The 60,948-nt window shown below is 41.5% G+C and overlaps 1 protein-coding gene across 13 annotated transcripts; it reads left to right on the top strand.

The window, feature by feature from the left end:
* The first annotated feature begins 3,154 nt into the window (after positions 1–3,154).
* LOC18448186 (dihydrolipoyl dehydrogenase, mitochondrial) lies at positions 3,155–28,435 on the top strand. Of its 13 annotated transcripts, none has more exons than XM_088867590.1 (5): positions 3,155–3,255; positions 3,473–3,584; positions 4,599–4,645; positions 4,746–5,094; positions 26,979–28,435. In XM_088867590.1, exons 4-5 carry the CDS (start codon positions 4,822–4,824, stop codon positions 28,227–28,229), a joined length of 1,524 nt encoding a protein of 507 aa, XP_088723716.1. In that variant the 5' UTR covers positions 3,155–3,255; positions 3,473–3,584; positions 4,599–4,645; positions 4,746–4,821; the 3' UTR covers positions 28,230–28,435. The 13 variants fall into 13 exon arrangements, with proteins under 13 accessions (XP_088723716.1, XP_088723711.1, XP_088723713.1 ...); XM_088867585.1 differs by having other exon boundaries at positions 4,741–5,094; XM_088867587.1 differs by having other exon boundaries at positions 3,468–3,584.
* The last annotated feature ends 32,513 nt before the right edge of the window (positions 28,436–60,948 follow it).

Below are 60,948 nucleotides of genomic sequence, written 5' to 3'. Positions count from 1 at the left end.
AGGACCATGGAATGGTTCGTGGGAGTGATAAAACTAGATGTAAGATATGGTAGGCTACGTGAGCACACAAGTCTTTTGGATTCATTTGAAAAGCCAAAGCTATATCCATCATTCCCCTCAAAGTACTCCTTGCATTCAATAAAAAGAAATAAAAAAAGGGATTGTGTACTATGAGATCATTCATTTTTTGTACAAAAAAGTCACACTTTTTCTAAGTTATTGGATGTGAAATCTAACATATTGGAATGTACCATAACTTTTTAGGGAATTTGTTTTGGACTTTGTGCTCAATTAGTGACGCATCACCACCTCTATGATTTCACATTCAATGGTCACCATCAATTTGATTTTTACATTCAATGGTTGACAATGATTATGTCCTTCTTGTATAAAAAATAAATAGTCTCATGTAACACATGAAGCATGTTTAAGCCCATTTTATAAGCATAGCGTTACTTTTCGGAAGACCCAACCATTGAAGGAAAAATCGGGTGGTCTAACCGGTAACCGCTTGATTAGATCGGAACCTGCTGCTGGTCGGTTCTGGTTTCGGTCGGTTTTGATGACTATATATATATATATATATATATATATATATATATATATAATTATATAAAATCCCAAAAAATAAAAGATTTTGTTTGTAATACATTTTTAAATTTTTCATTATTATGGCGAAGGCTGAAAAATGTTTTGGCTATCAATACTTATTTTTACATTTCCCATCTTTTTGAAAAATTTCAAAGATGCCCCTGGACACAAATCGATTCTTTAAAATTTATTTTTTCATTAGTTTTCAATTTTATTTGGACGTGATTTGTTTAATCATTCTTACTTTTCATATTTTGTTAGATTTTTTGTGTTTTTTAACTGCTTGGGACTTGCCCAGCTAGAATGGTTGAACCAATTGGTTTACTAGTTAGGTTAGTTGAACCGCTTCCAGGCCCATGTCTAGTTAATCGTTGCTGTTCAATTTTTCCTACATTGGACCCAATACACCGGTCTTGTGTTTCTACTTATTTATTTAAAAATTTAGGATTATGTCCTTACACATTGCAAATTACTTTAATGTGCTCATAAGCTTGAAGACTCCCACATTTGATGAAATACATCCAAACAACAAATGAGATTATATCTATATTTTTGGGAATGTTCATAGTTTTAGCCAAATTGCCACATTGGGGTCGGCGACATGAATTTTGGTCCATCATTCTTAGAATAATAGTTTTAAAACCTGGCAATTTGGCCAAAATTATCACTAAATAATATTTTAAATATGCCAAATTGTCAATGGATTTAACACTAAAATATTTAAAGACTCAAAATCCATCTTTATAAATTATCATCATGGTTCTTAAAGTACATCTTTTGTACGAGGGAGCTAATACATAGTATGCTCCCTTAGAAGCATAATATACGCGACAATCAATCATTAATGACAGCAAGAAGATTATATAAGTTGCCACTCTTATACTGCATAAGTAAGATGCACCTAAAAGACCCATTAGAGAAGGCTATTCTTATATTGTAAAACCCTCAAATTGATCATTTGGACTTCAGATTCATGAATATGAAGAAAAAAGGACTTTAAGTTCTAAAAATAGTTCATCTTCTAATACGTTATATGTACCATTTATTTTCAAGTATTTATATATTTGCTTGATAATCACCATTTTCTAACTGTAAATTTCATAATTATGTGTGACAATAGATTTCATGCCACTATAAGGCTAAAGTGTATCTTTTGGCATAGTTCTAGTAGTATTACAAAACGGCGATTTCCAATTCTGATCGCCGATTCATATAGGAATAAGTCAAGACTGAATTGGTTTTGGGATGGTATGCATCCCGCCCCAGTTCCCCTAATCCTAGTTTTATATTTTTTTGCCTTTTCTTTTAGTTTACCTAATATGTTATTAGGTGGCTCCCTTAAATCCCCACCCTATATATCCCTACTTTAATATGAAATATAGTTTGATAGGGCTGCAACTCTATCAAAATAAGTAAAGCCTCATCTCATCATTCATCGAAAACTGCAATCGTTCATCTGAGCTTGAACATTAATGTTGTGAAAACAAATTATTATTTTAAATTCTAAAAATAGTATTTATTGTAACAAAACATTTAGACCGTCAATTTTTCCCTAAAAATAAGTCTTCACATATATGCAATACGTACTAATTTTTTAGTTTTAAATTTTATTGTCGGTATTGAAAATTTGATTTTAGAGCCATCATGGAGATTTTTGATGCCGAAAGTGCTCTCGGAATAAGGATTTGAGGTGAGATTTTATTTTGTTTTCATAAAATCTAGGCCCTATAGAAACTTCATCATTTTGATATTTATTTTATTTTATTTATTTTTTATATTTCTGAATCATTGATTTGGAGGCTAATTTACCAATCCAACGACAGTATGTGGAAAAACGATCCACCCCATCGATTCGGGTTTTAAAAAGTATATTTTTTTCAATATTATATGATTTGTGCATTAGATGTGACAACAATAGGCGATGAGATGATAAGAGTAGGTTTAGGTGGATTGGCCATGTGCGATTCAGAAGTAGTAGAACGTTTGTCAAGATGTGCAAGTTAGTTCAAATGAAAGGTTATAAAAGAGCAATGGGCATACCCAAAAAGATATGATTGAAAGTAATGCCAAAAGATATAGGGATTTATGGTGTCATTAAAAGTACGACATTTAGTAAAACATAATTACAGATCGAGATTCACACAGCAAACTCCAATTAATTGAAAAATGGCTAAGAATTCATGTACCCCACCCAAATTATGGGAAAAGCTACGATGAATGGTGATGCCTTACGTAGTAGCATTGATGATTTTGGAAATGACATAAATTCGCGTGAGGACGAAGTTATTTGCGAAACCTGCGGCAGTCCCGTATAAAACCCAAGAAATGGACGTTGAACCTATAAAATATCCAAGAAAAGCCCTCTTGATTAGGGCGTGTTTGATAACTAAAAGATGCTTACCAAAAGATGGAACTTATGTGTTCTTGTAGCATAAAAACAAGTAAGTTAAAAACCAGGAACTTACCTGTTGGCTCTTTTTAGGCTAAGAAAAGGTTCCGTCCACAAACTTGAAAGGGGGACCTCGCCGAAGAACAAAAGCACGTTACCAAACCACCCCCGACTGTCCTCGCGAAGAAGAGGGTATTTGCTTGCCCCCGACTCCCTAACCACAGAGCAGAGACCATCGCGCGCTTCTCTTTACGCCTACCAGCCTCCTTAGAAAGGTACATCTCGGTTTTTTTCTCTCTCCCTTGATTTTTTTTCTCTCTCTGGTTTTTTCTCTATCCCATAGTTTGTTTTGGTCTCTCTCATATTCCGAACATGGTGAAAATGGATCTAGGGTTTTCTCTGAATATTTTTTGTTATAAAAATATTGTTTTGTGGTAAATTGTTTTACGTAGGAAAAACATAATTTGGCTGTTTTTTTGCTAAACAGTACAGAAACCTTGCCCGTCATCCCTCCCTTCAAGCCTTCCTCTCTCCACCCCATCTAAATTCCACAGTTCTCTCATTTTCCAATTCTTCTTTTCATTTGGTTTCTTCTACTACACAGGTGACAATCATAACCATTTGGTGTCCCCTGTTTCTTTTTATTTTTATTTTTTGTGACTTCTATCATCTAAAGATGAGATAATCAATGAGATTGCTTAAATTTAATTCATGGTTAGCTTATTTTTTTCTTCATTGATATTTCTTTTGTTGGTCGTGAAGAAAAGAAAGAAAAAAAATTGCAGTATTGCTTTCCTTTATGCCATAGGTTTAGATTAAGCTTACTTTTTATTTTTCAATATCAATCATAGGGTTTTATCTGACCATTGAGAATGTGGTTGTAGAATCAGCGAACAAAAAAAAAAAACAACTTGTTATAGATTGACTGGAATTTTTTGCAAATAACAGCATTTCTCAAGGAAATCAGCAGGAAATTTGTTGAGTTTCTTGTGGAATTTTAGTTCGGTTGAAGAATCCAATATTCAATTTAATTAATCCTGACTATTTGATGTATTGAATAGTTTTTCTAGGCAAAAGAGAACAAATCATTGCCATGAAGTTTGAATGAGCGAAAATTGATTATCTTTGATGATTGAGGTGAATTTTAGTTATGATTGTGATTGGGGTAATTGTGAAATATTTAAAGGTTTATTGCTTCTAAAGTTTGTATAACTCTTTCATATGATTGAACTATCCAAACAGAATGTCAATGTTGCTCACCATTATAATGTCAATGCTGCTCACTATTATACAGTTTATAGTATGTTATCAGTTGAAAACTAGCCCTTCATATAGCTGTATTGGACTTATTTTCCTCACGAATGAATATATCGATAGTAACATAGCTTTAGATGTTTGATGCTCTCTTTTGGTCTTTTCTAATGATGTTTGATAAACACATAATAATAATAATAATATGGTTATTTTGTCTGTGTGTGTGGACTGCAGAGTAAGGCTTGTTATGTAATTGATTAAAGAGTATTTTGTCTATGTGTGTAGACTACATCGTTATTTTGTCTCTGTGTGTAGATTACAGTGTAAGGCCTGTTATGTAACTTAGAGCTTCCTTATATTTCAGGAGATTATCAAAGATAGAGACCCATAACTTCGTTAACATTCCAGCAGGTTATCAAACACATAAACCCAAAACTTCTTTAACATTCCAACAGGTTATCAAACACAGAACCCATAACTTCTTACAATAACTTCTTTCTTCTCAGCACAGAAGAACTTCCAATTTCTAGGAAACATTTGCTTTCCAGTTATCAAACACGCCCCCCCAGAGAAAGGAGCTCCAAGCTATGGCCATGGCGGCTTGTACCAGACGTAAAGCCTTAATTCTAGGGCAAATTCTCAGAGACTGTAAATCCAATAGCGGGCATTTCACCTCTGTATACACATACAGGAGCTTCTCTTCTGGTTCAGAAGACAACGATGTTGTGGTGATAGGGGGAGGGCCTGGCGGCTATGTGGCCGCCATTAAAGCTGCTCAATTAGGGCTCAAAACCACTTGTATTGAGAAGAGAGGGGCTCTTGGTGGGACATGTCTAAATGTAGGATGCATTCCATCGAAGGTATGGCCGATCCTTCCCTGTCATTCTCTTTGATTTGGTCTTATGTTGCAGAGTTTCATGTTTTGTGATTGACATAGTTTTGGAGATGTATTATTTCTCCCCAACAAATTCTTTTCACAAGCTAAATCCACTTTGTCATTGTTTTTAGTCTGTATTATCATGTCATGTTTTAGTTATGGATGGAAGAGTAGTATATTGAAAGAGAGTTTGTGAATTTGACAATTTCATGATTTGTACATTATGAAGTCGTATAGTCTTTTTATTAGAATGGTTTACTACTTGGGGGGGGATGGGGATTCTTCTTCTGTGTCAATGTTATCTTTTCATGGAGAAGATGTTCTAAATATTGACTAGGAAATTATGAGTTGGTTTGTTAATTTATTTCCTTATGGAGTTTGGAAATTCACATTCCAGAGCTCTCTCTCTCTCTCTTGCAAATAGAACTGTACAACACTATTTATAAGTATGCAAATGATACCTCTTTCTCTCCCCTGGTTTAGAAATTTTGACTTCAGTAAGTAGTTTCTAGGTTTTCATTGCCTTGACAAGTTTCATTTGTAAGATTCTAACTACTTTTTGAATGGGTGATCTTGGATTTGTTTTTAATGTATATCACAACTCTGAGGTAAATTAAACTGAATTTAGAATAGCATGATGTTCTGGCCACATTTGTGTAAAAGGGTAAAATGAACATCTTGTCCGAATGTTTCACTTTTGGAAGTGCTGCTTCCCAATTTAGAGGAGCTCTGTTTCTCTTCTGGTTAGAGTAGCAGGGTTGGGCAGGAGCCCTGCTCCTCCGTTTGATAAAGAATCCCAATTCATATTTTACAAACTATTTATTTACTTAATTACGAAAATGCTTATTGATATCCATATGCTGAGGAGATGAGACAAAAAATAAGTGAATAAAGTAATGGAATACATCCAGGAGGTGGAATGTAACTATTTATTTTATCGCTATGAAGAAGCCATTTGTTTTATAGCTAGTTGTGTACCTTTTACATTGTCCTTGCTAGTGGTATAACTGTATGTTCTCTTTTTCTCTGTTGTATTGCTAGTGGTATAACTGTATGCTTATTGATATCCGTATGCAGAGGAGATGAGAAAAAATAAGTGAATAAAGTAATGGAATACATCCAGGAGGTGGAATGTTACTATTTGTTTTATAGCTATGAAGAAGCCATTTGTTTTATAGCTAGTTTGTACCTTTTACGATGTCATTGCTAGTGGTATAACTGTATGTTCTCTTTCTCTCTGTTGTATTAATATAGGATTGTTTTGTTTGCTGGCCTTTATATTTTGATGGGTAGAATATTAAATTTTGTTGATGTTTTGCACATTCAAGAAGAATGATATTTTGAATAATTTTAAATTGGTTTATGCACTAGTGGGTTCTGCAATATTTGGAACTAAAACTAAAAATATGTTGATGACCGATGTGGAGTTTCCCCTTATTCTCATGGGGTTCCTTTCTATTTTTGTTTTTGACTTGATACTTGGATGTTTGTGATAATTCTATGTAACTAACATCAGTAGCTTCCAGTTTTATTTATTTTGATAAGGTAAGTCGAATCTAACTCATAATAGAGTTCTTGGACCTACATCCAATTCTAAATTCTTCTAGAGGACACTAGAGTACTTTGTTTGGCATGGTACTTCACCTGTTGCCACTCTTGTAAGCAACCAAAGAAACCTATTATAGATTTGTAAATTGCAGTCTTTCGTAGGTAGCCCAACAAAGTTTTGCTTTTGATAGGAAATTACTTATTTTGTGTCTCCTAATGTGTGGCCTCTCTAAGTATTTGGATCAACTATCTGTGAATTCAGAGCTCACAATGAAGCTCACTGGTTTGGACAATGTGTTTTACTTCTTGTTTTTTGGTAGTATCTAATTATGTTCAAAAGTTTAATGTGTCTCATATGAAAAATCATGGTGGAAAGGTTTCTAAGTCAATTGTAGTAGTTGTAGAATTGTGGTGAGCCTCCTATTGTGATTTCTTTTGAGTACTTCTTTGGTAAATATATGATTTGGTTTGGGAGTTGATAAACATGTTGTAACTTGTTTACTGAGAAAACTTGATGTGGGAAATTCGATGAAAACAGTATAACCAGCAAGCTTCGGGCTAAACACAGGCAAAAATTATAAGAAACCTGGGTTTCTTCCTCACACCACCCTACTGAGGGCTTCAAAAGCATGGAGCTTTTATTTCTTTTCCTCATAAACGAACCAAGAGACTGAGCCCTTTCGGCGTCATGCTCCACTTTTATATTCTATTTAATGTTCAAAAAACAATTAAGTGTCCATAAAAATCATAAATTGGCTCAAAAGTCCTAACTAGAGTCATTTTTAAAATGAATGACCTTGACTATAAATAAAATGACTAGAAAGTCCCCAATTGTTCTAGAAAAATCAAGGCAATAAAAAATAACTGAAAATAACCCTAAAATAGCGAGAAAGTTATCCCAAGCAATGCTTGCTCTTCTTGGCAGTCTTCCTAGGGTTCATATACTGCACATATACACAAGAATTAGGAGGAATCTGTTGCTTCCACAGAAGATACTCATCACACTGTCCACTTGAAGCACTTTGCGCATCATCAAAAGAGATTTGTAGGATAGACGAGTGAACCTTGTATAAATGTTCTACATTTGTTTTGAGAGAATTTCACTATAATTGCATTAATAATTATTAAAGATTACAAGATAATCAATATGTATGGTGAACCCAATAGGGCCACTCTATACAAGCCCAAAAGAGTAAAAAAATGTACAAAGGGGAAAGATTATTCGTGGGTTTGTAGAGATCAAGTGAGCACACAAAACTAGTTCCCCAGAGGGTAATTGAAAAAGACCCCCCACCCCCTCCCCCTCCCCCTCCCCCTCCCCCTCCCCCTCCCCCTCCTTTCCAAAATATCAGCTTCTGATCAGCCTCTGAATTGGCTTCTCTGTAAATGTGGTAGCAAGTAATACTGCAATTCCTAGTAATATGCACTATCTCTTTGAAAATATCGTCAAAATGCCAAGGCCAAGATGAACTGTTAGATGCCCAGGAGATAATATTCTTGACATCTCCTTCAACTACCAGGTTGTGACTCCATGAAGGATTAAACTTGCGAAGGCAAGAGCCTCAGCAAGAGTGGAGTCCGCTACTCCAATAAGTCGGAAAAAGCATAGCAAAATTGAGCCATCACTTGATTAAAAAGCCCCCTATGCTTGAGGTTCCTGGGTTGCCAAGGGAGTGCAATCGTCTAAGTTGAGCTTGACAGTAACTCTTTCAGGTGGCCTCCACAATGATGCCTTCGAGATTCTTGGTTGGGCTCGCTGTAGTAGGTTAGGCCTATTATTGTGGAAATCAGTGAAAGTGCAACTCTTGAAAAGCTTATGGTTGGTAGCCTAGAAGGCAATTGGGTTTCTGATTTTCTCTGCCAATTGATCCGTGCAGCTCTCTCCCCCAAAAGTTACATAGTTTATTTCTATCCAAAATAGCAAATAGTTGCTGAAATCGATGCTTTCCAAATGAATCTACTTACCTTGGGCCATGGTAAGAAGATATTAACTTGAAACAAGTGAAGAATTGAGCTTAGCATGACCTAAGCCCATTCAAATAGTTTCAGGATTCTCATCCAAACTGCTCTGGAGAACTCACAATGGAAAAGTAAATGTGCATTTGATTCTTCATCCTGCAAACTCATAACATACCTTGTATAAATGTTTTACATTTTACCTTGGTCAGAGTTTCATCACTTTATAATTTAGTTGCAAGAATTATGAGAAAACAAGAAAAAGTTCCAGTACCCTAATAATTGATATCTTGATGCATCATGATGCAAAAGCGTCTTCTCTACAGTCCCTTATGGATGGTAGGTGATGATATTTAAGTCTTAAAATCAGCATGTGGAACCTTTTCATCAATCATCCAAAAAAAAAAAGAGCAAAAGAAAAAGGGAGAGAAACAAAAGGTTAGTGTTTGCATGCATTTTGGAAAAACCGTACCCAAAGGCCCATTTGAAAGTTGGAAGATGGGTACTTGGGCGTCACTTATCCCAAAAATTATAAAAAGATAGGGGCGGTGATGGTTCCCAGAAAAAAGACAGCCGACAGATAGCAAATATGTGGGGTTGTCAACCCCGACAGGAAACCGCTACCAACTATGCTGGAAAACTGTTGACAATACTAGAAATGGTGGAATGGCCCCCAAAAGAATGAATTTTGGGCGCAACTTTGAGGATTCTCATTTTGGATGATGGAGGACCTCTTGAATAAAAACCATAGGTTTTCAGAGTCATTTATGATTTGGATGTACTTTGGAATGCACAATAAAGGGCCATGATTAAAGATGAGGGAAATCGATGCAAATCAACCCCAAATCGACCTTCAAGATGGTCCGCAACATCCTAATGATATCCCCCAAGTTTCAGTTCAAAACGATGTTGGGTGGATAATATACAATGAAGACAGTCGATGGACTTCTATACACATGCTGTGGAGCATTGGAAAGAGGCCAAAATTATGAATGAGCCCCTTAAAGGCGCGTCTGTTGGGGTGACCTTAACACAAGGTATTTTCACAAGATTGCCAATTGTAGGAGACAAGAAAATTCTTTCACCTATCTGAAAGTTGGGAATTCAATCCTCGATCAGCCTCCTCTAATCGAGTAGGCTGCTGCGTCCTTCTTTGAAGATCTTTTCACCTCCCCTACTGGACCTATTTTCCATGGCATTAGCTTCCATACCTTAGCTCCCAAGCTGGCAGTTTGGTTAGAACGCCCTTTTTTTGAAGCTGAAATTCTTCAAGCCTTAAATGACCTTAACTCCTACTGAGCCCCTGGCCCAGACAGCTTCCCGATGGCTTTCTTTTAAAAATTTTTGGGAGATAGTTCGAGTTGATGTCATCGAATTCTTTGCTGAATTCCTCTGTTATGGGGTGATCAACAAATCTATGAATACAACCTTAATAGCACTCATTCCAAAAATTGAAGTGGTCGAAGATTTGAAAGATTTCAGGTCAATAAGCTTGATCAGTAGCTCCTTCAAACTGCTCTCTAAAGTGCTTGCCACTAGACTTAGAGCTGTGCTCTCCTTGGTGATTTCCCATACTTAAGGGGCTTTTGTCAAGGACCCCAAGATTTTGGATGGGGCCCTAATAGCCCATGAGTGTATTCACTCTTGGTCCTCTACCAAGATTCCGGGTTTGGTCATTAAGCTTGATTGGGAAAAGGCTTACGAACACGTCCATTGGTCACTTCTCGATGAAACGTTAAGAAGAATAGCCTTCGGGACAAAATGGAGAAGTTGGATAAGGGGGTGCATTTCAAATCCTGTCTTCTCAATTCTCATTAATGGGTCCTCGAAGGGTTTCTTCTGGGGTAGTAGGGGTCTATGCCAAGGAGACCCTCTCTCACCATTCTTATTTGCCACCATTGCCCAGATCTTTAGTTCTAGGCTATACCTCTCGGGCTTATTGAGAGGATTCAAATCTATTAGCCTTGGCTCAGTTGTATCCCATTTGTAGTACGTGGACAACACCCTCGTCTTTTGTGATGCCTCGTCGAGACAAGTCAATACCATCTTTATCTTCTTAAAATGTTTTGAAATGGAAACTGGGTTTAAGGCCAACCTGGCTAGGTGAAAATGATGGGGGTTTGCACCAATACAACAGTGGTCCAGCAGTTTGTCAGTAGCTGGGGCTGCTCAGTTGAACATTTGCCGTTGAGTTACCTCGGCCTCCCTCTATGCCTAGGTTTACCTCGGGTCTCTCAATGGAGTAATATCCTTGACAAATTCGACAAGAGGTTTGCAGGTTGGAAGGGTAGATTCCTGTCCAAGGCTGGTAGACTTAACACTTATCAAGGCCACCCTCGCCAATGCTCCGTTTTTTCAGATGTCCATCTTTCTTATCCCACCACAGTGGTTGCACGTTTGGAAAAAATGATGAGAAATTTCTTAAATGGTTACCGGGTTCAAGGCCAACTTGCCTAAGTCAAAATGATGGGGGTTTGCACCAATGCAACAATGGTCCAGCAGTTTGCTGATAGTTGGGGCTGCTCAATTGATCATTTGCCGTCAAGTTACCTCAGCTCTCTCAATGGAGTAATATCCTTGACAAATTCGACAAGAGGTTTGCGGGTTGGAATGGTAGATTCTTGTCCAAGGCCAGTAGATTTACACTTATCAAGCTCACCCTCGCGAATACTCCGGTTTTTAAGATGTCTCTCTTTCTTATCCCAACCACGGTGGCTGTGCGTTTGGAACAAATGATGAGAAATTTCTTTTGGGACAAATGATGAGAAATCACTGCACAAGTTTCATCTGATCTCGTGGGACAAACTGTGTCTACCAAAACCTTTGGGGGGTCTAGGCATTCATACCCTTAAAACCCATAACCCTGCTCTCTTGGTTCAGTGGTGGTGGAGGTTTGCTACCCAATGTGGTCACCTTTGGGTAGATGTAGTTAAGCATAAATACTGCTTTGTGCAGTGATCATTGGATTCCCGAATGCAAGACTAGTGGGCTTATCTCTGGTTTCTGGAGGTCCATCTTTCGCTGCCGGTAATCTTTCATTTGGTGTGGTTATACCCCTCTTAAAGATCAATATACTCATACCTCTTCCTTTTAGCCCGGGAGGCTCAATCATCTGCGGCCGAAAACTTCAACATCTTTGGATCTGCCAGGACCTGAACCCCTCTGTTTAGAAGGGCTCCTCTCCTTGACCATGAGCTTGAGGACTTAAACTTGCTGGCCGCAAGACTTCACACTGATTTCCTCCATCTCTTTGGAGCCGATAGGATAATTTGGCCCTTGTAGCCTCCGGTATTTTCTTGGTCTCCTCCTCCTTTCGCTCTATCTTTCCTCACTGCTTCTGGCCCCTTTTGTCCTTCGGTCTCTAAAGCCTAGAATTCCTTCATCCCCTCTAGAGTTCAGATGCTTTTATGGATTGCACTTCATGAAAGATTGCTTACTGTCGATCAGCTTCGGAGAAGAGGAGTCCAACTCCCTAATAGGTGCACCTTATGTTTGTTGGATGAAGAATCAACTTTTCATTTATTTATCCATTGCGAGTTCTTTAGAGCAATTTGGAAGAAAATCCTAGAACTTTTTGAATAGGCTTGGGTCACTTTGAGTTCAATCCCTCACTTGTTTCAAGCTAATCTCGTCTCACCTTGGCCCAAGGCAGGTAGACTCCAATGGAAAGCTTCAATTTCAACAACTATTTGGGTATTGTGGATAGAAGGAAACCATATAATTTTTAGGGGAGAGAGTTTTATGTCTGATCAATTGGCGAAGAAAATAAAAAATCTCGTGGCCTTTTGGGCTACCAACCACAAGCTATTCGAGAACTCTTCTCCTTTTGATTTTTATAGTAATTGGCCTAACTGATTGCTGCGAGCCCTAGGGAGGACATCTTTGTGGAGACCATCTGAAAGCGGTACCATCGAGCTCAACTGTGACAGTTGCTTTCTTGGCAACCCGGGGGTCTCTTTTGATCTAGTGATGTATCTACATTGTTGTTTTTTTCCTGACCTATTGGAGTTGCAGACTCCACTCTTGCTGAGGCTCCTACTTTGTTGGAGGGCCTTCGCAAGTTTGATCCTTTTTGGAGTCTAATTCTGGTGGTTGAAAGAGATGCCAAGAATATTATCTCTCGGGCATCAAATCGCTCATCTTGACCGTGATGTTTTTGATGACATTTTTGAAGAGAGTGCATTAAACCACAAATTACAATACCACCTGAAGCCACGTTTACAGAGAAGCTAATTCAGAGGCTGATGTTTTGGCAAAGGAAGGGGCCTCGTCCAACTCCCCTATGGGGAACTAGTTTTTGTGTGCCCACCTCATCTACCAAGACCCTCTGAATAGCGTTTTCCCTGTTGTACTTTTCATCCCTTCCGAGCTTGTATAGAGTGACGCTTTGGGGTCACCATACTTTTTTATCACCTTGTAATCTTTACTAATTATTAATGCAATTATAGTGAGCTTCTCTAAAAAAAAACAGAAAAAGACGGCATTCGATGGGCCCGAGACCCTCATGGATGAAATTAGGTGCGTTTAAAACCTTGACCACTAAGTTTCTTGTCAGTCTGATGTCATCTAGTCACATTTTTTGAAGGTCTGAGTGTAGCATACTATTGGAAAGTTTATTTTCATAATACACCAAAAATGTGGGTATAAAGCTGCATAAACAGCAATTTTCAGGAATATTTCATGGCTGATTTCTCCCATACCTTATGGTGGTTTAATCTGGGGAATATGTTGGTTAGAAGCTTTTCTACAAGGTCCATATTGAGGGACTTCTCTTGCCAAAAGTGAGTAAAATTTTGAGAGAAGTTAGGTGCTTTTTGTGGTATGCAATTTCTTATATCTCATGACCCCTCGTCGGTTCTTTGGCAATTTCTCTCAATCTAGTAAGGATCTGGCGATGAGATTTGGTGCGTTTGAATCGTAGCTCGGCAAGCTTTTCTTATGAGGAATGGGAAGCTACGATCAAGGCAACAATCGAAGGCCAATTCAAAGCAAACTTGTGTTAAGGTTGATTGTTATAATTTTCATGCATTAAAATATCCATAACTTACTCAATATGAGGAGTTTTCAGATGGTCCAAAACACTCATAGGATCGAGCCTTATCATTTTTGGATTGTAAAGTGCCAAGAATCCCAGCAAAAACCTGCCAGAAAACAAGCATTTGGAAAAGGGGTTTTGCTGAAATTTGAACTCAAGCCCATGAAAAGACATGAAACTCCCTCAATCCTTGGAGTCTGTCGATGAAATTTGTAGCGAAACGATTGTGGGACCTTGATCTAGGATTTTCTGGTGCCCATCGGCCATTATGGTGCCAAAAATGAAGAAATAAGAACCACCATAGGCATGGGTTGGGGAAGGCTTTGCGAGGAACAAAGTGGAATTTGAAGCATTGTTGACCTTGTTTCCCTACCCCATTGGAAGCGATAAAACGTTGATTGTCAACACCACTTTCCCCCTTAATGTTAATCCACCCATGTTCTAAACTACAACTACATAAGGGTTTAAGCACCCTATTTTAGGGACGTTGGAGTTCATTGTCACAGAGGGAGTTCATTTGCATGGTTTAGAGCATAGAGAAATTCTAAAGAGAAAGAGAAACCTCGTATAGAGAGAAAAAACCCTAGCCTAGACCCTAGAGGGAGTTAACTCCCCCAAGGAGAGAAAGTGAGCTGAGAGAGAAACCCTAGTCTTTACTTCTAAGCTTCCCAAGTCCTATAGAGAGAAACTCCATCCCAATCAAAGTCCAAGCAAGGTACACCCGAACCCAACCCAAAGCTAGCAAGAGAGAGAGTAGCAGGGCTTCTCCTAGCATCCAAAAAGACAGGTAGTTGTAAGAGGGTCCCAAAATGACACAAGAGATACCAAATCCACTAAAATTGTAAGCGTTTTCTTTGATTAAATGAAAGATCTCTTTTTCAAGTACCTGGTCGGCACCACACATTGCCAGCCCACCTAAGTCTACTCTCTCTCATCTAATCTCTTATTGGTATCACACCTAAATTCTCTCAAATGGGTTCACTTCGAATTCTATTCCTTCTTGTCTTGCCACTCATCCATCTCAACATCCTCATCTCCGCTACACTCTTTCTATGTGTATATTGCTTTTTGTCCGCCCAACATTCTGCCTCATAGAGCTTTTACATTCTATGAAGTGGAAGAAAACTGATACTCCGTTTGAGTGAGAATGACCTATTTCCTTATTGCTGAGCTGGAAATCCCGGTCGAGACACCTGCAGAGGTGGCACCCCCCTAAGGACTAGAATGAGATCTACAATTTGTACGCCAACTCTTCTTCTCCCTCTTCTCCGCTCTTGGTCATCTTCCGTCCCCATTGCCCCCTTCTGCACCGATTAGTGAGACCACCCAGCCCTCTTTCGCTCAAGTGGTCTCCTCCACGCTTGCAGCGCAGACTTCTAAGTTGATCACTCAGACTCCTCCGTCGACCACCTTTGAATCAGTTCTGCTTCCTCCACCACCACCACCTTGGCCTTGTTTGCCCCACCTCCCTCTTATCATTCCGACGTCGATGGAGGTGTCTAGACCGCCTAAATCTAAACTCCTTTCGTCCTTGGTGGGTTCCTTCCATCCCAGAAGGGCCGACTTCAAATCTATTGAAAAGTGGGGCAACGCTTTGTCCTCTAGGGCTATCCTCTTTAACTCCCCTTCTGAGGGGAGTGCCTTGCGTGCTTTAAAGACTGAAACTCCATAAATGGGGCATGCCTGAAACTCCATAAATGGTCCCGAGTTGAAGGGGCATTTAAGAAGCAGAGGGTCTGGGTCACTGTCTCACACCTACCCTTGCACGTATGGTCCCCTACCATCCTCAAGAAGATTGCCGAAGCTTGTGGAACTTTGGTTGAGATTCACTGGAAATCATTGGAATTCCTTCTTTTGGGTTCTATCCGCCTTCTTCTGGAAGTTTTAAACCCTACACTTATCCTACCATTCCTTTGGCTTGAGGCGGTAGATTCCTTTTTTTGCCTTTAGGTTTCTTGGACCTCGGCTTCCCCCGCTCTCTCCCTTTTTCTTTTCTCCGGAGGCTGAAAGTCCATCGCACAAGCTCGAATCGTCAGCATGGAAGAAGGTGACCAGAAAACGCACCAACCCCAGCAGTGCCACCAGCTGGGCCGACCTCGTTTTGTCAAGACAGGAGAACCAAGGACTCCTGCAAGTCAACTGCCACCCGCCCACAATCGGAGACCTCAAGAGCCCTGACCTGAAGATGGGCCTGTACCTGTTCGCCCCCTTTTTGACCCCGCCTACATCGCAAGCCTTTACGACATATGGCCCTATCTCAGGGGCTAAACCCCCTAAAATGTGTGACATTACGCCATCTGTGCCAGATGACCCTCAACCTTTACTAGGTCACCTTCCTTCCCCAACATGGCAAGGAAATCTGGGTAAATGACGTTACCCTGCAGCCCACTGAGACGCCTCTCCAACCTTCTATGCCATGTCCCTCTGGACATGCCGCCTCTCCATTGATTACCTTGTCCCCCATCCGGGCCTCTGTCCCGACCCTAACCTCGAATGTCTCACCCTCTTGCTCTGGGCCTATGAGTATAGGACTGGAATCGGGTCACCCTTCTCTCAGCTCTATTGTGAAGCCGTCACCGGCACCGACCTTCATGCTTCCCACTCTCTCAACACCTGTCCTCCCCTCCCTTGCCTCCTCGGGAGAATCCATTCTCCTACTCATCCCACTTAACCCCTCTAATCCTTTTGGCGACATTTGTCCGACCTCCACCCCTTGAGATCCCCACTTCTTCATCTCCTCTGCCGCCTACCCCCTCTCATCTATCCTTGCCTTCCCCTTCTTCTCTACCCTTTGAGCAACCCCCTTTGTTTTCCAATCCCTTCTCCTCTGTTTCTCAGCGTCTCTCTCCCCCTTTACCGTCTTTTCCCCCCCTTGACAATGCACCCCTGTCTCCCCTAGAGCAGCAGTTGCCTCCTCAGCCTCTGATACACCTGACACCGGCTTCCTTGCATGGCCTTAATACCTCTTCAAAAGCTCTTTAAAAGCTCAACACCCCCCCCCCCCCCCCCCCCCGCCCTGGTCTCCTCTTCACCCTGCTTCACTCTGCTGCGTCCCCCGGAGGTAAGCCAAGACACGCCTGAACCCAAACCCTCGGCTATCACTTCAGTCTTCAGACTCTCAGCGCTGCACATTCCACCGGTGTTTAGGCAACCTGAGGACCAAATGGACTCCCAGTTTGAATCAAACTCTTCAATGGAGTGGCCTTCCTTCCCCGTAGGCATCCTGGTGGTGGAATCTGTTTACCCTTCCCCTCCTGACCCAGAGTTCCTAGCTTCTTTGCTGGCCCCTTACCTACCCTACACCCCTACCTTGATCCCCATATGCTAAATTAGGACAGTGCGGGTTACCATCATTTCACCAACCTCGGCTGCCTCAGATATTCTTATGGCCCCAGCCTATTGGACTTCGACCCAGACCTACTCTTACTGCCCCCCCCCCCCCTCCCCCTCACCTTACTATCCTACTACATTCTTCCCAATCTTATTCTTACACCATGCTTCCCTCCCGCTCCGCTGCTTCCCTCCCCGCTGCTCCCCCTCCCGCTCTGCTGCTCCCCTCCCCCCCTCTCTCTCTACCTTCTCTCCCCCCTTCCTTCGCTCGCCTCTTCCCACCCCCTGCAAGCCACGTCCCCACTATTTTTGGTGTCTTCGGTCCCTCTTTCCCCTTCTGTCCCACCCCCTCCCCTCCCTAACCCCTGCGCTCTACCCTCCCCCTCTCTCCCTTCCCCCACGTCTTCCCCCATCTCTGAACCTTATCCCACACTCCCCAATGAGCTATACCCTGGTAACCCTTTCGAGGAGCCCACTACTTCTCCAAATACACCTGGTGGCCCTTACCCCTCTTTATACTCGTTGGGAAGGTCGTCCCAGTCCCCTCCGATGTCTTCTTCGGTGGATTCCGGCTTCGTGGACGACATTGATCGCGGACAGGCAGGTTTTAAGGAATTGCTTAAGGTCATGAGCTTCCCCCATAATGGACTTGAAGGCCCACTTCATCGCTTCTTCGAGGCTGATGCCTAGTGTAGGCTGAAGGTGAGATTAAAGGACAAAGAGAGGTCGTCAACCTCTATTCCAGCATCAACTACTATAAACAATGCTCCATGGGGCAACCCATTGACCTTGTAGCACAGGCTAGCTCCTCAGATCCTTCCTTAAGAAGGTCCCCAAGGCTAGCACCCTCACACAACCCTCTCATATCCTCATGAAAATTCTGTCATGGAATGTGAGGGGCTGGGACAAGACCTCAAACGAAATGCAGCACGGGACCTGTGCGCGAAGCACAACCCACTATCCTGGCCCTTACTGAGACTAAGCAGCCCAACCCCTCCCTGGAACTCATTCATTAGGTCTGGGGACGCAGGCCTAGCCATTGGGTCTCCTTGCCTGCTGCAGGGGCATTAGGGGGCATCTGGGTCGTCTGGAACCCAGGAAAACACTCTCTAGTCTCCTCCTTCTTAGGGGAATTCTCCATATCTGTCCTCCTGTCTAGGATCGCCGACGGGTATCTTTTGAAGTTTACGACCATTATGGCTCGAACTCTGTGGCTCAACTTTACTTGCTTTTGAACGAACTAGACCGAGTGGTCAGCTTCCCCAACCCCTCCTGGTGCCTTGGGAGGACTTCAATATAACGAGATGGTCTTTTGAATGGAATTTGAACTCCAACATCTCGCAGGGGATGTTGGATTTCTTGAATTTATCTCCCGCAACGAGCTTCTAAACGTTCCTCTTCAAGGAAATCTCTTTACGTGGTCGGACCATGACTCTAACCCCACCCTCTCTAAACTAGATAGGTTCCTCCTATCTCTGAAGTGGGACGACTTCTTCGGCTTCCACATCTTGGCTTTACTTAAACCTACTTTCGACCATTATCCAATCCTCTAGGATACCCTAGCCATCCCGAGAGGACCTAAACCTTTTCGCTTCGAGTTGCCTTGGCTGGAAGACTCTCTCTTATTCCCTTGCTGTGGGACTCCTCATCGTTGGTCTCAGGTAGGGCTGGGTAGATCTTGCAAACCAACATCCAATTCCTTAAGGCTTCCTTAAAAACTTGGAGTAGGACCATCCCCAATAACTTCTCCCACCACAAATCGACCCTCCTAGCTTCCATGCAAGATCTTGACCTCCTAGAGGAATGACGCCCCGTCTCGACCTCGAAAGCCAACCTCAATCTCACCACAAACATGAGTATTTTCTCCACCCTCAAGAAAGAGGAGATTCATTGACATCTGAGATCCACAGTACAATGGTTAAATCAGGGGGACAACAACACTGGCTTCTTCCACCATATAGCGAACTGCAGGAGGAGGAACAATTCCATTGCCACAATCAAAGATGGTAATACGATCTTGGGCTAACCACCCGAGATTGAAGCAACCATCCTTTCCTACTACCAGAACCTTTATTCGGCACCCATGGACCCAAGATCCAGGATGAGTGATCTTCAGTTTCACCCAGTGGTTTAAAAAAAGGATCGGTGGCCCGGATTCGGCACCTCAAAAACCTATTCGGATCGGTGAATCGGCGATCCGGATCGGGAATTGGCCGAATCGGTCAGATTAAGCCTTACAAAAAATCCAAAAAAATTATTAAAATTCATTATAAATGTTTTTTTTAGGAATCCAATAAGAAATCGCAGTACTACATTATTAACTTATTTCTTTTTCATCAATATGCGAATATTGAGATGTTCTTTTCCTATATGAATTTATTTTAACCATTAAATTACATCACAAAATAAAAATCATGGAATTACCATGGATGAAGTATATAATCATACATGGACTACAATAAAGAGTGGTTTTTTGACAAGAACCTTTTATTGTTTTTTGACAAAAACCTTTTATTTTATTTACAAGAAATGTTTGTCATATTACATTTTTTTCTAGCAAGAACCCGTTTTTTTTTTTTTTACAAAAAATACTTGTTGTATTACTTTTTTTTTTGATAAGAACTTTTTATTTATTTTTTGACAAGAATATTTTATTTTTTTGACAAGAAAAAGAAATTTGACAAGAAAAAGAATTGATAAGAACCTTTCATTTTTTTTTTTTTTACAAGAAACTTTTTATTTTTTTGATAAGAAAAAAAAATTGACAAAAAGCGGAATTGTTAAGAACTCATTTTTTTTTTTACAAGAAACCTTTTATATTTTTGATAAGAAAAAAAATTTGACAAAAAAAGGAAAAAAACAACGTTTCCAAAATTCAAAACAGCCACCTTGTCCATGTGAGGAGTCAAACCAGCGACCTCCACGCAATGCAGGGACGTGATAACCGGTATACCACATGCAACATGGTGATATCAATAGCGCAAATAAAATTCTGTAATATATAAACGTTTCAAGCTATTACCTTTTCACAATATCTCACATCGATAAGGTGGAAGAAGACCCAAGTGAATAAATGCTTCTTGGTACTCAACGTTGGTAATGCGTGCGAAACAACTAGGGACACATAGGAGGTGTGCGAACCTCATGTACTTAGTTCCTTGACCTATTTTACTCCGAAATTTACAAGAATGCTCATGTCATACATTGTAAAAGAATCGGCGCTTCATGACGTCATGAAGCGAAGAACCGGGAGATTCGTGATGTCATGCGGCTATTTGTTACGTAAAATCGCCGGTTCTTCTCTAGAACCGGGTGTTTTAGTGGAATCGACACTGGGGGACCAATTCCCGTGTCGACTCGGGCGAGTCCAATGCAACTCGCCGATATTTCAATCACTGGTTTCACCACATTCCTCCCAATTGGGTCTAGTGGTTGGAACATCCTTTCTTATATACTGAGATCCTAGCAGTAGTCTCTGCCTTGGGGAAAGACAAAGCCCTTGACCCGATTGGGTTCCTAGTTGCTTTGTTCAACACCTTTTGGGACACTTTCAGGATTGATTTCCTGAACTTATTTGAAGAATACTTCCACCGGGGCATCTTGCACAAAGCAATGAACGCTACCTTCATTGTTTTAGTCCCTAAGATTGAGGGCACAGGAATTGAAAGATTTTCGGCCTATTAGTCGAGTCAATTCTTCTTACAAGATACTTTCCCAAGGTCTAGCCTCTAGGTTTAAATAAGTACTTCCTTTTGTGATTTCCCCCAGCCAGAGCACCTTCATAAAAGACATGCAATTACTAGATGTTGTCCTGGTCGCACACGAATGCCTACATTCAAGGCATCTTATAAACAAACCAGGCCTTATCTTCAAAATCGATTGGGAGAAAGCCTATGACCTCGTTGACTGGTCCATCTTGGAAGAAACAATGACCAGAATGGGCTTTATGGAGCGATGGCGAAATGGATGAGGGCATGTTATTCTCACCCTTTCTTCTCAGTGGTCATTCATGGTTCACCGAAAGGGTTCTTCCCGTCAACAAGGGGCCTGCGGCAAGGAGACCCCCTGTCTCCTTTCCTCTTTGCCATCTCAGCCGTAGTCTTTAGCCAGTTGATTTCATGACTTTACCAAGCTGGCCTACTCTTAGGCTTTAAAAGTAGTCCTAGAAGTCCGACCATCTCTCACTTACAATATGCAGACGATACCCGCTCGTCTTCATTGATGCTGTCCCCGAGGAGATTGCAACCCTACGCCTCCTTTTTAGATGTTTCAAATATGACACTGGTTTCAAAGTTAACATGGAGAAATCCACTATCATTGGGGTGGCTTTGACTCCTACGGGAACCAGGGATTGGGATTGTAAAGTGGTAGAACCTCCAACCAGTTAACTTGGGATGCCTTTAGGTTTGGGCAAACCTAAAAAAAGGCAGTGGTCACATTTTGTAGATAAGGTTGACTGCCGACTAGCAGAATGGAAAGGGAGATAACATTCTTTTGCTGGTAGGTCCAACCTCATTAAGGCGACCTTGGCAACACCCCTGTCTATCTTATGTCTTTGTTCCACATGGCGGCAGCAGTCTCTAACCGTCGAGGGCAGCTCATGAGAAACTTTCTTTGGTCGGGGGATGCTGAATCCAAAAAGTTCCATCTGATCTCTTGGGATAAAGTTTGCCAACCAAAGTATCTGGGGGGACTTGGGATCTGATTATGAGGAAACAAAACGCTGCCCTCCTCAAAAAATGGTGCTGGAGACTAGCAAATCACAACAACCTACTGTGGACCCAAGTAATTCACAGTAAATACAGAATCCATCATACCCTGTGGAGCCCGGAAGGGACTGCCCCTTCTTGAACATCTGGGGCTTGGAAATCTATGATGTCCACCTTCTCCCTGTTCAAACAAAATATTCGTTTTCGCCCACAAAGAGGAGACAAAATATGGTTTTGGTCAGATTTATGGGTGGGCCACATTCCACTCAGGGATTCATACCCAGCCCTCTTTTCCTTGGCAGCCAATCCTACCTCTTCCATTGAGGAAGAGATGCCCATCTCGGGCAGCAGTAGGGTTTGGAACTCTTACTTCAGAAGGGCCTTTTCTGATAGCGAGGCATTTGATTTTCTCTCTGTCTTGCTACACTCAACCTTTTTGGCTCTCACTGGCTTAGATAGGATACTGTGGACCCCCTCACCCTCTGGTGTCTTCTTAGTTGCATCTTTTTACAAAAAAACTGTTGCAACCACCCACCTTCCTTCACATTCTTACTTCGGTTACGAGTGTTCAATTGGTTACGTGCTCCGAGAAGGCACTAACTGTTGATCAATTAAAACGCAGAGGTATCCCCATCTCTGAATCGATGTGTGATGTGCCTTTGTGAAGAAGGGAGCAACCTGCACCTCTTCATACATTGTAACCTGGCACTCAACCTTTGGAGTCGAATCCTTTGCCTCTTTGGACTCTCTTGGGTTATATCGGAGTCCCGTCATGCGCTCCTTTCTATGTATTTAGATTCACATTGGCAAAAGGTAGGCAGGCTACTCTGGAAAGCTTCCATGGCAGCTACCATTTGGGCCATTTGGTTAGAGAGAAATGAAAGAATCTTTCACGGAGTCAAATGTGAACCCTCGACCCTCTTCCACAAGATCACTGCCCAGGTCATATTTTGGGCTTCAAATCATACGGCCTTCAAAGGCATCTCAGAAGCGACCTTCCTACATGAATGGGAGAATGTCCTCAACCTCCAAACACCGAGGGTTGGGTGAGCCAATAACTGGTCTCCACCCCCTATTGGTCTTATTAAACTGAATTTTGATGGGTGTTCGTTGGGAAACCCCAGCACAGCAGGTGTTGGAGGCGCCTTCCGTAACCACAGAGGCAACTTTCTGGCCACTCTCTCGGAATCTATAGGTTACTTTGAATCCCATACGGCAGAATCTTTGGCTTTCTTGACAGGCCTCAAATTATTTAACATAGCTTGGGGCCTGCCTCTAATAATGGAAGGAGTCTATAGGTCATCACCTGGGCTTCCGGAAAATCAGTTCCCCCTTTGTAACTTGCTTCGATTTATGATGAGATTTTGCACATTTGTAGGCCATCTTATGGAGGCATATTTGGAGGGAATCAAATGCCGTGGCGGACCGCATGGCTAAGAAAGCAGTGGCGGCTCAAGTCGAGGATGCATAAACGTTTGAGGTTTGGATTTTCCATTGGGTCTCACGCTTTTGTTTTCTGTGGTCACGACTTTTTGGAACCACTGGCTACTCCTGTTCATCTTCTGTAAGGGGCACTCTTTATAAGCCCCACTCATTTTTGTAAAGGGCCTTTTTGGTCTAGCCCATTTTTTGACGAGAAGCCCGGCTTGTGGGATGTCGCAGATACGATGTATACCCCTTCCCACCTTTAAGACAACAGTTAATAATTTCCAAAATAAAGAAAGATTTGTGTTTCAAATTTGCTTGGGTATGCTTGCTTAAATTTGGAGTCCATTTTTATATATTAATTGTGATATGCATGCACACACAGAAATCATGCACACAGTTAGCTAATGGAACCTGTAGTGATATTGGCTTATTACTCATAGTTGGCAGCCTGGAATCGTCCTTGGGCATGTGTTTAGATCTGCCCTTAATTTTTGTTGGATAAGTGACATTTCATTTCAAGATCAGAACCAACTCTGTCCTGATCTTAGGTGCAACAACTTGCTTCTTAATCATCAGGAAACAAGATCTTCCACAAAATTCTGGTGTCTATATAGCAATCACAATCCCAATTACTTGCCTACTAGCAAAAGATCCAATGAAGAAGCCATAAAAGTGCATATATGAGTGTCAATTTGATGTATCTGATAATGCAATGAAATATAGTTGTAACAATCTTTTAGGTCCTCTTTAGGGCTCATTTGAATGCCACTCCTAAAAATTGTTTCAGCACTTGTTGGAGCAGCATTCTAGGTGTGTTTGAGTGTTTCTTTGGGTACCACTTTAGAACCCCATTTAGGACAGGTGCCCCAAAAAAATGTTGCCATGTTGTATGTGAGATTAAAGCTCAGTATACCAGTTCTCATTCCACTTGGAAAATGCTTCATGTTGTTGGAATGCTGAAGTGCCCTAAACTAGGGTTTACTACTTGGATGACATGAAATATATGGATATTTGTAATAGTCCAATTAGTGTTTCAAACAGCGCTAGGCGGCACCTAGGCGGTCATGAGGGTCCAGGCCACCCAGCGCCTAGGCGGGCGCTTAGAACCTGGGTGGCCCAATTGGAAAAAAAAAAAAAGATAGTCTGATAATGATTAATCCATAAGAATTTTGATAATCCATAAGACCATAATCCCAGTTAAAGAAAAAGAAAAAAAGAAGTCGAGAAGGGGATTTTGATAATTCATCAGAGACCATAATCCATATTTTCAGTTTTCATACAAGGCTAAAACAGTAAAACCATACAAGTATACACTGATAGTCTGATACATTGTAGATTGTACACACAAAAGTTAGATAGTAGAACTAGAAGCTAGAAAGTAGAAACTAAAAATAAGAAAAAGAAAATATACAGTCTAGGACACAATAGTCAACAGTCAACACTCAACACAAAGAGCCTTCAGTCATCATCATCATCATTAGAAGGAATAGGATAAGCCTCATCATATGCATCAGATTTGAGCCCATCATTGTTAGAGTCATCCCCCTCTTCAATATAACGCTTGTCCTCCTCTGTTTTTTCTGAATCTGCATCTTCCTCCACCGCTTCTTTTACTTGCCTCTTATTAGTATGCGCAGATGAGGCCCTAGGAGTCCTTGTTGCTCTACTATTTTCTATCTTTTTGTGCTTCCCTGAATTCAAATATTGTATAATTTCCTCCCTGGTAGCCTTAGGAACATTTTTACATGGGGCAACATCCCCGTTAATATTGACGAGGTGTTTTTTAAATCGGTAAATGCCTCATTAATATCCTTTCCACAATAAGTACATTTAATACGATTTTTGTCATTCGGATTCGGGTTATAACCATACTTCTAACCCGGATCACCACTTTTAGAAGAACCTGGAGAAGATATTTTCATAAAACATGACACATTTTCATCCTTTTTTGGTTCTTTTAAATTCAGAAATTGTCTAATCTCATCCCGAGTAGCTTCAGGAACGTTTTTACAAGAAGCAACATTCCTTTTAATACCAGCAAGGTGTTTCTTGAATCGGTTAATACCCCCTTTGGTATCTTTTTCACAAAAATTACTTCGTATACAATTTTTATTGTATGGTTTGGGTTATGACCATACTTTCAACCTGGATCACTTCTTCCAAAAGAAGCAGAAATAGATATATTCAAATGACAAGGATTTTGTTCTTGTTTTTGTTTTACAAAACTCATATATAGCTTAATCTCCTTTATGATAGCTTCAAGAACATTTTTACAAGGGGCAACATTTCCCTTGATACTGGTAAGATATTTCTTAAACTGGTTTATGCGCCCTTTTGTATCTTTTTCACAAAAATTGCATCTAATGCAATTTTTGTCATTTGGATTCGGGTTATATCCATATTTCCAACCCGAATCTCCATTTCGACTAGATCTTGAAGAAGACATCTCAAAATAAAACAAGCAATCTAAAAAATAAAGTTTTGCACTTTCTTTGATTGCTTGAACTCCAAACTCCCACCTCTGAGATGTTTTCAGGTGCTAAAATAATAAAAAAATATCCTCTAATAGGATGATAAAACTCCAAAACTAAATCTAATCTCTATCTGGGTGATGTTTGGATTCGTTTTTTGTAATTTTGAGAAAAACTTTGATCCGATGGAAATCACAAAATTTAGTTTTTTTAAGGTTTTTCTCTCTCTAAAATGGGTTCTCGTGGGTTTAGGTTTTAAATGAACTTAAAACCCATTCTTAAAAGCCTTTATGTTTTAAAAAAAAATCAATAGAACATCCGCTCTTAGGAGGGGTACAAGCCCCTGGGCGGCTGCCCAGTTTGGCCACCCAATTTGGCCCCCTAGGCTTGGGTGATGCACCTAGGTCATCTGGATCGCCTAGGCTGCTGCGTAGGCGCTGGGTGGTCCGCTTTTTTGAACAATGAGTCCAATACAAAAATCCTCCAAAAAGGATCCATAAGTAGTTGGATATGGAATTAAATCTCTATTGCATGCTGACTAGTACCATCAATCTCCAGAGGTTTATCAGCTACCTTACGATTTGTAAGACAAGCCCCAAAAATGAAATTTTACATGTTCTTATAGTTAAAAATCTGAGTTTATAATAGTCATTCCTGATGGATGCAGATAACTATGACTAAAGCAAGTTCAGTTTAGTGTGTACTGTTTATGTATATTTTATATGGTGACCATTTTTTAAACATCTTTGCACTGTTGATTTGGGAATGCTTATGGGTTAATTTGCATATGATGGGTAATTTCTTTGATCTCAAATTGTATATAAAAACTTACATGATATACGCTTTTCAGAAAGGACAATGCACTGTTAGTTTGTTCCCAAGGAATAGTTGCTGCTGCCAGGTTTTTCCTAGTTGATATATACTATCAAGTGAGCGAGTAGTTCTTTTTTTTTGGGTAATTGTGAGTGAGTAGTTTTGATAATAAAAGCTGTGACTTTTAAGAAATAAAAGTTTGTGGTCTATTGCGTTTTTAGACTATTAGCTTTTCTCTACCATTGAAGCACAATCCGATATGGTAACTGTGAATCGATTTTAGTATCACCTCTGACATTAGTTTATGGAATATGAAGTATCATTATTTTGTTAATCGTTTGTCTATAATAGAGATTCTTTGATGCGAAAGAAAGTTGCAGTTCAAATGATATTGTAATGAATGTCTACCCTCAACGTGATGGAACTCTTTCCACCTTTCAAATTTAACTTGCTGCCCAATGATCCTAAACCTTGAGTCATCGTGTCAAATTATCACCAGTTTTTGACATAGGAATTTGTTAATTGCTTCTATCATCTTCACCTAACGGTGTCAAATAACTTTCCCATGCATTTGCAGGCCCTCCTCCACTCCTCCCACATGTACCATGAGGCCAAGCACTCATTCCAAAGTCATGGCGTCAAGTTCTCAAACCTCGAGGTTGACCTTCCCGCCATGCTTGGCCAGAAGGACAGGGCTGTCTCCAACCTTACACGTGGAATTGAGGGACTCTTTAAGAAGAACAAGGTCAATTATGTCAAGGGCACTGGCAAGCTCCTCTCCCCTTCCCAAGTCTCAGTTGACACACTCGAAGGTGGTAATACCCTAGTCAATGGAAAACACATTATAATCGCCACTGGATCTGATGTAAAGTCACTTCCTGGCATCCCAATTGATGAGAAAAAGATTGTCTCCTCAACTGGGGCACTTTGCCTATCTGAGGTACCCAAGAAGCTCATAGTTATAGGGGCTGGATACATAGGCCTTGAGATGGGTTCTGTGTGGGGTCGACTAGGGGCTGAGGTCACTGTGGTTGAGTTTGCACCTGATATTGTACCTACTATGGATGGAGAGGTTCGAAAGCAATTCCAACGCACTCTTGAGAAACAAAAAATGAAATTTATGCTCAAAACCAAGGTGACGGGGGTCGATGCTTCAGACTCCGGGGTGCGACTGACAGTGGAGCCCGCCGCTGGTGGGGAGCAAACCATGCTAGAGGCAGATGTGGTGCTTGTGTCGGCAGGGCGGGTCCCCTACACCACAGGACTGGGGCTTGAGGACCTTGGGGTCAAAATGGATAAAATTGGGAGAATTGAGGTCAATGAGAAGTTTGAGACCAATGTTAAGGGAGTGTATGCCATAGGAGATGTAGTGCCTGGTCCCATGTTGGCGCACAAGGCTGAAGAAGATGGGGTAGCTTGTGTTGAGTTCATAGCAGGGAAAGAGGGGCATGTGGACTACGATACAGTGCCTGGTGTGGTCTATACTCATCCTGAAGTGGCTTCGGTGGGAAAGACAGAGGAGCAAGTTAAGGCTTTAGGTGTGGATTATAGGGTAGGGAAGTTCCCTTATATGGCAAATAGTCGTGCTAAAGCCATTGATGATGCAGATGGTTTGGTCAAGATTTTGGCAGAGAAGGAGACTGATAAGATACTTGGGGTTCATATAATGGGGGCTAATGCTGGGGAGCTTATACACGAGGCAGTTATTGCACTGCAGTATGGAGCATCGAGTGAGGACATTGCACGCACTTGCCATGCTCACCCAACACTAAGTGAGGCTGTGAAGGAGGCAGCCATGGCTACATATGATAAGCCAATTCATATGTAGAGAGCCCTTTTGGTTTGTGTTGGTGGAGATACTAAATGTAATGAGATGTTGGGTGTGAACTTGATGCTTTTTCACATGAGGCCCATTTTATTTTGCTCAATTATGGGATTGGTTTTTTTCATTGCTTCTTGTTCTTGGAATAATGTTTTATCAGGTTTTGCGTCACTGTATCCTGATACTTTTGATTGGATTGATTACTTTCTATACTTCTGTTTTTTTTTTTGTTCTGTTCATCCTGAGATTTCAGGATGTGGTGTTACAATCGTAAACGAAATAACCAATTAGAAGGCCAATAAATTTTTGGCTCTTTCTCTCTCTCCTCGACTGTCGTGCTCCTGCTCTCACTCCCACTCCCACTCCCGCTCCCGCTCCCGCTCCCGAATACATTGTAGGGAGTCATTATGGTGATCAATCCTTTGTTGAATACGTTGTAGGAAGTCATTATGTTGATCAATCCTTCCTTGGATGGTTTGTTGCCAAGAACCCTTTGACTTAAACGTGCCCACGACCTTGGGCCTCAACTAACCTCGGTTAACTTTACCTTGATTACACGTGGAATGTGAACCTAAGGACACTTACTATTCTATAGATAGAACAAAGTTCCTAATTTAGGACGTCTAGGATTAAAAACATCGCAAACTATGTATTAACTCTAGACAACACCTAAAACATCGAGGACGGTTATATCACAAAGTAGGACATAAACTAAGAGACGTAACAAAGAAGGGACAACACCCTAAAGACCTAATGTTCTCAAGTTCTAGGATAGACCCTAAACAACTTGGCCTTTAGCATTAGAACAACCTGCTTTGATGGCAACTGATATAGCTTACGATTAGCCACTTACTAATCTTTCGATTGATATACATTTGAAGAACATATTAAATTAAACTAAGGTTAATTATCTAACTAGTATTTATCCAAAAACATTGAGTACTCAAACTTGTGAAAATCAATGCGCAATTTTAAACATTTATTTTGATGCTTGAGAAATGAGATTTCAAATATATAATGGAATGAAATCTGTCCTTAACCAAAATTAACAAAATAAAAGTTGATTTTGAAAAAATTTAAAACCAATCCATAAGCCGGAAAGAAGAAGTAGGTCTGCGCAACAAGTTCCTAATGTTTAGAAATGAATTGGGGGGGTAAAGAAAATTAAGGTCTTCATTTTATAACTGAAATTAGGGTTCAGGTTTCAAGGGATCAGTTCTATTGAAAACTAATGGTTAATAGTAAAGGAGATAGAAAAGAACTGAAAACTAATGGTTAATTGTAAAGGAGATAGAAAATATGAAAGAGAAAAGAAAATAAATAAGAGGGAAAGCAAAGCAATAAAAGAAGTAAGAAGGGGAAAGAAATAAAATAAAAGAAAGAAAAAGGGGAAATAAAGGAAAGAAAAGTAAGAAAAGGAAGGAAAAGAAAAAAATTGAAAAACATCTTTGAACCTAAGGACCTTAGAAGGTGTACTAAGCCTTGTCTATGGCCTTCAATTAAGATTTCGGAAAACTCTTTCTAGATTTTTCTTTTTCACAAAATTCTCTAAGATAAAAATTCTCGGGAGCTGTACATTCCTATTTTAAAAGACTTCTAACTGAAATAAAATAATAAAATAACCAAACTACCCTTGAAATCTTTATAACACCTAAAAGATATAAAAACCCTAATATAATTAAAAGTTTAAATAACCTTAATTTTCACTCTAAAACAAAAAAAATAAAAAGACAAAAAACCATAATAAAAATTAACTTAAATTGGTCCAATAGAAAGCCATAATACCCTCATGAAAGCGAGAGAGGCGAAACATGATTCTTTTTTATCTCTTTTTTTTTTTTCTTCTTCTTTCTTTCATTCTTTTTTTTTATTTTTTTGGGGTGGTGGTGAGGGGAGGGGGTTGTTTGGGTCTTGGACTAAAACGAAGCTGGAGGATTCAAAATTTGGATAGCTACACTCTCATACATTTCATGTAGGAGCCCAAGGGTTGACTAGGTTAATACCGGCAACCAAGTCCGGTCTATTTCCAGATCAGCCTCTCAAATTTGTAACGCACCACACTTTTAGATCATATGCAAACCTGTATTCATGCCTTCTTGCACAATCATGATAATTCCCGCTCATCAAATGTCGTAATCAAGTGGAATAATAAGTGGTGGTTCTCAATCTTTAAGTTGCACCAGCATCAATAACGTGCCAAGCAGACAAGCCAACTGCTCAAGCACAACAATAGGGGCATTTTAGTATGGACACGATTTCTCTTAGTCGGCCGACTCACCTATTTAAATGAATCATCTTTTCAAATCTATTTTAGAGATGTTTGGATTCAAAATTTTAGGGATGAAACTATCAGCCATGATAAATAGGAACTTGAAAAGAAAATACATTTCAAAACTAAGAAAATAAATTTTTTTGACATGGTTTAACACCCTCAATTTTAAACTTTTAAAAGGCTACCATTTTTTAACATCCATATCCGAGATGGACTTTGAAGTGCATCCCCTGACACATAAAGTACTTAATCCTTTTATTACTACAGGGAGAAAATTGGATGTTTGGAACCTTAACATGTTTCCCATGCGACGGCATTGCAATCTTTGAGCTTTGCATATATACTTTAACGAGAAACAAAAAATGCAGAACAGGAACAGAGTTCATTAATAAGAGATATGTACAAACAGGATACATTTTCACATTTACACAATTAATCGCATCTGATTGTCAGAGAATTTGAGCCTTAGGACCTAAAGCAAGGAAAAGCTTTCAGGTCTTAGGTTGGCCTGAATAGTAGCTTTTTGCTATTGTTGCAAATTACTTCAAACCATCATCAAGAAGGCCTTCAACAAGTGGCACCAACGCCTGAAAAATGAGACGGATAAAAGAAGTCAAATGATTTATATAAGGTGAACGAGGAGGACTTATTCGTGCAACTTAGCATTCTAATCAAAGCTGCATTGCATATAAAAGCATAATATAATTTAAACATCACCAAAGCCCTCTGTGCTGAAGTTAGAAGGGACCCTTAGTTTAAGATGTTTCCATTGGTAGGCATAATTTTGGTGGCTTATGAGAACCAATGCTTAAAAACTCAAACTCAATGGTGTTAACTCAGTTACTGCTAAACCAAGTCCTCTTGCTGAGATGAACAGTAATCTCGGAAAATCAGCTGAGTTTTCAGATCTTGTAAAAAGCTAGAAGTAAAAAAAAAAAATTGAATGCTGGTGGATTCAAATCCATTATGTCAGCAAAGCAACGTAGTCTCCTACCAATGCTAAATGAATTTATGGAATACATTAACATAGAAAGATGTTAAAGTGCGGGTTTAACGTAATAGTGTTGGTTGAGTTAACTTGATGAATTTTTCAAATCTGAAAACATCTTTTTAATCACTGATTTGAATGCATCAAAGAGACATACGTCGATTGTTAGGCAATGTAGATGGGGCCATACTCGTGTAGAGGCACCATGGAAATTAAATCGCATATTAGTCTACGTACTGATGTGAGTTGAGATAATGCCACTCCAATGTCCTAGAGTATAACTTCCTATTATCATTAACAAATGATATTTAATGTTCCAACTAAAAAAAATCTATCTTTTACATGTTTTGGTCTTTCTGAGTGTGTGTGTGGTTTATTCTAAGATATATTATACTAATGGTAAAATTTAGAATTTCCTAGTCTGAAATGTTTGACAAGAATATGCCTTTATAAATATGAAAATTACACTAACAATATAAATTTGAATTTTAAATTACTTTTAAAGTCCAATCATAATTCAAAAAGTCAAAAGAATCTTTTTAAATTTGAATTGAGTTTTGGATGGAGTTTGAATAACAAAAATACCATTCCCAAAATACATGAACTATTTATGATTAAAAGCTATTTTTTAATATATAAGGGCATTATATGGTCAAAGAGTAGCAACTAAATTCTAAGTTCACCATTAGTGTGTTGCATTCTAGAATACACACACACACACAAAGACAAACAATCTTATTAAGGGGTGCCATCTAATGTTTCAAGTTTCAAAAATAAAAAAATAAAAAAAATAGAATTGCTAAAATTAGATTATCTAACATGTGTACATACGGTGTGTTTCTTTACTCATATATAAAAATATTAACCTGAAATCTTGGTTCAGCTTTCTTGACACCCAAAGGTCCTATTTCTTTATATGATCAATCATATTAATTCTGTAACAAAAGGAAGAAAAGACTATGATACTTACAGAAGTCACCCCTGCTAAGATTGCAGAAACTTCATAAGAAAGGGTAAGCTGAAACCAAAAAATTTCAAATTGGTAAAGGCCCCTTTCACATGTTATATAAAAAATACAAGTAAATGATAATGGCATATGCGTCAGACTCAGATAGCTTAGCAATTCATGCTCACTTCAACTTTGCAAGAAGATGGACCCTTTGGGTAAAATCTCACTGCTCCTCTGCACACAAATAATCAACAGCGAATCATTATTTGATGAACAAACAGTTCAACAACTTCAGCTACCCTTATTGTTGGAGAACTTCGATCAAGTGTCTATGAGACTTTAAATTATATTGGTGGTGATGCATGTACATTTATGATTGATAGTAGAACAAAGTTCGATGACATGTGAAAATACCTAGCAAAACGCTTTTCAATTGACATGCACTTGATATTATTGAGGTATTTTGTCCTGAGAAATAGAAGTTTTATTGTGAACCTATTCATTGACAATGATATTGAGAAGATGTTGAACGCAAACGAACGTGAGAATAATGTGTTCGTTTATTTATTTAATGGGAGTGAACATAGAGGCGGAAGTACTTCACATAATAACAAGGAAATTGAAGAGGATACACCAAGGTTTCTTAGTTCATAGGAGGAGGCATTGCATCCTCCTATGAACTAAGGCATTGCATCCTCCTATGAACTAAGGCAATCGAAGAGGCATTGCATCCTCCTACACAATGCGCTAAGGTTCTTTAGCTCATAGGAGGATGCACTTACCGGTATAGGGCAATGGTTTGAATCTCTAGGTGATTTTCAAGTGGCCCGTAGTAAGTTTGCTACAGTACACCATTTCACATACCGTCTTGTTAAAAATGAGGGTATCACATATAAGGGCAAAATGCATGGGTGATAGATGTAAATGGGAGATATATGCTTCGAAGTTTGGCAAGACAATGTTTTTAGCATCAAAACATGGAAAAGAGAACATTTGTGTAATATTGGGACAAGCAATGATGTACAAAGAAGAGCGTCCCAAAAATTTGTTACATATTATTAGTAAAAAAAAGTAAGTGACATTGCGCATTACAAGGATAAAGAAATCATGAATGATTTATCTCGAGATTATGAATTAGAAATACCCTATTGCAAGGCTTGGCGAGAGAAAGAAATGACCATCAAAGACATACATGGTTCACAAGAGGAGGCATACAACTAGTTACCCATATATGTAAATCGTGTGATGGAGACGAATCCTGGTAGTTACGCGTCAGAATAAGTATGGCAAGGTGGTAGATTTCGTCGAATGTTCTTAAGCTTTTATGGCTCAATACATGACTTCAAAAGTAGAAGTCATCCATTTCTATTTCTCGATGGGACATCATTGAAGGCACGATACCTTGGGACTCTACTTGCTGCCAACTCACTCAATGGGGAAAAACAAATGTTTCCCCTTGCATTCATTATTGTGGATGCCGAAAGTACCAAAAACTGGTTATGGTTTATAGAATCTCTAAAGACTTCTGTTGGGACAGATCGTGAAGTCACTTTTTTGTCAGATAAACATCCTGGTCTAGTTGATACTGCCTGCAAGTTTTTTAGAATGTCCATCATGCTTTCTGTGAGCGTCATTTAGTGGATAATTTTAAGAAGGAAGTAAAAGACATACCTAATGATATTAAGAAGGGATTTGTAAAATACTTTATCGGAGCATATAGATCATACAATATGCAAGAGTATTTTGAGAATGTGAGTGAAATTAAACCAATTTCTGAGGAAGCAATCAAGTGGTTCATGGAAGCATCGTCTGGCCGTTGGGCTAGTTACCTTGATTGATCTATTTGAGCATATGCGTGAACAACTTCCTCCTTATAGAATAAGAATACTTCCACATCACTTAAGACGACCCCCTGACCGACCTAAGAAGAAGTGCATCAAGTAGTAGGAAGTACTAGTGTGACATATTCACTATAGTAGGTGCAAAGGAACTGGTCACAACAAGGCAACAAGTAAAGCACCCACTTGAAGGCATATATTTGTACTTATCTTCTTTATTCTGTCTTTTTAAATTGTAGCATCCACTTATGAGAAATTTTATTAGTACATATATTAATGATGTTTGTTTATAGTGTTTATTCTACTTGTGCTCATTTCGTGATATTAGCACACATATATTTATATTTGTTTATTTTCTATTAAGCACCCACTCTTGAGAAATTATGTTATTGTATAAATTAATGGTGTTTGTTCCACTTGTGTTCATTTCATACTATTGGCGCACATGTATTTATGTTTGATTATTTTCTGTCTCTTTTTTAATTGGATATGCTGCTTTTCTCTCTTTTTTTATAGTGGATATGTCACTTGTGGGTTCTTTTTTTATGACAATTATGAAAATAGAATTACCAATGCAAGACTCGGAATAATCAAGAGGCATAGGGGAGCCATCCATGTCATCAAGGCAAAGGCAAGAGGTACAATAGTCTATTTGTTTTAGTTAATGATTTATCTCTCATGTTATTGACTATTATCATTTCTTATAAATTTTCATTTTAAAAGAGAAATATACTTTGTATTGACGAATCAATTCAAGCCCTAGCAAAATGAAAGCACGATCAATGACATGTAGCTCTGATTCAGAAGACCAGATTGAGCCCATTAATGGATATTGGGGTCTCACATATCGATTGCAATCTACTGAGGGCATTTATAGGGAAATGGTATAGGGAAACAAATATTGCATGTCTAACCGTCGGTGAAATGACTCCAACCCTATACGATGTATGGCAGATTATTAAGGATACCTGTGACAGACGAGCCTATAACCGGCATCAGGTTTGAAAACAATGTTGCTTTCGTCAATGAGTATCCGGTAGATTGCACTAAAGACGTCACCCGATGCGTCTTAATCATACATGGTTGAGGAGGACATTCGGCCAGCTACCAAAAAAGCCCATCAAATTACAACTCACTCAACGCACAAGAGAGTATCTCCTTTATTTTTCCGACTCATCTAAAGGATCAACGATTAAAATGTGGCTGCAATTTGGTTGGGCCTCAATCTTGTCGGGTCTGATGACCTTGCGGGGACCCAAAAGTGAGGGTCTAGCTCGAGATCACTCTAGTGGGAACCACAGTGTGTGAGGTGCACGTGCGGACATGTACCAACTAATGAGAGAGGACTATAGGGTGTGAGGTGGGACCTACCTCACAGTGGGTTCGTGACATGCTCGGATATTCATAGGTGCCCTCTTAGATCACGGTGGAAAGCCCCCTAGCATGAGGATGGTTTGGCTCCAACTCCCTTGCTCGCATTCTGCACTTTATGAACACATACATGTGAGATAACCAGACAAGCGGGTCAGAAGACCCTGACTAGTCATTAGATGGGTAAATAATAAAAAAAATAGGGGGGAAAGGCATGAGATTGCTTATTAATTTGACGGTCTTTTGGCACCATCTTGACAAACAACCTCATATAAATGGAAATAATAATAAAAAATGATGAGAAGGTAGAGGAGATAAGAGTTAAGGAAATAGAGAATGGAGGGAGAAAAGAGGGAAGAGCGAGGAAGAAAGAGAGAGAGCAAGGAGAAACGAGAGAGAGTGAGAGCGAAGAAAAGAGAGAGAGAATGAGGGAAAAAAAGACGAGTGAGAGAGCGAGGGAAAAAAGGAGGAGAGAGAGTGAGGGAAAAGAGGAGGAGAGAGAGTGAGGGAAAGAGGAGAATAGAGAGAGGGAAAGAGGAGAGAGATAAGGGAGAAAACTAGAAAGAAAAAGAGAAGAAGAAGAGAGAGAAGGGAACGAGAGAGAGGGAGAGAGGAAGAAAGAGAGAGAGAGGGAAGGAGCTGGCGGCTCAGCCGTCGGCTCGGCCAAGAGAGAGGGAGAGAGAGAGAAGAGTGAGCGAGGAAGAAGAGAGAAGGAAATGAGAGAGAGAAAAAGAGAGGGAAAGCGAGAAAGAGAGGGAGAGAAGAAGAGAGAGAACGCGGGCTCCGGCTCGAGGCCAGAGCCCGGCTCGGCCCGCATGCGAAAGGGGGAAGAGAAGATAAAGAGAGAGAGAGGGGGAAGGAGTCGGCAGCTTAGCCGTTGGCTTGGCCAAGAGAGGGTTAGAGGGAGAGAGAAGAAGGAGTAAGAGACGGAAGGAGCCGGCGGCATAGCCACCAGCTTGGCCAAAAGAGAGGGGGATGGGGAGAGAGAAGAAAAAGAGAGGGGAGGAGTCAGCGGCTTAGCCACTGACTCGGCCAAGAAAGAGAGAGAGCGAGGGAGAGATAAGAAAGAGAGAGGGAAGGAGCCGACGACTTAGCCACCGACTCGGCCGAGGGTAAGAAAGAGAGAGAGATGAGAAAGAGAGAGAGGGAAGGAGCTGACGGCTTAGCCATTTGCTCAACCGAGGGTGAGGGAGAGAGAGAGTGGAGAAAGAGAGAGAAGAAAGGAGTCAACGGCTTAGCCATCAGCTCGACTGAGGGTAAGAGAGAGAGAGAGAGAGGAGAAAGAGAGATTAGCTACCGACTCAGCCGAGGGTGAGGGAAATAACTTAGGGATGCACAAGAAACCTGGAAGAAAGTCAAAGAAAAGGACACAGGGCCTGACGAAAATTCAGTAGCACCTCCTTTGTACACTAGAATTTTGACAAGAAATGTGCCCAACCAATCCATGGAACCCCGGAGGATGCTCAAGGAACTGAATTGTGGGACATACCCAAGCCAGACGAACCCCAGCAGAGCCTCCTTCCATGTAGGTGAAATCCATGCAGAAGTGAAATCCATTCCACCTTCAAGGCCCTCAGTTTGGTGGGCGTGGGAGAACGAGTGAGCGAAAGGAGGAGGGCGAGAGGGAGAGAGCGAGAGAGAGAGCGAGAGAGAAAGAGATACAAGAGAGGGAGAGAGGCAGTAGCTGCCGACCCAGTTAGGTAGGAGAGAGAGAGGAGAGAGAAAGGGAAAAAAATAAACAAAACAAGAGAAAAAGAGAAGAGGGGTTACCTAGCTTGGCCCTCGAACCGTTTTGAGGGCTAGGTTGGGAGTGGAATGTTCTAAGTGGGAAGTGAGGGGTTCTAGGTTAGAAGTGGGAAGTTGCGAGTTGGAAGTGAGGGGTTCTAGATTGGAAGTGGGAACTTCCAAGTTGGAAGTGAGGGGGTTCTAGGTTAAAAGTGGGAAGTTCCAAGTTGGAAGTGAGGGGTTCTAGGTTTAAAGTGGGAAGTTCGAAGGGTAGTGGCTTGTGGGGAAAATTTTCTCTCTCCTCTCTTTCGGGAAAAGGGGGTAGAGACAAAAATATTGTAAAACAAGGGGAACTCAAGCCAATTTTATTAATATTTTGCTTATGGGAAAAAGGGGCCCCTTACAAATGATCATGCATGTATATAGCATTCCCTTGAAATAAAGGTGGATGCTCAAAACTAACCCTAATTGCTAGAAACAACAATTTTTTTAGCTAAATTTAAATCCCGTTTTTGGGGCAAAATTACCATTTTGACCCTACCCACAATCTTCGAAATGACAAGATGGTCCCCAAAAAGTGGCCATTGGTTGTGATGATCTTTTGAGGCTCACTTAGGACTCTTCCGACATCTTTTCGATGAAAAGAATATCACGAAAGTGATCGTCTTGGCCAGGTGATCGTTTTGACAAAGTACCCACAATCAAAGTTTTGAGCCTTTGACAAAATTAGGCAAATGATGAGAAATTTGCGTTCTTAAATCTCGGATCTTGTCTATTTCTTGATGTTTTTCTTTGATCTTTTCATCAAAGGAAGTTGTCATGATCGTTTGGTGACAAGAATGGCTCGATTTGATGACCGGATCATAATTTTCTGCATTAGGGAAGTCGCCGAAATATGGATCGAAGCCTTGAACGTCATGGTCGTAATGGGTCCATTTTCAAGTTGATCTGATGTTGAGGCTTCATGATATGACCGTTTGATTGAGGGGATCTCATTCTTTCAACAATCTACAATACATGAGTTTTTTTAGCAACTTCTCTCTAGGATTTCTTTCGTCTCGGGCTGTATCACTGGCCGTGCCATATATTAAAACGTGCATGTTGACGAGACGAAGATCCTCCTAAAATTTGGGCTTGACCTGACTTAAGACGGAGAAGTTATGGCCATTTAAAGGTGATCCCGAAAGCACATTACATAGTTTCTATAAATGGAAATAGGTTCACCGAGGGTGCACCAGAATAGTGGGTAACGTACAAGTTTTGGATAAGTTGGCCACATAATGGTCCAGAAGTGTTCGAGTGAACTGAAATTTGATATCTGAGGGTTTTCGGATCTTTTGAATCCAATAGAAGTGGTCTGATGTTCATTTGAAGCTCTGGTGATAGGGCTATAGTTATAATGTGCGTTTTCAGCATGTAAGAGGCCGAATATGAAAACTGGTTTTACCTCTGATCCACCTTAGCGTCGTCGGATCGTGACGAAACTTTACTGGTGTTCTTAGGGAGTCAAGTGATACCTCCACATGCTTTTTGGGACCCATCTATCACCTTTCAAAATTTGCTCAAGATCAGGGTTTATTTCAACAGTGCTTCCGTGGTCCGTAGGCATTTTGGTACTCGCAGGCCTAGATCGTGATTGACTTCCTCTTTATTCGCATCGGGGATACAAGTGTTGAAAAATATCCTAAAATAACTTTCCCCACTGAATGTTGTGCTTCGAGAGAAGCAAGAAGGACAACATTTGGAATCAAACTTGGTCCTTCGGCTTTCTTTTTTCTTCTCGGTCACCCGCATCAGCATGACCGAAAAAGGGGGAATTGTGCCAATCTTCTTCCTTGGGGGATGACCGAGGTGCTTCGACGACTAGGTTGTAGACCTAAGGGCATCAAGACTATAGGGGGAGAAGAGACTTGAACTACTGGTCAGGGCCTTGCTTAAGGGCTTTCTTCACACTTCAGAAGTCCTTCTTTTTGGTTCCAATAACTGGGGGCCTTGCTTAAGGGCTTGTTGACCCAATCAGTCAGAATCATGGGTTGTCTTGCAATCGGAGCCCTTGCTTAAGGGCTTCTTTCCCAATTAGTCAGTCTTTCTTTTTTGTCTTGTGGTAGGGGCCTTGCTTAAGGGCTTTCTTCCCACTTCAGGAGATGCTTGTGCTTTGGATAGTCAGTTGAGGGCCCTTAATAGGGCATATGAACTGTTGCGCGAGGGTTTGGAGTTTGTTTGACAGGTGGTGTCACGACCCCGCCCCCTGACCCCTTGCCGTACATGCTGGAGGGCGACAAAGTACGAGACCGCGACGTGAGGTGGCGAATGCCACTCAGGTGGGAGTGACTCAACACTTATAAAAAAGCGGGATCAAAGCAAACCATGAAAGAAAATAAACTCACACAACAATACTAAAGGGTAAATAGAATATAAATTTATTTCCTTAAATAAACATTCTCCAAAATTCCATTACAAACAGTTCAAGGCACTACTGGCCCACAAAATACAAGGAAGACATTAACCAAATAGATAAGTGGCACCGCCACCAAACATCTACTATCAAGAAAAGTTTTTCGCTAAACACCGAGCATCAAACACTTGCCACCAGTGTCCCGCTGCCTGCCTCCGACAATAAGAAATTATCACTCTACACAGATAAAAATAAAAGGGATGAGTTAAAAGCCTAGAAGTAGATCAGTACCATTGCATCCCAACCTATAACAAATGAATAATCATGGCTAATGCCCACATTTCACACAAGTGTCATGCAGTGGAGTCATGCTTCCTAATTCTCTTTCAGTGTGAGGGAAAGAACAATTTAATTATCAGAAAAACGCATAATGCATGAGCTATTGTTAGTAGGACACAACTAAGCATAATATGCATACAAACATAAATTAGAGTGCCTATTGCCGAAGTAGAAGTCCCATCTATCAGGCTAAGCGAATCATGTAGCTTGGAACTTCTACCCTCATTCAGGAGGGAAGACAATGACAAGTGAGTAACCCACTGTTTGAAGGTATTTTTCAGCACCTTATGTCCCCGATGCGGAATAAAGAAAGGTCAAGTAAATAAAGGCTTGATTCACAGACAAATTCCTGACAGTCTTAGAATTTCTCAAGAATAAGTAAAAATGTTTCTAAGGACTTCAAAAGGCCACCTGCCAAGTTTCGTCGCAATCCGACATATCTAAGGCAGTATAGATAAAGAAACAATTACGAAAAAATCAACTTCTAGCACCCCGAATTGGACCCTACAACTGGAGCTCTATTAGCAGAGCGTCAAACAATTGTGGGAACCGTCATTGGATCTTACATGGTCGAAAACCTCCAGAGGTCAAATTTTGGCTTAAACGTACACTTCAAGACAAAGTTATGGGCAAAACACTGAAATGGGGTAGGTCGCATGCTATTCCTGTGCGCCCTCCCTGCACCAGTCTTCATTAATGGAGACTGGTTTTCATAGTTGCGGGCAGCAATTTTCTCGGGCCATATCTCTCCCATCTTAAGTAAGATCGAGCCCAAATTTTGGGTGCATCTTTGTTTCGTCACAACAAGCGTCTTGATATGTGGCACAACCCATGACGACGCTCGAGCCGGGAGAAAAGCTAGAGATAAGTTGATGATTTGTAATGAAGGTTGCAGAAAATTCAGTAGCGACACGTCCCACTTGAGCGACCATATCACGATGCTCGCAAAACGGATCAAAGCAAAACCAGTTCCATTGCATGTGTAAGGTTTGAGTCTACATCTGGGTTGAACCTCGCAGATGATGAACGGTTGGATTTGGTGTACGAGCACATTAAAGTTAATGCAAATTCTGGCTGCCGAAATCTAGATTTCTGTCAAAAACCCAAAAGTGAGAAATCGTCGTTCGGGCACGAAATAGAGATGCGTTCTTTGCAAAACGATCGTGATAACGAGCTCGTCACAATTCAACAAAGAAATCGTGATGAAATGCCAAGAAACGAGCGCAATCTTGATCCGAAAGTTTGCAAGTTTCTTCCAAATTTCGCATTGCGTGATCGTACTCCAAAAACACGATTCGTGGGTCGAAATGGGTATCAAAATGATCGCCATTTCGAGCCCTACGAGAAAACAACCATCCTTTGACCAAACGAGCGCTGGAGCAACTCTGAATCAGCCATAAAAGATCACGTATGTTCTAGGGCAGCAGCATGGACTGAATTGAAATTTTGTGAATTGTTAAGTTGAAGGCAAAATCATCATTTTGTACCCATTTTTAAATTTTTTTAATTATTTTAATATGTAATTATCATGAAGTAGGGTAAATTTTGAGCATCCACGCATAGTTGGCCCTACCTCTATATGAGATACTTAATGTAAAGGACTCCATTTTGATTGAATAAAATTTTTATCTTTGCTCATTAGAGAGATAGGAAGGAGAGAGAAATTATTGAGTCGATACTGCTAACCTTTAAAGTAACTCTCTTTCTCCCTCTTTCTCTCTCCTCTTTCATGGAGAGCAGCATAAACCGTCAATGTTTCACTCTTTCTCCCTCTCTCTTTCTTTCCCTATGGTCCCTCATGACCACCTTTCCTTTCTGTCTCCTGCTCCCTCGGCTCCACCTAACCCACTCTCTTTCACTAAAATAAAAAAATAAAAAAAATCACGGCAGTTCTCACTCCCGTCCCTTACACTCACGACACCCTCTCTGCCCTTTTTTCACTCACGACAGCCCTCTCTCCCTCTTCCCTTTTCACTCATGGCAACTCCCTCTCCCATTTCACCCACGACAGCCTGAAGCTGCCGCCCATGATTCACCCAACTGCCCCTGTCCTCCACTTCCCACTGCCATGCCCCACCTTTGCTTCTCTCTCCGCCATCCTCTCTTTCTCCGCCACCTCCTGTCACTGCCACCCTCCTTTCTCCCCATCTTCTTCACTGCTGCTAGCATCACTCACTCACCTACGACCGCCATTCACCTGCTGCATCGTCTCTAACCAGTAGCCATCTCCGCCTCGACTGTCCGTCCCCTCTCGCTCTACTCTCTTGTGCACTCCCCTCCCCGCACCTTCTCTCTCTAAAAACCAACGAGCTCCCCTGCTGCTGTCAGTCACCTCCACCACCTCTCTTTTCTACTCTCCCCAACTCCCTGCAACCTTCTCCGTCATCTCCCTCTGTGGTGGCTGGATTTGTCTCCTCTCTTTGCTACCCAGCCATTATTTCGTCTCGTCTCCACCTGACACCATCGCATCCTTCCTGCCACTCTACCTCAGTCGCCCCACTTCTCTCCATGGGGATCTCTGGATCTTCCTCTAACCCACCGCGAACTGCCCTCTGCAACCTCTCCCTCTCTCTCTGGAACCCACACAATGAAACCCAAAACGAACAGCCCATCCACCTCTTTTGTTTTTTGTTTTTTTTCGTTTCGTTTCGGTTCCCCTTTGTTTCGTTTCACGCTATCGTTTTCACTCGAAGTTCTCGCTCATTGTACTTCAAGCCTCTCACTCTTTTGACCAACCTACCCCCGTCTTTATCTAACACTACCTCACTTCATTCAACCCAAGCCCAATAATCCTCTCTTTTAACCGAACCGCACCCTCTTTTTTTTTCTTTTTCTTTTATTATTATTGTTATTTTTATTTTTTATTTGTCTCACTCTTTTGACCAACCTACCCCCTTCTTTATCTAACACTAACTCACCTCATTCAACCCAAACCCAATAATCCTCTCTTTTAACCGAACCGCACCCTTTTTTTTCTTTTCTTTTTTTTTCTTTTTTTCTTTTAATTTTTTTTTTTTCATTTATGTCTCACTCTTTTGACCTACCTACCTACCCCTTCCTTTATCTAATACTACCTCACTTATTCAACTCAAACCCAATAATCCTGTCTTTTAACCGAACCGCACCCTTATTTATTTATTTATTGTTATTTTTAATACTATTTTATTTAATCCCTTTTCACGTGTCAAACTCCCACTCTTTAAAACTTCAAAAGAATCCAATAACCCATCAACCCAATTTCAAGCCTCCATTCCCTTAACCAAAACGTGTCTTTTTTTCTTTTTATTACTACTTTACTCCATACTATCCCATATGTCAAACTCTCTCTCTCTTTTAAACTCATTTTTTTTTATTTTACTCTTTTTAAAAACTATCTCATTCTATTTCTTCAACCCCTTCCCATTTATTTTATTCCATTTTACTCATTCCTTTCATTGTATTTTATTCACTTCATTTTACTTTCCTTTGTTCCCTTTTATTCTATTTATTTATTCTCACTTAGTTTTATCCCATCATGCTTTACTCTATCCCATTCATTATCTCATCTTATTTCATTTTCTTCCATCCGTTTCATTTTATTTTATTCGACTTCATTTTATCTATTTTACTTCACTTCATTCTATTTTAATTTATTTAATTCTAATTCCATTTTCAATTTTTATTTTATTTTAATTCATCTATCCTATTTTCATCTCATTTTCCATCACTCTTAGTTCACTTTCATATCTTTTGAAAGACCTAGTGAGAGTCAAGGTAGTCATCACCTCCCTGCTTTCTCTCCTTTGATCGTTTGACTAGAGGGCAGGCTGAGACTTGTGCTCGTACGAGTTTTGTCATCGTGCCAGTCTGAGTCACCGCGACCGTCTAGCTGCCATACCTGTTTTGACACTATGCCAACCTAGCCGCTCGGTCAAACTTCTTCTCTCACCTTCATTTCTCTTATCTCTTTGCTTCTCTCATTCTTCTTTGTCTCTTCTCCCCTTTAGAAGGTTTAGTGAGAGTCAAGCTCACCTTCGCCTTCTCTCTTATTCCTCTTCTTCTCTTTTTCCAATATAAACACTTCCCTTCTCTCGATTTTTCCTTTTTTTTATTTCTTTCTTGTAAAATATGTACTAAGAGTCCCTTGTCAAGAAGATGCCGTGAGGCCATCGAATTGACACGGATTCTCTTGTGTTATTTTCTGTTTCTTCCTTGAGTACACACATACGTGTGCACTCACCCCATAGCAAGGTGGGGACCTATGCCCCACTCGTTTGTACTTTTAATGTGTATGTGTGTGTGTTTGCAGAAAAGGAGAAAACAGGTCAAGGGAGGCGATTCCAAACCAGTCACAGGCCAAGGGGGTATTCCAACGTGATCTAAGAAGGCGCTCATGTGAGCTAGCCTGAGCATGTCACAGACCCACGTGAAGTAAGTCCCGCCTCATGACCTTAATTCCTCTCTCACCGGTTGGTACTCCTGCCTGTGTCTTCTTTACCCGGATGCACTTCAAGACCTGAGGCTCGAAAGCCAGCCTCAGCAAAAGACATGGCCTCCCAAAAACGAAGGCTTCAAGAAAGGAGATATTTTTCTTTCTCGCCTACAAAGAGAGGAACAAGAAATAAAAGAAGCTTCTCGATGTAGAAGGACTTGCCTTCACGCTCTCTCGGCCTAAGCCCTTTTTATAAATGTCTTGGTCCCGTCATAAAAGTGCTTTTGCTTCCCAAAAAGTGTTTCTCCAACCAACAGACATGTGTCATCAAGATAGTGCGTCGATTGACTGCCAGTCAAGTTCTTCGCCGCCTCGCCTCCCAAGCTACATTTTCGAAGGATCACTGCTCAAATCTTCTGTCGCCTCGCCTCCCAGTCATTACTTTCGATGGATTGTGAGAAAATCTTCTGCCTTCTTGACGATGTCTCCTAAAAAGAAGATGGCTCGTCATCAAAATGACCCGCCTTCCCAGGCAATGTCTTAATCACGCACGAATGCATCACGCCTCACGAAGTCCCATTTCGACAATCCGCATTCATACATTCCCTGCATGCAAAAGCCACACTTCCATCCCCCGACATTTCATTTGCAATGTTCACTGCTTCAGGGCGAGCGCCATCTGGCGAGCACCATTCAAAGCAGCACGCCTCCAAGAGGGGAAAAAAAAAAAAAAGGGCATGGTGAAATCCCTTGCCATGAGTAAAAATGACAAACGGGCATGGCAATGAAGACATGAGTAAAAGCATCCTGAAAACAAGGAAACTAGGCATGGTGAAAACCCGTAAGGGTACCATGAGTAAAAATGAAAACCAAGAGGTGGACGTGACCTCGAAGTCATGGGTAAAAATGCCTCAACAAAAGGACTTGGTGAAAACCATCATGGTGGCGCCACTCCTACCCTGTTCAAGTAAAAACTTGACAGGTTTTCACTTGAACCGAGCTAAAATAATTTTCCGCGTCAAAACAAATCTCTTGACCCTAGTGCCAAATCAACTTCCCGGCCCCAATGCCAAAATTAAATCTCTGGCCCCAGCGCTAAAATCAACCTTTTCGGTCTCAGCGCCAAACTCAAATCTCCTGACCCCAGCACCAAAACAAATCTCCAGCCCCAGTGCCGAAATCAAATCTCTAGCCCCAGTGCTAAAATCAAACTTTCGGGCCTCAACACTAAAACAAATCTTCTGGCCCCAGTGCCAAAATTAAATCTCTTGGCCCTAGTGCCAAAATCAAATATCTTGGCCCACAACGCCAAAATCAAATTCTCCGGCTCCAGTGCCAAAATCAAAGTCTCCGGCCTTAACGCCAAAACAAATCTTTCGGCCCCAGTGCTAAAATCAAACTTTCCATCCCCAGCTCCAAAATCAAATCTCCCGGCCCCAGCGCCCAAACAAATCTCTGCCCTCAGTGCCAAAATCAAAATTTCAAGCTTAGCCCAAAATCAAATCTCCCTGCCTCAGTACCAAAACAAATCTATTGGCCGAAGCGCCTAAATCAAATCTCCTGGCCCCAATGCCAAAATCAAATTCTCCAACCTTAGCACCAAAATCAAATTCTCTGGCCCCAACGCCAAGACAAATCTTTCAGCATTAGTGCCAAAATCAATCTTTCCGACTCCAATGCTAAAATCCAATCTCTGGCCCCAACGGCAAAATCAAATTCTCCGACCTCAACGCTAAAATCAAACTTTCCTGCCTCAGCGCTAAAAATCAAATTCTACGGCCCTTGTGCCACCCAGCACCAAAATCAAATTCTTTAGCCCCCGCACCAAAATCAAACTCTCTTGCCCTAGCGCCAAAGCAAACCTATAGGCCCAGAGCCACAACCCAACTCCAACAACAACGACCAAAGTCTAACAACACTGAGAATGACTTTGCCAAGGACGCTTAGTTGTTGACAACTAGGAAGGGATCAACGCCCACAAAAGGGCACCCACTAGTCGTCTCTAGAGCCAAAGCAAAATTCATCATCAGCTAGATTGGGATCAACACCCACCAAAGGTACTCACTAGTCGGACCATCAACAGTTATTGTTGACTGCCTATCAACATGCCCTCCTAGAAAACGGACTTCAGTAGCATTGGGAAGGAAGCCCCTAATCAAGGCTCTCGATCACTAGAGACCACTTCGGTCACCCCTCAAGAAAAAAATGCGGCACAATCTCCCACTCAAGGATTGCGCTGACGTTGGTAACCGAGAAAGAAAATATCTGTTGAGAGGCAAGGCATTAAACCCATCCCGGTGAGGATTCAAAAGATGAACTTCGATGATAAACTTCATTCCGAATGTTGCACTTCTCTCTTCTCTCGAAGCGCAACCTCATTCAGGGAAAATTGTTGTACGTCATTTTTGACGTACTTACATGTCCACACTAATAAGAAGAGAGCCATCGCTAACTTGGTTTTGCGGTATTCAAGACACTGCCAGACCATGGTTGCGCTGTGAAATAAATCTCAAACTAAACAACTTGAAAAAAGTACCGTCATGCCAAGAGAGGACCTCCCAATTATAGCCCTTTGCCAATGGCTTCAAAACACTACCAGACCCCGCCGTTGCACTCAGAATGTCGAAAACCCCTCGAGGATTAAATTTGGGCTTAATCGGAGCTCCCAAAGGGGTCCTAAGTCCAAATTTCCTCAAAATAGGGCGTGGGTACACTATCGCGGTGCAACCTCACCAAACCAGTCCCTGACCACAGATGCTACGATTTTACATTTCGGAATGAGCTTCAGGGACCTGCAGACCCTTCGGCTAGAACCGAAAGAGGCTCAGATTCTAACACGGGCAAGGTCTCGATGACCCGGTTATTTTGATCTATGGCATGCACCATGACATGACCCAGAGTCAAACCTTTTCTAGAAAGAAGATGAGCATGAAACCAGGAAAATCAAGTTTCAAGAGGAGGACATCTCGAACCTCATAAAGTACAACTCGAGATTTGTGCATCGGATCATCGCAAAACTGAGTTCAACGCGACATTCTCACGAAGGGCGACAAACTGGTATGACTATCCACACTTAAGAGAGCTCACATATGTGCACTTGCAAGAGTGCAACGCACGTGGACCCTCCACAGTTGTTTGAGAGAGGGTTTTCTCATTGCGCATACCCCCGAGGGAGGACAAAAAAACATCAGGCCCTAATTAGTATAAGAGAGACAGAGAGAGAATGAATAAACGAGGAGAGAAAGAGAGGAGAGGGAAAAGATAGAAGGAGAGAGAAAGAGAGAGAAAGAGAGAGAGAAGAAGATAGGGGGAGAGGGAGAGAGAGGGTAAGAGAGAGAAAAAAGAAAAGGGGAGAGAGGGAAAGAGAAAGGGGGGTTGGGACGACAACTTAGCCACCGGTCCAATTGGGCGTGAGAGAAAAAGAAGAAAGAGAGGAGAGAGAAAAAGAGAGAAGAAGAAAGGGGGAGAGGGAAAGAGTGAGAAAGGGGGCCTGAACGACGGCTTAGCTGCTGTCTTGGTTGAGCAAGAGAGAGAGAGGGAGAGAAAAAAAGAGGAGAGAAAGAGAGGAGAGTGGAAAAGAGAGAAGGAAAGAGAAAGAGAGAGAGAGATAAAGAAGAAAAAAGTGAGAGAGAGAGGAGGGGGAAAGAGAGAAAAAGAGAGAGGTCGTTGGGCTGGCAGCTGATTGGGCATGAGAGAGAGAAGAGGAAGAAAGAGAGTAGGAGAGGGGGAAAGAGAGCAGAGGGAAAGAGATAGAGAAGAAGAAAGGGTGAGAGAGGGGAAAAGAGTGAGAGACCTGGTTGGGTGTGAACGAGAGAGAAAAAGAGGAGGGAGAAAAAGAGAAGGAAAGGAGAGAGAGAAGAAGAATAAAGGGGGGGAGAGAGAGGAAGTCATCAACCCAGTTGAAAGTGAGAGGAAAGAAGAGAGATAAGGGAGAGATAAGAAGAGAGAAAGGGTGAGGAAGAGAGAGAAGGAGAAGAGGGGAGGAGAGAGAAAGGGTGAGGGGTTACCTAGTTAGGTCATTGAATTGAACCGAGGGTTAGGTTGGGAGTGAGGAGTTCCAAGTGGGCAGTGAAGAGTTCTAAAGGTCGTGATTTATTGGGGAAAGTTTCTCTCTCCTTTCTTTAGGTGAAAGGGGTCGAGAAAAATATTGTAAACCAAGAGAAACTCAAGCCAATCTCATTGATTTTTGAATTTACGGGAAGAGCCTCATTAGCCTTTCATTCTTCTTTTTGAACTTAGGGTTACAAATGATTGTATACTACCACTTGAAACATGGGTGGATGTCTAAAACTAACCTAAATTGTTGAAAAATACCCCTTATAATGGGAAGTTATAGTCCAATATGTATAAGCATGTCTCTGTTGACTGTTTTCCCTGTGTATTTTAACAGTCACTACTGTTACCATGGGTTTTTGCTAACCAAATGAAGTCCAATTTCTCTCAAACTATCGTCATTGGAAAGATCTCTAAGTGGGATTAAAGTTGCATGAGAAATTATTTTGAAGTTCCTCCTAGATTGAAAGTTATACAATTATTTGTGAAGGCATGTCACTGTGGACAGATTTCACAAAATTTCAAAACCATTACTTTGGTTGTCATGGATTTTTGAATGACCAAATGAAGTCCAAACTCTTTCGAAATAACCTTGTTGGAAAGACACATGTTTTTACTCGAATTTTGGTTTAGGAACCGCTTTAAAATACCATATGGATTGAGAGTTATAGTGGTGCTAAGGCATGTCATTGTCTCAGATGCACAATAGGGTACAAATAGTGAACTACCATTACTTTGAACTTTTGAAGTGTCAAACATGGTCCAAATGCTTTCAAACTAGCCCCATTTGAAAGATATGTGTGTCTAGTATAAAATTCGTTTTGAAACAGTCTTCAAATTTCAATTATATCAAATGTTACAATCCTCTTTATAGTTGGACGTCACTGTCTGAAATGATAGGAAATGTGCATTGTGATACTAAAAATGAGATACTACTACTGCCTAATATTGCTACTATCATATTGTGATATTGCTACTACCATGTTTTAATACTGCTACTGCCATACTGTAATATTGTTATTGTCATACTGTGATACTGCTATTGCCATACTGTAATACTGCTACTATCATACTGTGATACTGCCACTGTCATAATGTGATACTGCGACTACCATCCTGTAATACTGTTACTATCTTACTGTGATACTACTAGTGCCCTACTGTAATACTGCTACTGTCATACTGCGATACTGCTACTGTCATACTAAGACACTGATATCGTCATAATGTGACATTGATACTATGATATTGGAAATGTGATAATGCAATACTGGGATACTGATTACTACGCAATGGGTCACTCATTGGTAGTCGGATACTGTTATGCCAGCAATTATTGACTGTGCCCCTACCCTAATGATAGGACTGGGGTAGGTGGTGAAATTGAGCAACAGGTTGGGTTGCTCACCCCAAATCTTTATTGACATTATGAATGGGGTCACCCAATGGTAGTGTAACACCCTCTCGTCGGAAGGGCTTATGCGAGGGTCATGTCTTGCAAGGCCTCTGCCTATCGAAAACTCCAAAGCGTGTTGGGAACATGTGTGTGAGTGTGAGGATATTACGAAGTGGGACACCCACTTGTCATTGTCCTCCCTCCTAAATGAGGGTAGAGGTTCCAAGCTATAGGATTGGCTTAGCCTAATCAATGGAACTTCTACTTCAGGAGTAGGCTTCTCTAGCTTCTACTGTGTGAGATTGTGATCTGCCTGTTTTACTGATCGACTAGAGATTAAATTACTGACAGCTTTTACACTGTATGTTATTCTGATAATTAGACTGTGTATACCCTTATATTGTTAAAGTACTGAATGGTCTTGAATAATGAAAATTTTTGTGATAGCTGTGTACATGAAAATACTGTCATTTACTGTTAATGATTTTAGACCGAAATTTGATGGTGTATATCTACTTAATGGGCTATTATCTCATTCCCCTCATTTTCAATCTTGTAGAGTGAAAGTTTCTAGCCCGATTGAGAGGGCAACGGTTCAGGTTTTTGGGGCGCTTAAAGCTTGAAGTTGAAGAAGAGATCTTTCTAGAGCTTGTTATCGTAGGTGTTTGGGTGGCTGCGCCACTGTCTGTTTGTTTGTTGTTTACCTTGTACCTTGTGGGCCGTTAGTGCCTTAAGCTGCTTGTAAAAGTATTTTGAAGAATGATTATTTATGGAAACGATTTTGCTTTTGGATTTTAATTTTTTTTCGTGGTTTGCTCTTGATTCCGCCTATTATATGCATTGAGCCACTCTCACCTGAGTGGCGTCCACCACCTCCCATCGTAGTCCCGCAGTCTGTCGCCCGCCGTCTTGTACGATATGAGTTCTGGGGATCGGGTTATGACAGTTTATGGTATCAGAGCAGTCAGGATAGGATTCTTGGCCTATGAAGGTTTAGATGTGTTTTTAGAATAGCTTTGCATAGGTTAGTAACTGGGTGCTTGTATCTTAGGTCAAGATGACGAGGACTTGTACCAATGATGCAGGTTCCAGCAATGAGAATACAGAGGCCCTCGGGGAATTTTTCAAGGCTTTAGGAGCCATGGCCCAAGTTGTGGAAGATTGTGAAGAGTTCCAACTGCGAATAGAAGGCAAAGTAAGGCCCCTGCCATCTGAAAATGTCGGAAGGATGGTTCAACTGCCCCCTATGAGAGAATGTAGGGGAAGGACTCAACCAGGTGCAGTTATGGTCCAGAAGATTTTTTCGGGGGACGTAAGGGAGAACCAGCGCTCGTCATGCTCATACTCCAGGCTGAACAACCACCTTGGGACTGAGTGCCATCGGAGGGCGGGAGCATGTTGTGGTTGTGGTAGACTTGGACACCAAATCAAGGGTTGTTCAGTAATGAAACCGAAAAAGCTAAAGGTATGACCTCCACCTTCAAGATATTCTTAACAAAAAGGAGATCAAAGAAGTGGTAAGGCTCTGAAGACCTCATGTGGCGACATCAAGCAAAACTAGCCAGTACATTGTGACTTATGTGGAAAGCCTGGTCATGCGGCTTTTGAGTGCTGGGTAAAGACAAGGGCATGCTTCAAGTGCAAGGCGACCTGATTAGGGACTGACCAGTAATCAGGAACAAGTCTAAGGTAAGTACCCAGGGATGGGCTTTTACACTTAGAGGAGGGGAAGCTTGGGCCTCAACTTTGGTAACCAGAGGTATGGTTTTGATTTGTGTCGTAGAAGTTGGAGTTTTGATCCTGTTTCCTCTCACTCTTTTTGTCACACCATATATTGCATATCATATAAATGTTAAACTTGAGCATCTTGACTAGATTTTTGATTTTATGCTCACTCATGGGAGAATATTTAGAAACTGTCATTTTATATAATCATTGTGGGGTTGTGTTTGAGGGGCATATTTTACTTCTAGACTTGATACTTCTAGGCATCTAAGTGTTTGATAGTATTTTGGGCATTAAAAATGTTCCCCTCTACACCATATTGGTTAGGTGTCTCGATCTAGCCCTCCGGATCTGGATGATCTGGTGGCACGCATGGGGCTTTGAGATCGCTCTCTCGAGAACTTCGCTCAGGAGCGAGGGCAGGTGTACAAACCAATGAGAGAGGAATTTAAGATGGGTTCAGGACTTACTCGGGCTGGCTCCCGTGGGTGCCCTCTTAGATCATGAAGAAAGCTCCCAAGTCGTAAAACTGGTTCGAAATTGTCTCCCTTAGCCTGTATTCTCATGTTTCTGGAATCACACACATATGGTTAATTATATAAGACAAGTGGGCCAAAAGAGACCCCACCTTGTCTTTGAGCGAATGTACACAGGTTGCACATCTAAGAGAAGAAAGGGTAAGAAGATAGATGAAGGAAGAGGAAAGAGGTAGATCAAAGAAGTTTTGACTAGGTGGCGAGACTAACAAAGTAACTAGATTAGCAAGTGGTTGACCCAGTGTGGTAGCAAGACGGGCACGATAACTAGACCAGCACAACAGAAATACTACTAGACTCCAGAAAAATTGTCTGCCGGCCTGGCATAATGGCTAGCTTATCCTAGCAGTAAAGTGGACATGGTGATTATGACCCACTCAACGACAATACTGCTAGACAATAAGATTACCATGATAATGTTTGTCTCAGCCTCTCTTGGTCAAGCGGGAGAGAGAAGAAAGAAAAGAGAGAAAGAGAGACATGCACAGTACTATCGATGTCGTGTATGGGAGAAGAAGAAGAAGAGAAGAGGAGAAGAGGGAGAAGAAAAAGAAAGGGGAGTACGGAAGAAGAAGTAAAAGAGAGAGAAGAAATAAGGGAGAACCTAAACGGCGATGATAGAGAAGATAGGAAAGAATATGGTCCGCAATGAACCTCCACCATCCATGACAGAAGGGTCAGAAGAGAGAAATGACATGATGTGCAATTAGCCTCTACCGCTCATGGTAGGGGAATCAGAAGAGAGAGAAAACATGGGCGGCGATGTGCTTCTGCCGTCCATGTTTGAAGAAGAAGAAGAGAGAAAAGACATGGGTGGCGACGTGCTTTCACCATCCATGTCAGACGAAGAAGACAGAGAAGACGTGAGCAGCGATGTGCTTCTGCCGTCCGTGTCAGATGAAGAAGAGGAGAGAGAAGACATGGGCAGTGATTTGCTTCCGCAGTCTGTGTCAGACGAAGAAGAAAGAGAAGACATGAGCGGCTATGTGCTTCCGTCGTCTGTGTCAGATGAAAAAGAGCAAAGAGAACACATGGGCGGCGATGTGCTTCCACTGTCCATGTCAGGCGAAAAAGAAAGAGAAGACATTGGTGGTGATGTGCTTTTGACGTCCATGTCAGACGAAGAGGAAAGAGAAGACATGAGTGGCGATGTGCTTCTGCCGTCTGTGTTAGATGGAGAAGAGGAGAGAGAAGACATGGGCGACGATATGCTTCTGTCATCTGTACCAGATGAAGTAGATGAGAGAGAGGACATGGGTGGTGATGTGCTTCCGTTGTTCATGTCAGACGAAGAAGAAAGAGAAGTCATGGGAGGCGATGTGCTTCCATCGTCCGTGTCAGTAGAAGAGGAAGAGAGAGAAGACATGGATGACGATGTGCTACCGCCATCCGTGTCTGAAGAAGATGAGAGAGAAGACATAGGTGACGATGTGCTTCTGCCATCCATGTCAGATGAAGAAGACAATGAGACTTTGACAGAGGCCGGGGCTAATACTCGAGTTAGGGCCGGCTCACTATTCGTGTATCGGAACGAGAAAACATCATGTCGAGCGATTGGCTACGCCGTGCACGAAAAGAGAAGAAGGAGAAAGAGAGCAGAGAGAGAGAACAGGAAAGAGAGGAAAAGTGAAGGAAAGGTAAAGAGAGAAAAGGAAAGTGGATAAAGGAGATCAGAGATGAAATAGAAAAGAAAGACATAGACGAGAGGAGAGAGAAAGAGAGAGATGAGAGGAGGAGAGAGAAAGAGAGAGATGAGAGGAGGAGAGAGCAAGAGAGAAATGAGAGGAGGAGAGAAAAAGTTACCTTACTAAAGGATACCGACCCTTTTCTTCTCTCTCCTCTCTCTCTCTCTTCAAGATGCACCCACGAACTTAAGGCAAAAATTGAAGCTTTATTGATCAATGTTTAGAATGAATAGGGGGTCTTTGGCCATTGTGCTTAACACGTACTTATAGAATTGGGGCCAAATATGGGTGGATGCCCCAAAACTACCTAAATTGATGATAATTATAATTTAATTGAATTAAAATAAATTCTAAAAATGGGTACAAAATGATTGTTTTGCCCCTGCCTAAAAATGTGTGAAATTTCATAACAGTCCTGCTGCTGCTTGAGAACTTGCATGATCTTCTATGACTTATCTGGGGTTGCTCTGAAGCCCGTTTGATCGAAAGATGATTGTTTTCTTGTAGGGCTCGGCCTGACGCTGGATTTGATACCAACTTCGAGCCGTGAATCGTATATTTAAGTCACGATCATGCGACTTGAATTTTGGATGAATCTTGAAAACTTCAAATCGATAGTATGCTCGTTCCTTGATGTTTTTCTTTGATTTCTTCGCTGAATCACACTAAGCATATCATCACGATCGCGTGGCAATAAACGCAACTTGATTTCATGTCCGGACAAAGATTTTGTCGTCTTGAGTTTTTGGCCGGAATCTGGAAATTTGGCAGCTGGAATTTACAGTAGCTTCAATGCCTCCTTTTGTGAAATCCAACCGTTCATCATGCATGGGGTTCAAACCAGAGATAGACTTGAACCATACGCACATAATGCAATTAGTTTTGCGTCGATCGGGTACTCGAGCATCGTGATTTGGCCGCTCGAACGAGGCTTGTTGCTGATGAATTTTCCGCAACTTTCTTCATGGATTGACAACTTCTCTCTAGTTTTTCTTCTTGCTCGGGGATCGTCACCGCTTGGGCCACATCTCAAAATGCTCGTCTTGATGAGACGAACATGCTCATCAGATTTGAGAATGATCCAAATCAAGATGAGTAAGATACATGCCTTTGAAGTTGCTGCTCGGGACTGTGCACATCAGCCTCCTTTAATGGAGGTTGGTGTAGAGAGGCCACATGGGAATAGCGTGCGATCTACCCCTTTTTGGTCTTTTACCCATAATTTTGTCCTGGAATGTCTAATTAAATCGAAACTTGACCCATAGGTGTTTTCGATCGTGCTGGCTCCAATGGAAGTGGCCCCAGTGCTGTTTGATGTACCAAAAATAAAGTTCTAGTTACGGGGTCTGTTTCAGGGAGCCAAAGGCTAATTTTTTTGAAATTGTTTCTTTGTGTTCACTGCCTTAGACATGTCGAAATGTGAAGAAACTTGCCAAGTGACCTTTTGGAGTGTTTATGATGATCTTGACCAATTCTGGGGCAATTAGGAGACTTTCAAATTTTTCACTGTATGTCAAGGCTTTATTAACCTGCTTCCTCTTTATTCCGCATCAGGGACTAAGGTGCCAAAAAATGTCTTCAAACAGCTTGCCCCGTCGAATGTTGTGCTTTGAAAGAAGCGAGAAGGACAACATTCAAAAAATTTCCTTCGCCTTTATTAATTTTTTCTTCCTAGCCATGGGATCACGTGAACGCCGAGGAGATTCACGCAATGCCGCAACTAGGATGCTCAGAAGTTTGGATGCAATGTACATGTCCATCTGTGGAGACTTTAGGGGGAGAAGAGACTTTTTTTAGGGATCTTATCGAAGTCCTTACCCTCAAGGGACTAATTGTGATTCTAAAGCTGAGGATTTTATACGGACCTCGTTTGTCAGAATCAAGCCCGTATGGCAGTCGAGTGCCGTGTTGAAGGGCATTTTTCCCATATGGTCTGGGTTTCTTTATTTTAGATAGACAACAAAAGAGCCTTTGGTCGGCGTTCGTCTGCATTGTGCACCAGATATTCTGTGGCGGCAGGGTACCTTAGTTTATCGAGGTGATTGGCTTTGAGTGTAACCCCTACCCACTGTTAGCAATTTCGCATAACAGGTCCAAAGTCGTGGCTGACTTAGCTTTCTTGGGGCTTCTTTGACTTGTCGGAATGACTTCCTTGTTTGTTTGTTCTAGATGATCTTTTTATCAGCACTCGTCTATGTTGTGCACCAGGTATTCCTTGGCAGGCATGGTACTTCAGTTTATCGAGATGACCTTTTAGTAGTTTCGAGTAACAAGTCCACGGTCATGGCTGACTTAGCCTTCTTGGGGTGTCTCCGGCATTTTTGGAGTGCGTTTAGTGGCCTCTTGGGAATGATGCTCATGAGACTCTTCTTCATGAGACTTGTCTTACATTCTTAGCGAATATTTTGTCCTTCGAGTCCTTTTTGTAAATGGACTCAGACTATCGGAATCTTGCTTTAAGCTCGTATTTTGTATCCTGAAATTGTGACACCAGGGATTTTTGTCTTGAATATGGGCTGAAGCCACGTGCTAAGACGAGTGCTGCATCAACCTATTTATTGGTCCAAGCATCCTTTGTAGATTTTCACTTGAACTTGGGAAGTGGCACCGCAGAGACGGTTTTCACTAACTTCCTTTATATTTGGGGCTCTTTTACCCATGACCTTTAGGCCATGTCCATCCTTATTTCTCCATTTTTACTCACGAAGCCCTTTTGGGTTTTCACTATGCCCGAACTTTTATTTTTATAGAACTCTTTTACTCATGGTTTCGTGACCATGCCTGTCCGTCATTTTTACTCATGGCGTTCGCTTGTTCAGGTATACACCATGCCCATTATTTTTCTCTTCTTTTTTTTTCTTTTTGTGAAGGCGTGTTTATGGTCATGCCTTCGGGACCTTGCGAAGCCTTTTAACATCATGCGGTCAGGACGTGCACTCTAGTTCAAGGTCATACAACTAGACCGTAGTGATGACAGATGACAGTATGTTGAGGCCATGGAGTGAGTAAGGTGGCGGTTTTGACCCACTTTGAGGAGATGGCATGAGGCTACCTATGAAAGATGGATGATGTTTGTGTGGAAGGTGAAAATTGGTGACCCACTAACTGACGACAAGTATGGATGGCAGGATGACTCGCAGTTTTGTGAGCATGGGTGATACTTACTAGGGAGTGGTGAAGGATGGTGAAATGAATGGACTTACTGAGGAGGTAACAAAGGTGGTGTGCACACGTAAACAGGTCAGTTAGGGAAGTCATGCGTGAAAATTCACGTGAAGGGCGTGTCGTGCGTGAAAATGCATGTAAAGGGCATGTGTGCGTGTTGTGGGGGCACTTTTAAGGTCATGCCTCCAGGACCTGCGCTAAGTAGCTTAACGTCATGCGGCCAAAATGTGCATTATGGTTTAAGGTCATACAACTGGACCGTGGTTATGTAGTTTTGAGTCATACAACTAGGATTAGGCAGTTTAAGGTTGTGCAACTAGACCTCCGCTACAATTTAAGGTCATATAGTTTGGACAATGACGTTAAGCCTTTTAACCTCATGCAAGCAAGACGTGCACTATGGTTTAAGGTCATACACCTGGACCGTGGTTATGAAGTTTTGATTCATGCAACTAGGACTATTCAGTTTAAGGTCGTGCAACTAGACCTCCACTACAGTTTAAGGTCATATAGTTTGGACCATGGCTGTGCAGTTTAGGGTCACGCAGCACGGATCGTGGTGGTGGGTCGCCATTCTAAACCTTTCATTTGGGCCTCGGGTCTGAGCTCGACCCTATCCAACCCACAGATGTTTGGCTCGTGACTAACATTCCTGGATTGTAGGGGACACTTCAGGGAACTTTACCTATATAAAGGGGTAAATCCCCATTCTTACCTTTTTACCAAAGGGTAAAAATAGCTAAGTCCTTTTTAGCAGTGAGGTTGACAGAGTTCCCGTTGAGGTTTTCCGGCAGCATATAGGGTACTTCAAGTAGGATTCTGCAAATGTTTGCTGGAAAACAAGAGAGAGTCATCAGAGAGAAACATTGGGTCTTCGTGAGACTGCAGGATTTTGCCGACTGGTATAACGGGACAAGCAGGGAGTTTGTTGGAGGTTCCAGAGACTCGGGCAGTTGTTTCGGGGGCTCTGAAGAAGGAAAAAGGAGAGGAAGTTGCATCAGAGGGCTGCCTGAGGATTTTCGTCGCGTTTTTTGTAGTTTTCGGCAGTGCGCCAAAAGGGGAAAGTCTTGTAGTGGTTTTTCCAGTGGGAGGGGATTTTTTCGATGAGAAAACCGAGAGGTCATGGGAGGCAAACAGTTACTGAAGATGAAGGGTAGACGGAGAGTCACCGAAGACGAAGGGTCTCTGGAGAAAACGAGAGGCCTCGAGAAAGTGTGCAACCATTAGGGAGACGAAGAGTTGCTTGCAGGAAAATGAGGGGCCTCGAGAAGGTGTGTGAGCAGGAAAACGAAGAGTCATCGGGAGGCACACAACCACAGTAGGAAGGGACTACAACTAGTGCTGACCTAGGATACGCAGCCGACGTTTGTCCTTAGGAACACAACTGGTGTTGGTGTTGGGACACGCAGCTAACGCTGGGGTTCAGAAACACAACCGGCAGTAGCTTTTTAAGACACGCAGTCGGCGCTGAGTCTTCAAACACTCAACCGACGCTAGTCTCCAAAAATTCAACTGGTGCTAGTGAGTGCCTTTGTCGCACGTGGCTAGCAAGATGATGCTCTGAGCTTTAATAGTGCATGGTTATTACTTGCGCGATCCTTTGATGAACGACGATGAATCGTGTTCTGCTATGATCGTGCACGGTGATGATTGGGGTTGGCGTAGGGCAAGAACCCATGGTAAGGCCTGGCTTATGATGCCTGTTGAAAGCCAAGTCCTCCAGCACAACAGTGAAGTCCATGTTGTTCTGTGGAAGGGCATTCACTGTGAACAAGGTATGCTCTCTATCATAGGCCAGTTCCTTGCCAGAGAAATCTGTTTTGTGTGTTTGATATACTCTTCAGATGAATTAAAGCTGACTCGAAAATGGTTGGCTTCTTCTTTTGGCATGTGACCATCCTCTTTGAAAACATCCGGCAGATGAATTGAAGCCGACTCTCAAGTGGTTTTGTTTCTTCTTCATGATGAGGGTGTTTCTTTTTGGCATGTATCCGTCCTCTTATCTTTAGATGCAAGAGCAAGACCTAGGGTGTCAATTGTTCTCTTTTCCTCAGATGCATGAGATTTGTAACGTCCCTAATAATGGGCTTTTGACTATAACTTTTAACTCCTTTTAATGCAATAAAAAGAGTTAAGCTTTGTTTAAAAAGAGTTAAGCTTTGTTTGGACTTTCTTGCTAGCTTTGCATTGAGTCTCTTTTCTTGAGTATGCATCATGGGTAGTATTTCTTTAGGTATTGCCCATTGATAGGGGGAATTGCCTCCTATCCATCAGAATGTGCTAATATGTAAGCTCCATTTGGCGAGACCTTTTTTACTATAAAGGGACCTTCCTACTTGGGTTCAAACTTCCCTTTGCACCGCCCATGCATAACAATCGGCCTCTTGACGGCTAGAACTAGATCCCCACAGGTGAATGACTGTACTTTGATTGACTTATCAAAGGCCCTCTTCATTCTCCCATGGTTGAGTTCGAGGTTTTGTTGAGCCTCCAACCTCTTTTCATCTAGTGCATCCAATTCTTGATACCGAAGATTGACTCTCTCATCTTCAGTTAGTCCTTGATGTATAGCGACGCACATCGATGGGATTTGAATTTCAAGGGGTAAAACTGTTTCGCCGTTATAGACTAGGGATTAAGGAGTGGAATCGGTGGCATTTCATGTGGTAGTGCGATACAAGGCTTCAGGGAGTTTCTCATAACAGTTCTTCTTCTTCTTTGACACTAATTTCCTTAAAATGTTGTATTGGGTTTTATTGAATGCTTCAGCTAATTCGTTGGCTCGAGGGTGATACATAGTTGAGTACCTCCATTCGAAACTGAACTGGTTAACCAAGTGATCAATGTGATGACTTCTGAACTGAGGGCCATTGTCTGATATAATCTGGTCAGGAACTCCAAACCGATATATGATAGGATGTCACACAAAATTAGCTACTATGGTCCTAGGAACTTGCTTAAGGGGGACCGCTTCAACCCCCTTGGAGAAGTAATCTGTTGTAGCTAGAATAAAGACATGACCCATTGCCTAAGGAGGGTCAATAGGCCCTATAATGTCCATCCCCTATTATGAGAAGGGCCATGACACCACTGTAGGGTGTAAGGGCTCTAGAGGCTGGTGAACAAGGCTTGAATGGATTTGGCACACCTGACACTTCTTAGCATAATTTAAGGAGTCAGCAATCATCTAAGGCCAATAATACCCCAATCTGTATATTCGTTCATAGAGCTTGGGACTAGGTACTTCTTTCAAGACTTATATTTGCTTCTTGTGCATCCACACATCGAAGAAGAATGCTGTCAAATGACCGTCTGAAGAGAGCCTCTCCTTCAAGGAGGGTATACTTGGTAGACATTTGACGCACGCCGTTGCGCTTGGCACGGTCCTTCGAAAGTCTACAATGTCTTAGAAAATTAGTGATGGGTTCTCTCCAATCTTCTACCTGTTCAATTTCCACGCATATTGGGTCGAAGACCTCTGATTCCTGGCTTTGAACCTTAGCTCCCTAACTCCTTGCCATTTCGTGTTCAATCTTAATAACTTCTTTAGCTGATATACGTGCTCCGAATGGATAGGGAGGGCACTCAGGGAAGAGATTCTCTCATCATCTGCGTCTACCTCGTTCTCAGTTCAATATGTCTCCACTCTGCCACTCAGACAAGTGTGGATCCTGATGATAATTGAATTGTAGCCCTGAGTTTTGCAACTGCATCAGCCTGTGAATTTAGCCTTCTGGGGATGTGACTCAAGGATACGTCCTTAAACTGAGCCATATACAATTTTGTGGTATTGTGATAAGGCTTGAATGTGTCTTTTCTCACGTCATAGATCCCTTTGAGCTGTCAGATAACCAACTTAGAGTCGCCATAGATCTTG

Source organism: Amborella trichopoda, chromosome 5 (genome assembly GCF_054954075.1).
Source record: "Amborella trichopoda isolate Santa Cruz 75 chromosome 5, AtrichopodaSantaCruz75HAP2 v2.0, whole genome shotgun sequence".
NCBI classification, from domain to species: Eukaryota; Viridiplantae; Streptophyta; class Magnoliopsida; order Amborellales; family Amborellaceae; genus Amborella; species Amborella trichopoda.
The sequence above is the reverse complement of the archived record's forward strand: the minus strand, read 5'-3'. Positions and strand labels throughout refer to the sequence as shown.

What these genes read in the sequence shown, in the direction of transcription:
- LOC18448186 (XM_088867588.1), top strand. Translation starts at nt 4,822, where the DNA reads ATGGCCATGGCGGCTTGTACCAGACGTAAAGCCTTAATTCTAGGGCAA. An exon ending in TAGGATGCATTCCATCGAAG is followed by an intron (nt 5,095 to 26,978) that starts GTATGGCCGATC and finishes ATGCATTTGCAG; the next exon opens with GCCCTCCTCCACTCCTCCCA.